We start from the raw sequence: 70815 nt of genomic DNA on the forward strand, positions 1-70815 counted from the left end.
AAAGATGTATCTAGGTCATCCACCTTCCCAACAGTTTTGAAATCGAAAACACCAAATACAAAAGTAAAAAAAGGAAGCAATTTCCGTTCTCTATCTCTCCCTGGCCAAAGCATTTGCTAAATATGTTATTTTATTATTTAGTATTTATTATTATGGCTATTTTTATTTTTATTTGGTTTTATGTATTTCACTATTATTTTATTTAAAAGTACAAATTTACCTTTATTAATAACAGAAAATTGGATGAAATTTCAAAAAACTTAACGGCAATGATTCAATTGGCTGTTTTAATTGCATCACAAAATCTTACCAAAGCCTCCAACGTAGTGGACTTCCCCATCCAGGCAATCTCATCCACCTGATCAGCAAATGCTCCATACATCAACATTCGTATAACAATTGTAAGCTTTTACTCCGGAAGAAGCCCCAAAACCCCAGCAGCATCATAGTTTTGAACAAAGTATGTATCATAATTGCAAATATCATGCATGACTTTATTGAACAAATGGAGTTGCATTCTAAATAGCCTTCGAAAATCAACATCAGAGTACAAAGAAGTTGGGATAAAATAATCTTCCAAAAGATTTTTACCCCAAGAATGCCTATGTCTGTCTATATTCCGGCAGCGGCCGACTTGTGAACCACGACGGTGACCTTGGTTCTCTTCATCTTGCAAAGCCACTGCTATGACAACTTGTTCATCGACTTGTCTTTGCAACGCATTGATTTCATCTGCTCTACGGTTTCTCTCATTTGTTTTTCGCTTTTGCCTCTCCAAGCATCTCCTAAAATCTTCCATTAAGAATTAATGGAGTATGAATTATAAACTCTGAGAAATGAAAATATAGAAAGATGTGGTGTGAGAGGCATGAGCTGAGCCTCTGGTTTTATAAAAAATTTTGGCAAGATAGATCTATCACGTGGATTGATTTGATTGGATGAAAATCTTATATGAAATTTGAAATTCATCCGAAATTTGAACCCAAAAATTTATATGAAATATGAATTTGAAATTCATAAATTTGAACCCAAAAATCTTATCTGGAAATTTTATCCAATTATGAATAGTCTTGACAGGTAGGAACCCGGAAATATTATTCGAAAATATTATCCAAATTAATTATTGAGATAAAAAAATTTGTGAAAAAAACAAAAAAATGAATAGTAATTGCCATTTGTCATGGCAACGGGTGGAAACACAAAAAACTATTTGCAAAGGCAACTACTATTCACATAAATAGTGGCTACCCTAGCTCCCCCCTTGCCATGGCTAAGGCCACTTCCAGCAGTGGGAATCTTGCCATGGCAAGGAGGGACTAAGGTGACACTATTCACGAAATAGTGTCGCCTTTGCAAAAAGTAAGTTGCACTTCCAGCAATTGCCATGGTAAAAGGGGTACTATTCAATTTTTTGTTTTTTTCACAAATTTGTTTACCTAAACAATTAATTTGGACAATATTTTCGGATGAGATTTTCTGATAAAATATTTGATTTTCAGATAAGATTTTCGGTTTCAAATTTCATATAAATTTCATATAAATTTCATCCGAATTTCAAAAAGGAATTTTATTTAATAGTTTCTTTGATAGAGAAATTTTTATGCTTTGGTTATGATTTGTTTGTTTTTATATTTTTAATGCTTCGGTTGTGGTTAGTTTTTTTATGTATGGAATGTTTGAATAAAAGAATTTTATTTAATAGTTTCTTTGATAGAGAAAAATTAAACTTGAAAGTAAAAAAAATTTAGAGTAGAAAGTGAAAAAATTATTGAGTAGAAAGTGAATTTGTTGTTAAAAGTGAAGAGTAGGGATTGGTATTTATAGAAAAAGATTCAGTATTTTTTGGGGTCTTTTCAAAAATATTTACGATTTTTTTTCATAATTTTTTGCCTTGAAAAATTCCAGGCCGTTGAATTGGATGAAAAATCGGAAATCGGAGGACAGATTGCGCCATATGGCAGAGGCGACGAGAGCAAATTTTTATCGTTGGCACGTGCAATGCACGCGCCAACGATAAAAAATTTTAACTCGCCGCTAACGCCACGGCATCGCGATGACGCCAAGGCCAGCCCAGCTAGTGGACCCCACCCTACTTGGGCCAGCCTCTATTATGGAACTTGACTTTGGGCTTTTGCCCCAACCCGAGTCCTAGGGGGCTACTGGAAGTGGCCTAAGGGCAAATGAATGGAGTTGCTCGAAATGAAGGAGAAGATGAGTTTTCAATTACCAAAAATATGTGGGGAGAAAGGAAGAAAAGTAAAAGTGAGAAAAAATATATTGAAAATAAATATTATTATTTAATGCAAAATTAAAAATTGAAAAAATAACATTGATATTGGTGTCATAATGTTGTCGACCAACACATCACCTCACCTCTCTTTCTTTCACGTGCACGCCTCCTCCTCCCACTTCCCAATTAATTTTTAAGTTTATTTACTTTATCTTTTTATTTTAAAGAATATGTTTTACAATTAGGCTCTTGGCCACTTTCGACTTGAACACAGAGAGAAGTTCAAATTACAGAGATGTAAAGGTGAGAGTAGAGAGATGGGTGGCGGCAGCGATGATAGAGCAGAGATGAGGGAGAAGGAGGAGGCTTCAGTGCCTGTAAGGCCATATAGGGGAGAGAGAGAGAGAGAGAGAGGTCGATGAGAGAGCAGCGAGGAGAACTTAAGTCGAGAGTTCGATGATGAAGTGCAAGTCTGAGAAGGTGGGAAGCAGACGGCTAGTTTCTTCTGCATGTGTATTAAAATTTATATATATATATATCGGTCGGTTGCGGTTGCCGACGGCTTTGGTTTCCTGCAACCGCATCCGCAGCATTTCGGCTCGGTCGTCCAACCGCAACCGGTCATTGACCGGAAAAGTCAACGGTGTGCCGACCGGAAATATCGGTTTGCTGTCCAACCGCACAGCCCTGTGTCAGACAATGCAATGAATAAATTGAGGACAAAACTATTATGCATTTACAGTTGATTAAGAATGATTAATTATCTCAGCCACTCAGGAACTTTCCACCAATCGGCTGATGTTTCATATAGTTGGAGTTTATTGATCTATAATTGTCATATTTAGCTACGTAGTAATCAAGTAGACGCTTTAGGTTTTTGGTAGGTGGGGAAAGTTTGGCCCTTATGGTCACCCCCAATGACCAGTGCCATTCATATCCACCGTACGTTCCACCTTCCCCTTGTGAAAACTGGATTTTAATAACATTGCTTTGTGTTATTATTCATGGAAGTCAAGATCAAGTCACTACGTTTGCATTTAAGATCTTGTTGGCAGATACAACAAAGAAATTCCATGAGAAGGATATAATAAATCATATCATAAAGATCTGCACAAGTTGCTGACGTTTGCTCGGCCAGTTGCCCAAAGTAATAAGCATGTCCTCTTGCGCCAAAGTTCAAATCTTCCTTCCTATAAATAAAATTAATCTAGAGTTGTTTAGATAATAGTTTGTATGAATAAATAAAAAATGTCCTCCACAAGCCTTGCTCACATTATAATGTACAATATTTGAATGAGTATATTAATCAACAATTGTTGTCCTGTGCATACTTGAGCAAGGGTTGTCGACATGATTGAAAAATTTGTTTGCTTGACAAACTTCTTTGGATTTGGACAACCGGCACAAGCTATCTGCAAATCACATGTTAGGTAAATTCAAATATTTTGCATACACGAGAGGTCGAACTTTGTTTTTTGTTTTTTTTTTATATGCGCTTTTAAGATGATGTTAGTATAAAAGAACAAAAAGTTGTGAATAAATTTAGAACCTTCATAATTACTCTTTTTCTCTTGGAAAGGAAACAAGGAAAATATTATGAATTTAAGAAATCTATTTTTAGAAGACTGAAAAAACATTACAAGTTAGATCCCGTTGGGATCTTAATACCATACAAGTCCCCTTGTAGTCTAGACATTACATCCAAAGAAAAATTACTAAACCAAATACATGAATGATGGTAATGATATCCCTTTTTTGGTAAAAGATCCGCCACCACGTTAGATTCTTGACAAATGTGAGTAATCTAGATATGAGAGAATTTGATGCAACGGCACTCAAGCAAGGGTGTTGAAAACACAAACCACAAACCACCAAGTCCCGTTTAGAACACGATACACTCAAACTTGTTGATTATAAGAATATCCAAATTGTGAGCACAAGATAGAGAAAACTCTCTTTAATTTCAATTTCAATTTTCAACAACTACTACTTATTTGAAAGGAACATTACATGCTAGTTCTTGTCATGTAATATTCCCTTTGATTTAATGAAATACAATCTTTTCTCAAAAACAACTGCTCATTTGACAAGTCTATGCATACAAGTATTTAAATTCTTAATCTTTCACCCCATACATTGAACCAACACCCAAATTAACAAACCAACTACTGAGTTAAGTGCTTTCTATCCCCATGATTCATTTTAATGCTTCCTTATCTGCATCAGCATTTTTCCATCCGCTGCCAAATGTCTTCAGCCACAGACTTGAAGCACCATGGTAGATACGGTGGATATGAATGGCCTTGCATCAGAAAGGGATGGCTGAAATGGTCCTTTTCATTTTTTTTCTTTTGAAAGTGAGCTTGCATGTTAGTCGTCAATGACAAGTACCACTAAAAAGCCCTTTTGGTTTGGGGAACGATTTTTAGGCATTCCTAAAAGCTTCGTGGCTAAAACCTGCTTTTGGCAACGATCTACGACCAACAGAGGCTCAGTGAGAATACTGCTTTTAATGACCAAAACTTTGGCATGTCCTCAATTGTGACTAATGCTAGATTTTGTTATAGAGGCATCTTGCAAAATAATGTCAAAACCAAAAATCTAGAAAATCAAAAGGCGTACATAACGTCCTTGGCTAGAACACGAAAGAATGGTTCATTTGTGATGAGTTTAACGAATGGGCTGTGCATGGCACTTTATTGCTGAAAATGCTGCCCAACTAACTTCTTTAATAAAATCTTGAGTGTGATAGTAGCTGTGACTTGTAGAAAGAATTTTGTTTTGATTACAAGTGATAGTCTAAATTAAAGGAAGAGGAGGAGGGGGATTTTTCACACACACACACACAAATAATGTCATGGGGGTTTGAACCTGAAACCTCTGATTTACAAGTCAAATTTTTCACTAAACTAAACCCCGTTAGCAGAACACCAAAGAATTAATGAAATGGTTCATTACTTTAATTTGGGGCCTCCAACTGACCTAACAAAATAACTATTTAATAGGAATGTAATGAAAATGTCACTTCTTGAGGTTTATTGGTTTCTTTCTTGATATATAAGCTGGCAAAGATGCGATAGGGCGTCCAACAAAAAGGATACACAGAATTAAGACGATTGGTCATTAGAGCAATAATTTTGTGTATACCAACTTTGTCTGAAAAGTCATTCTTTTATATTTTGGCTCCGAAGTCTTCATGCCGTGTCATCTCGTGTTTATGTAAAAAGATGGTCAATCAATCCTAACCACATTTATTTACTTAATCATGGCATCAAATCTTATTGATTATTAATCGGCTCATGTTAGAGAGATCACATTTGTAAAACATATTGTGTATTTTCTTTCTGGATGAAGCTCGCCAATACAATAAGTCTCACCTCTATACTCTATTAGAGAGGTGGTACATAAGTTGGTCTATAAATGTAGTCTCCCTATACTACCCAAGGTGAGTCATGTTTCCTTATTTTTGCACCACATTTGAATACCACTTATTTGGTATGTGAGGTATACATGATCAATTAATTAATCAATCTCATTAAATGTTTTTTTTTCCCGATGCAAATTTCATTGGATGTTGGTTGTATACATTACTTGCCACATCATGTGGTATTCAAATGATGGATTTTTCGATTTTGGGTTGTTTTCTAATGGGACTTTTATTTGGGCTGTCATGTTCTCCCAAATGCCCAAGAGACGGCCAAAGGCCCATAGCATAAGCAGCTGTTTGAAGCTTAAAATCGTTTGCGGGCGCGCGCTCTTTCGTTCTCTCTTTCGTCTCCACGCGCGGCAAATGCAAGTAAGAAGAGAGCATGACTCTAAAGCCCGCTTTGAGGACCCTTGCACAGTCATACACAAACCAAACTCTCAAACAATACCAGCTTTCATATCATACCAAGCCTCTCTGCCACCTTCACGCGATTGCCTTCTCTCCAAAAACGGAGAGCTGCGTGTCTGAATCAAGAAATTCTGTAATTGCACACCACCTGCTCGACAAAACTCCCCAGAGAGACCTTTGGAATACAATCACTTGCTTTTCGAGTATTTTCGCAATGACCGCAACAATGAAGCGATTAACCTCTTTATGGGTCTTTGGCGGTCTGGTTTACGAGTTAATGGGTCGATCCTGTCTTCTGTTCTTAAGGTTTGTGGGTGCTTGTCTGATCAAGTTGCGGGTAGACAACTGCATTGTCAATGTGTAAAATCTGGGTGTGCAGAGGATGTTAGTGTTGGGACCTCTCTTCTTGATATGTATATGAAGACTGAAGGTGTTAGAGATGGAAGGAGAGTCTTTGATGAGATGGGGGACAGAACTGTAGTGTCATGGACTTCCCTGATTGCAGGTTATGCAAGAAATGGGTTGAATGACCAGGCATTGGAGTTGTTTTCAGAGATGCGACTAGAAGGAAATAAGCCTAACCCGCATACATTTGTGAATGTTCTTGGAGTTTTGGCAGCTAAAGGTATGGCTGAGAAGGGAAGTCAGGTTCATACCATGGTGATAAAGAATGGCTTTGAGTCAATTACTTTTGTGTGCAATTCTTTGATTAATATGTATCTAAAGTCAGGGATAGTTAAGGATGCTAAAGCTGTTTTTGATTGTATGCCGAATAGGGATGCAGTTACTTGGAATAGTTTGATTGCGGGTTATGTGATAAATGGGCTCGATTTGGAAGCTTTTGAAATGTTTAATCAGATGGGGCTTGCAGGTGTTAAGTTCACACAACCGATATTTGTTACTATCATTAAGTTATGTGCTAATTATAAAGAATTGGTTTTTGCAAGACAACTTCAGTGCTGTGTTCTGAAGAGTGGGTTGGCATTTGATCGCAATATTAAAACAGCACTTATGGTGGCTTATAGTAAATGCAGTGAAATGGATGACGCTTATAAAATGTTTTCTATGATGCAAGGTTTTCAAAGTGTGGTAACTTGGACTGCCATGATCAGTGGGTACTTGCAGAATGGTGGAACAGAACAAGCAGTGAAGTTATTCTGTCAAATGAGTAGAGAAGGTGTTAAACCAAATGATTTCACTTATTCTGCCATCCTTATGGCCCGCCCTTCTTTTTCTATAGGCCAAGTACATGCACAAGTCATCAAAACCAATTACGAGAAGTCACCTTCAGTAGGAACCTCACTCATAGATGCTTATGTTAAGATGCAAAATGTTCATGAAGCTGAAAAAGTTTTTCATATAATTGATGAGAAGGACATTGTGGCATGGTCAGCAATGCTTTCTGGATATGCTCAAATAGGAGATACTGAGGGAGCTGTTAAAATTTACCTCCAGTTGGCAAGGGAGGGGGTCATACCTAATGAGTTTACCTTGTCTAGTATCATTAATGCTTGTGCTGCACCTAGTGCAGCAGTAGAGCAGGGGAAACAGTTTCATGCATGCTCAATTAAACTAAGGTTGAATAATACTTTATGTCTAAGTAGTGCTCTTGTCACCATGTATGCAAAAAGGGGGAATATTGAGAGTGCAAATGAAGTTTTCAAGAGGCAAGGAGAGAGAGACTTAGTTTCATGGAACTCAATGATCTCTGGTTATGCTCAACATGGTAATGGGAAGAAGGTTCTTGAAGTATTTGAAGATATGCGTAGAAAAAATTTGGAAATGGACGGTATAACATTCATTATCATGATCTCTGCCTGTACTCATGCAGGCTTAGTAGATGAAGGTAAAAAATACTTCAATATTATGGTCCAAGATTACCATATCGATCCAACAATGGAGCACTATTCTTGTATGGTTGATCTATACAGCCGAGCAGGAAATCTTGAAAAGGCCATGGATATCATAAATGGAATGCCATTCGAAGCTGGTGCAAATACATGGCGAGCTCTCTTGGGTGCTTGCCGTATTCACCGCAACATAGAGCTGGGAAAACTCGCGGCAGAAAAGCTCATTGCGCTTCAGCCACAAGACTCTGCCGCATATGTTCTCCTGTCCAATATCTATGCCGCAGCTGGAAACTGGCAAGAGAGAGCTAAAGTGAGGAAACTGATGGATGAGAGAAACGTGAAAAAGCAACCCGGGTATAGCTGGATTGAGGTGAAGAACAAGACCTACTCATTTTTGGCTGGTGACCTTTCACATCCCATGTCAGACCTTATATATTCAAAACTTGAAGAGTTAAATAACCGATTGAGTGATATGGGTTACCAGCCGGACACAAATTATGTGCTTCATGATGTTGAAGAGGAACACAAAGCAGCCTTTCTTTCTCAACACAGTGAAAGGCTAGCAATTGCTTTTGGATTGATTGCCAAACCTCCAGGGTCTACTATCCAGATTCTGAAAAATCTTAGAGTATGTGGAGACTGTCACGCAGTTATTAAGTTAATTTCGGTGATTGAAGCAAGAGATATTGTTGTCAGGGATTCAAATCGATTCCACCACTTTAAGGATGGTTTATGCTCTTGTGGAGACTATTGGTGACTCCTCATTTGGGAAATGGGTTTAACATGAAGTTTTGAAAGGTTTCTTAAGTCATCAAAATACCTTTAAGCAAAGCAGCAGCATGGCTTCTTGTGCTACGAAATTTTCATCATGGTGGCAGTGAGAATTGAACTCCTAACTTAAATGGAGAATTTAGCACACCATGCATCTAGCAGGTGTATTTTTTTAATAGATTTTTATGGTGAGTGACCCAATGGTTTTTATCATAAAATAAAGAAGCACCACATACCAAGGTTTACATACCAAGTAACTGTTGATTGCTACATGATCCTACATCAGTGGGATTTCAAGATAAGAAGAAATCTGAATGAAATTGAGATGGAGGAGCCTTTCTGCAATGTTACTGTTATTAGAAAATGTGTGTCTATTTCCAAATGGGGTTGATGCAAGAAAGTGGAGGCTAGAAACTTCAGGGGAGTCCTTATGTAAGTCTTGTGTTTGGCTTTTGTGCCACAGGCAGGATTCCCTATCTTTCCAACCTTTTGGGCAGATCTGGACAGCAAGGGTTCCACCTAAAGTAAAAGTCTTGGCATGGACTAGCTCACAGGAGGTTAATACTTGTTATGTGATCAAAAGAAGGCCTTATATGTGTCTTTCACCTCATTGATGCATTTTGTGCAAAGAAGAGGGTGGAGGGAATGTGGATAATGTGTTTCTAAATATGTGGTAGAGATTGTATAGGGAAGCCAATGTAAGCTGGGTCTTCCTAAGGAGTTGTGTTGCTTTGCTCTCTGAGAAGCATAGGTAGGGGTAAGAAAGCAAAAGCTCTTTAGGGGTATATGCTGTTAGCTGTTTTTCAAAGCTATTCGGATGGAACAAAATAGGAGGATGGCAGTATGAAGGTGTGGAAGTGGAGGAAATTTGGGTGAGAATCAGATTTTGGTCGTCAGTTCGGACTTTGGTTGCTGGATATTTGGATTGGGAAACAGCTCTTTGTCGACAATTACAGTTAGGATAACAGTAGTGTCTGTTGTTGTTAAAGTTCATTTTCTTTCTTTTTTTGGGTTAATTTGGGAACTCATTTGTATTCTTCTTTTATCAACAGAGAAACGGAGATTCAAATTTGGAACCTCTTCACCACTAGCTTATGAGCTAATTGGTCATTGTTGCCTTTTCATAAAAAAAAATAAATAAATAAATAAAAGAAGACCAGATCAACAGTCTCATGAAATTTTCTTTGCCTACCACTCATGTTGTAGAAGGTATGTGACAGCACCAATTAATTTTGTACAATGCTAGATAGCACAACTTTGTTATCTTAACTTTCTTTCTTCAACCTAGGTAGCATTCTCACAATCAATTCAAGTCCACAAAGTCGTTACATGACTTTTGTTTTCTGATGTATTTGGTCATGTGATCCATTTTCCGACTTCTTAGCAAGTTGAAATACTTTGTTGGTTATCCATGGAGTAATATGGTACTACTGCATAATCTCTTCATTAGCAGCTTCATATTCTTTTGTTAAAGTCCTGCGTCAATTCCATTATTAAAGCCTTAGACATATTGAACAGCTTTTGCTCATTGCTTTCTAAGTCACACCTGCATAACGATTTTGACAGAAACTTCATGAGTGTGGATATCTATTATGATAAACTTAGTGGACTTTGTTAGGTCTTGGATCTTGCATTGTTTTTGCCTTGAAAGTTGCCTCTTACAGTTACAGTTCCAAGCTCAGCACAGACTTGCATTCACTGTATTCTTATTGCTGTTAAAAGTTATCAGATAAGGATTTCCTATAATTGATGTTTCGGGGATGAAACCTTAATTTTCAAAAATTACAAGAATTTGAAACATAGTATAAAGATTTAGTCCTTCCCCCACCCTACCTAACCGACGAAAGTACGAGGAAAGAATAACAATTACATGATAACTTTTTCGCATTTATCATGAAGCTAATGAGATGCTTAACTTTCTTGCACTTGCAGTGTTGTATATTTTGGCAATCCACAAATTCAGCATGCCACTTACGAAAAGGGGGGTGGGAACTATGATTTCTCAATGCCTCATACATATCGGATTGTATTTCATCTGAAACCATAGATATACAAGTCCATAGGAAAGAAGTGACTATGAACTTTTGATATACTACACAAGTACATTTCTCCTTGTAGCTTTTGATGGGACAATCGACAAGTTCAAACCATCATCTAGATATAGTATCTTGAAAAAAAAAAGAATCTCTAGAACTCTTGTTCCTATGCTGAAATCACATTGAGACCAATAGGACTCCTAACCTTTTGAATACCATTGCTCCATGTCAAAGCTCCAAACACGAAGCTTCCATTACTGTTTCTTGAAAGCAGCAAAATCTACCCTAAAAGACATCTTTTCCCCGGTTTTTGTAAATTTGAGTTTTGATGGTGCAACTGTAACATTCACACCTGCTGGATAATCTACATTGGCAACATATACTGTTGAGCCTTTACCATAATAAGTAACGGTTCGGTGAACAGATACCCTTCCATTCATTTTTGACACACCAATCGAAGGATAGTTAAAATTGTAGGAAGGGGTAGGAGACTTCTGGCAATAAACTAGACTTCCTGTGAGGTTTTTCAGTTGCAAAGGGCTAGCCCCAGTGCTGCAGAGAAAATTGATAATGTCACGGGAATCAAAATCATATACTAGTCCAGGATCAATTGCTGCAGCTGGGTTAATGTGTCCAGATCCATAGTCAAAAGGTGTGGTAGGGGTTCCATTTGGATCTCTTCCAATGGTGCTTCTGCTGTTATCAAGGACAGTTGCTGTGACAACAAAAGAAAATCGTAACTTCAGTGACCCAATATAAGTTTGTTAAGCTACGTGAAAGTATAATGTAAAACCTTTTAAATGCAGTGACCTGTTGTCATTATTGCAGACATTATGGCTGCAGGACTCCAGGAAGGTTGGTAGGATTTCAAAATTGCTGCAACTGCAGATACATGTGGGCAAGACATTGAGGTGCCAGATATTATGTTATAATTGACAGACCTTTCAGCCGTGGCAGCAGTCGCTACCGGAGACCATGCTGCTAAAACATTCACTCCTGGTCCTGTAACATCTGGCTGCAATAGGTATTTTCATAGTTGATTATTTATTTGGAGTTAATTGTTCATTTAGTATAACCCCAGGATATAGCACTGATGATGCTCATTTACCCACATTCCGGCATTAATATTGATTTGTAAATGTTTTAGATATATCCAAGAAGAAACTAAGAGATTTGATAGAACTTACTTTGATAATGTCTGGGGTTATGATATTTGGCCCCATGGATGAGAACACTGCCATTTCTGGTGCAGGTTTAGTTTTCAGAAATGTAATTGTCGGGGAGATTATAGCAACTGGGTTCCTGTAATAACAAGACTTTTAAATTTCCAATCAATTTAGGACTTCTCAGTAGCTAGTATCACTGACTTGTTGGATATCTGTAGCTTTCAATTTACATTTTTTAAGTAACTTTTAATTTCTTCCATTGATAGAAATTTGAGCAAGCAAAGCTTGAGAAACTCACTTTTCTGTTGTCATGTACTCTTGAAGCTCTTGTGCTTCTTCTTGACCAATTAGAGTGCCTGGGATGACAAACTGGAAGCCAACATCTTTGAGAAATGGATCGACAAGAATCATTCCCACACCACCACCTTGTCTTACAACTATGCTTTTGTCCATTCGGTTGTCAGTGAAGGTCTCAAAGGTGCATACCACGATTTTCCCCTTAATTAAGCTAGCATTTAGAGTATTGTTCTTGCAGAAGCTGATAAAAGAAAAAATCAGAACTTATCTAACGGTGAGCAAATAATGAAGGTTCACAGGTTTTCATGGGCTCAAGTATTAGCTTGGCCAAGGCAAACCAGATTTCGTTTGATCATGATTACAAATTTGGAGGTTAGTACTGGGTGTCACATATCGAAAGAAACCTATGGTTTCATTCATTACCATCGTGGAGATTTTAAAAAGTTTGAATATTGAAAACCATTACCTGATGAGTTTTCTTAGAATGACATGAAGTAGTATTGGCATAATACTGAGCAGGTGTGTTTTCTTTTGGGTGCTAAAAGCATGTACTGAGCATATAGCATGGTAGAAAACTATATCATGCGTCAACTGGTGTAGCAGTAATATTAACATCAAACATTTGAAAAGAAAGATTACCTTGCATTCTTTGCTGTGACTTCTGGGAGAGCTGCAGCGCTTGCAGCTATCAAACCGTAAGACCTTTCCATTTTCAGTGGGTTTAAAGAGGAACCCTGTCATCGCAGAATTTATATCTGAATGTCAACTTTAATTGTTTTTTCAGTGTGTTGTGTGTGCACACATGCACAAACCTTTATGTGGTTAAAAAAAACCTTTAAAGGGTAGAAGCATTTGGATGCCAAGCTCACCTTTAGAATTCTTGAATTTCCGAGATATACGTTTGAATGGAATTCCCTATCCAAAGTGCTGGCAGCAACAGTGAGGATCCAGGGAGCAACATTGCATGCAGTACTTGGGAAACCAGAGTTCCCAGCTGATGCAGAAACAAGTATTCCTCTGTGGAATGCATGGAAAGCCCCAATGGAGATTGCATTTTCAAAATAAGTTGGCTGTGGAGGGTCAGGGCCAAGGGAAAGGGAGAGAATATCGACACCATCATAAATGGCATCATCCATAGCAGAAAGAACGTCTGCATCACTACACAAGTTAAACCAGCATGCCTTGTAGATAGCAAGTCTGGTGCTCGGTGCACCACCTCTTGCAGTGCCTCTGGCCATCCCGAAGAAGCTGGCATTAGGTACCACAGATCCAGCTATTGTTGAGCCAGTGTGACTTCCATGTCCATCACTATCTCGAGCTGATCGGAAAAAAGGAAGAGGCGCAAAGGACTCAAGAGGCCCCTTCTCTACTTCAAATCCTTGAACATAAAAGCGGGAGCCGATGATTTTCCTGCAAATACAAAACCAATTTACAAAGTTGGACTTCTGGATATGGAAACCCTGCATGATTCAGCAATGTGCAGTCATATTAAGGTAGAAGATATCTATTGACCTAAACAGTTTTTTTTTTTTCTTTCTTTTCTTTGTATTTGTTGGATGATAAGAATAAAATTTATAGCAGTCCAAGACATGAAGGGTACCTGTTGCAGTTGGCCAATGTAAAATTCTCGCCAGTAACACACTCTCCTTTGAATTTCTCTGGCACAGGCCCTAATCCTTTATCATTGAAGCTCTCTGACTCTGGCCAAACTCCTGCAAAACAAAACTAACGAAACAATCATAAAGGAGTATAAGGAGAAGAACCAGATAAGAAAAAAGATTGAAGCCATACCAGTGTCAATCACTCCAACAATGACATTGGATTTTGAATCCATTGGCATTTGATTGTATTGGGGAATAGAGTCTAGGCCTAGAAAATCCCAGGAATGTGTTGTGCTCAAACGATTTGTTTTGCTCTCGAACACAGAAACAACTGAATCACTTTCTGTAGTACATGAACGGAAATCAATGTAATGAAGTTCTTCTCACATATAGTCGAGATTTTTACTTTTATTTTGTAAAAAACTATTCTTTCTTCTATTCTTATTCTATTGGGTTTCTAGAAGACAATACCATAGTAATCTAATCACAGTACCTGCAAGTTGTTGAGCTTGCTCTGGTGTAAGCCTGGCTGAGAAGCCTTGAAAAGTTTTACTGTAATGATGAAGTGCTGCATCTTGTGCTCCAACAATACTGAGAATTATTCCAAAACATGAATAAATAAAACATATAGCAGTCTGCATTGGCATTTATGAAAGTAAGAAAATGGAAGCAGAAATTGTTTCTATATAGCTGCATAAATCCAATTAGTATCCTGCCTTCCAGTGACTGAAGCAAGAATCTCATGGTTTGCTCTGATGACAGATTCAGAGTTGGGGTGAGAGTGGTGCCCCATGTAGACTATATAATGCTGCAACATGAAAAAGAAAAAGAAATACAAATTCAGGTCACACATATATATAGATGCAACTATATTCATTTTCGGGTTTGGGGTTTCGAATTATGCTCATCATATTTCAAGATTATCCTTGGAAAAGAACTTATAATTTTTGCATGCCAATTCAAAACCATTTCATACCAAGTGCCTTCCTTCGTTTTTAATGAAATTTTTTCAGTTATCTCATTTCTAGTAGTGTGAAAACTAAATGATGGCCTCGTGGAATCGTGTCTCAGTACCTTTTTGTTAGCAGTGGCTCCATGGGCCAAAGAAAATGCAATGAAGAAGAGAAGAGTAAGAACTGTAGTGAGCTTCAAGATATAAGCAGAAACCATAACGATAAAAATAGAGAAACCAAGAAATTGCAGTGATTTTGTGAAGGTTACAAGCTCATTTTATACCCCAAACTGTATAAGGCTTGTTGGGCAATGCCGGCATTTTTCATTAAAGTTGGCTCATAAACATCTTCGAGCCGGCTTTTGTTGGCTTACTGGAGAAATTTTCAAACATGCCCAGAAGTACCATGGTCTGTTTTTGGACAATAGTGGTGATTTTTTTTTTTCGGACAATAGTGGTGATAGGCAATTGAATTTTGTGGACGTAAGCTGTTGTTTCATGTAGAACGTACAAGGATATATGCTTTTAATGAAACATTTCCAAATGTGGTTTCCACACAATACACACATTAGACTGACAATTCCAACCAAACATAATACACAAGAGTATAGTATATCACTAATTTCTTTACACATTGAAACATGAAATAATGACAGAGTAAACATGGGACTGACGTGTTCAGCACAACTAAGATCATGTGAGTTATGTGACCACAGCAGGTGAAAAATTTAATGCCAAGTCCAGCCTGGGAAAAGGAGGAAAAAGGAGAAGTGAAAAAAGGGAGGGTGGCATGCATCCCAGGTCACAGAACTCTGCCGGATTAAAGATCCAAGTCCTCCGAAAGGCGCATCCACTCCTGAAAGCATATCCATGAAAGGTACACAAGATTAACTGAGAAACAGGTTTGCTAGGGGACCAGAAGAATGCCAGTTACGCAACTAACTGGAATTCGGACACAAACCGGTACCCAAGTTCTCAACTTCCCAAATCACAATACTAAAGAAACAATGTGTAAACATACAAAAGATGATACTAAAAGCAAAGAAATGAATTTTACTACAAATAGACAACGGTCACTTCAAAAGTAAACCCCTCCAACCATCCAATCCTATCTAGATGATTTTTGACAGTAATCACAAGTAATAATAAGGATATCTGAAAGTCAAAACACTTAGAAGCCAACCGCACAATTAGTTTCACGAAAATAAGTAGAAATTACCAACGGGAACGACAAACATTATTGATGTATCAACATTCTGAAGCAATATTTTTTCAACTGTCCTTTACACAATTTGAAAACAAGCCATTCAAGATGTTCAAACACCAGTATTTTCATCTGAATACAGAAAAGGGAGGTCATGTCACCTTCCTCATTGAAGAAACTAATTTAGAGTATGTAATTCATTAGATCCATCCAGCACTAGTAAATAAAATACAATTCATGGCCACAGCACTGATGATAAGTGTGGATCAATGAGATATATAAATACAGAAAATTCATCACCCTTCCTCTCCAAACTCTTTTGTGAATCTCTCATGGACATCAAGGTCACTTTTGCTCACTGTTGGCCTCTGTCTAGCAAGCACCTTATCAAAATCTGTTTTTGTAATTGGAGGTGGAAGGATCTGCAAGGCATTAATGAGCACATACTATTACTTTGGAGATGTTTAAACTTGAACATCATTTTATAAATAAAAAATAAAAAATAAATAAATATTGAAACTTGTTCCTCTGACAATTTAACAGAATTCACTTTCTCATTTACATAGATCATACATAGAATAACAGAATTTTAAAATTAAATTAAATTTTGGATTTTCATCGCAAGTGAAATGTGCCTCTCCAAATGATAATGAAAAAACTTCCCATCACTTCACAATCTGGTGTGTACAAATGATCCATCGAACTGTGTGCCCAGAAGTCACCAGAAACCAAAATATTGAACCAAAATAGGCATGAGAGTATCAAATCCAGCATTCAAAAACATGTACACATACCTGTGAAGCAAGTCCTTTTGCTGCCAGCTCCTGCATGGTGATTTGGATAGCACCGGGTTGCTTCGGTCCACATGGTATCCACATATTATCAGCACTCTTGAAAAAGAACATGGCATCTTGGGTTTTGCGAACAGGTTCAAAGAGAACATCTTTAACCTGCCAGTTTTAAAACAGAACAAACCAAACAAAACAGAGTGTGCTATGAGTTATTCTTAATTAACTTGTAATGCAAGGAACACTAAAGACAGGTAGTAGAAACGCAGAGATACATGCAAAACATAAATGCATTGTGCTTACACAAACAGCAACATCTGAACCCGAAAAACCCTCAGTTTTGCGAGCTAAGCTTTCAAAATCACTTTCTGATAAGTTGTTAGGAGTATCTCCTAGATGCACCTGTTCAGAATATCGCCCAAAAAAAAAATGTATAACACAAAAGGTTAGTAAAAATATTTTGTTTTTACTACTCTGTTAAATGAAAAGAAAATGGTAAAAGGATAAAGGAAAATGTCACAGTACTTTGAACATATGCTGTCGAGCCTTTAAATCTGGAAGTGGAATGTATATACGCTTGTCGAAACGTCGCCGAATGGCCTGTAATTAATACCAGTTAACCACAGCCATATGATGTGTCCTTGGATTAAAGATGAAGCCAAGCATACAAACTTCATATGTTTCTCCTTACCTGGTCAAGTGCATAGGGAGTATTTGTTGCTGCGAGAACAAGAACTTTCTGGTCATTCGTTCCCACACCCTAAAATACACGACAGATAAGATCCAGTGAAAAATGAATGGCTTCTCATCCCAAAAAAAAAAAAAGATCTTGAAAAAAGGAATGACCTAAATTATATTTCATCACATTATTGGAATAATTTTTTATGAAAAAATGCCTTTCTATATTCCAGAGTATCAATAGATAGCAAGATGTAATGCAACTCTAAAACAAGGGAAGTTTATGAAACAGGTAGAATCAAATAAAAGTGGTATAAGGAGATCAACTTGAAAATGATACTCACTCAGTCTTCCTTACATATGTGATCATTTATACATTAGCAACAACTAACAATATAAATAGAGTAATAGAGATCAATCTACATGTCTCTGCTTGTACTCTATTCAAGGAAAACATGGTAAGAACAAATGGAAGAGTTGAAAACGAAAAAAATAAGGAAAAGCAAGTCATTCATTTTAATAATGTGTCATTCTTTGGGGATATTAAATTAAGAGTGTATCTTTTATTACTTTACCCCTCTCTCTCTCTCTCAAACAAAAGGGGAGAGTTATATATGCATTATTAGGTAATCATTCTCTAATCCGGTACTTCAATAAGCACCTTAATGGACTTGTTTTTCAACCATTACATTATATATAAATGAAAGATTAAGATGCATCACACCTTCTACATATCTCAGTCATCCATATAAGATCTAACGGCTGAGATTCGCATTAGAAAATGATTGTAATTTCTATATAATATATACATACACAGATAAGTACATAAATAGAAAAGTGCCAAGGCAATTTCAGTACCTCTAATCCAACAAAATCTAGTTTTATGACTAAAATTGGCTGATGATGAACAGAAAATAGTTGACATGACAAATATTATTTCAGCGAACCAGCTAAACAAAACCTTATCTAGCCTCAGCTAGTCTACAAGTTTCCTTCAGTTACTTACAAACTATATACCTTCAACGTTCACTTTGAAGTGATAATTAAAAAAGCAAACACTAGTAGGAAGAATTGTATAGTATTAGAAATTCGAAGGCCTCATAAGAATAGCCAAGGCACCTTAAGAATTTACTCCACTACTTCCCACAAAACAAAAATATACCTGCATCTGCACAAGAAGTTCTGTCTTAATTCGTCTAGAAGCTTCACTCTCATTGCCTTCTCCACGTGTCCCACATAATGAATCTATCTCATCGATGAAGATGATGGATGGGGCACTATCACGAGCCATTTGGAAAAGGTTTGAAACTAGCTTTTCACTCTCACCCATCCACTTTGAAACCAGGTCTGAAGAAGAAATACTACCAGAAGAAAATTACAGATTAAAAACCAGAAAGGACATCAATATGGAAATAAAATGGGAACACAAATAAGAAAGCATAAGCATAATATTCCCAATTCAAGGATACTTGGTGGATTTGTTACACAAAATGATGAAGCACAGGTCTCAGAATAAGGCACTCAGAGAACACCTCAAAGAAAGGGGGCTCATGCAGACAATACAAGCACTTGGTGGCTTGGCAGTCATATATTATAATGTTATCATTTCAATCAAAATACAATCTCTTTTTTCTATGAGTTCGGCTTAAAGTTCTCACTGAAAGACAGAGAGGTACACGACCAAAAAAAGAAGATAGAGAGAAGATATCTAGGGTCCTCAATAAGGAACGGATTACTTCGATACCATCTAAACACCCCTTGGGTCAACTTGACTTTATACGATCCTCTGCTTTCAATTAGAGAGAATCAATCCATACAGTGCAATATAGCAGACATTCACATATGAACAGTATCACGTTCTTCAAACTATGACACACACAAGAGCTCAAACATGATATTTGTAATAGCACCAGCAATGATACTATATTACCTGAAAAATGTAGAGTCTGCTTCAGTTGCAACAGCCTTGGCCAAGTATGACTTCCCAGTTCCAGGAGGCCCATACAATAGAAAAGCCCTCCATGGCCGTCTCTTGCCTAAAAGAATGTAAGTGGATACATATTAGCTTTTATAGGATGAATCAAAATGAAAACTCAACTTAGTAACTGTTAACACGATTTTCCAATGGCAGTAGAAACTGATTAATATATATATATAACTGTAAACACACACGATTTTCCAATGGCAAAAGAAACTGATTAATATATATAACAGTAAACACAACTTTCATATTAGCTTCTTGGTGTCTACCGCAACACATATAAAATGATGGATAAGCAGTTAAGATAGTAATAAGAAAGCAACAAACACGGTGCTTCAAGCAACCATGAAAATTATATTAGAAAAAAATATACGAATAATTAGGTAGGGCAAGGAACATATATAATGTAAGATACTGAAAACAAATGAACTCTTGCTTCCAAAGGGAACAATATTTCCAAGTAGGATAATAACTACTACAAACCCATCTTAAGTCTATTAACAACTTAAACCTTTCTATTGGTGGCCCTCTGCTTTTCCCTAGAAGAATGCAAACCATATGCCTGTGTGCAACCTTATGATTCCAAAAGGCGAATTTAGTTTCACAGACATGGAATTAGAAAATAGAGATAATATATGATATCAACAAGCATGAACGTGAGAAGGCCCTCCCCATCTATGTGACTTTCTTATAGTAAACCTATGAAAACTTTCCCCGTTTAGAAAATATAATGCGCTCAACATTACTCAATGCAACAATGCAGCATCAGAAACACTAGAAGGGAAAACCAATTGCAACCATAATAGCTGTTAATCAACAACAGTATAATTCACACTGCTTTGAAATCCTAAACATTCAATATTTACCCAACTTTGACAAATACCCATTACAACTAAATCAAAAAGCTGAATTTCCCAGCTAGCATCAACATTACCAAAGAGTTAAGGCATAGCAAAAGCACAAAAATGGAAAAAGGAAGACAAAATGCCAAACCCAACTACTATTACAAACAAACGAACCAAACTAACCAGTAAAGAACTGCGGGAATTTGACGGGTAATATAACTGCCTCTTGCAAGGCCTGCTTGGCACTCTCCAAACCAGCCACATCGTTCCATTTCACATTGGGCTTTTCCCGTATAATCGCCGAATTGAGCCCGGCCCGTAGCTTAGCCTGCTCCGGATCCTCACCGTCGCCGCCCTCCCCGTCTTTGGGTTTGGTCTTGGGCCTAGTGGCCACAGCCGCATCCCCGTTGGATGCAGGCCCTGGACCGCCGTCATCCAACACAGCACGAATCTCCTCGGCGCGGCGCAAGTACTCGGTAAACTTCTGGGTTATGGCTTCCTTGATCTTAGGGTTCTTCTCGTACTTCAAGTGGGTCTTGAAGTATTCCAAGGCGTTCATGTACAAAGGGAACGCCTTGGCGTAATTTCCCGCATTATCTTCCTGTACGGCTTGCTTCACGTACTCTATCGCTTGCTCCTTGAAATTGCTATACATTTCTGTGGCTCTTCCCTTACCGATCACACATATAGAATTCGAAATTCCGGAATCGAAATCGAAATTGAAAAGGAGTAGGAAAGGAAAAAAACCCTAGGGTTTGAATAATTTCATCCGATGGGTGATATTAAGAGAAAATCGGGGATCGGAGGCTGGTTTCCAGGTGCAGATGCCCTAGATTTTTACTTCTTCGTTGTTAAGACTTGTTTGTTTATCGGGAAAAAGAGTTAGAAGAACGGAGGGGAGAGGAGGGGATTGTGCTTGTAATTTTACTTTTGTCAAGAGGACGCGTTTGGAAAATGGAATACTATTTAGTCCATCTGTTTTGCAAGAGGGAAGGTTCGTTCTTTCTTGATGGAATTTTCATCTCCAAAAAAAAAAAAATAAACTTCGAAAAATGAATGGTGGTAAGGGAAATCTTCTTCAAATTAAAGTTTGATTATCAAAAAATGAGTATTTAAGTAGCCGTCTGGCCGACAGAGTCTAGCTCAATGAAAATGTTTTTGTATATTATGTCATGCTAAAATAAGTTTTTAAGTGAAATCCTCTTGTTTGTAACCCTTTCTTATGAATGAAAGTTCAGTTTGACAACAAAAAATAAGTAAGTAAAATGCCTTTATTATTTTTGTTTCATGAGAGGCAAGAATTCATCTTGAATTAAAATAGTAGTAATATAAACCCCCCCTTTGAGTAGTTAAAATTCTTAAACTTTAAATAATGGTCAAAACCTCCTTTAAGTAAGTGGTTAAAATTCTAAAAATTACAAGATATTGTGACTTAATTTATATTTCTAACCTATCATAATTGGTTTATATTAATACCATAATTTTAATTTGTGATATTGCACCTTTGATATGCATAGAACAAAATAATGACCCAATAATTTGATAGTTTTTTTTTTTTTTTTTTTTTTTTTTGGGAATGTGATCAAATTAGTTAGCGTAGTTTAGGCCTTCTTCAATTGAATCCTTTGTAGTTTTAGTTATTTTTTCCAATTAGATCCTTGTAATTATCTCTTGTCAACAATTAATAACAAATTTTATAAGAACGAAATGGTGACACTCAAAACCCACATTGAGTTTATTTATTTATTTATTTATAGCTTGATACCCTAATTAAGTTCAGGTTTCACTAAGGATAAGTTAGGTTATAACTTCACGGAGAAACAATAATAATTGTCATAATATTACATATAAATGATATCGTACTTAAGGTTCTCTTCATAATAGATGCGTTTTTGAGCGCCGGTGGTAGAAAAGTGAAAGAGATGGGAAAGCGAGACAAGAAACAGAGACACCAGCCAAGAAGAGCTGCCTTTCACTACACTGAAGAAGACGAAGAAGGTGTTGGTGATGGTCATTACGAAGGTCACTCCGCTTCGAAGCACACACTTTCTGGAGAAGAAGAAGAAGAAGAAGAAGAAGAAGAAGAAGAAGAGGTGGTTGATGGAAAAGAGGAAGCTGATGAGTACCCATCAAATGATTTGCCTTCAAAATTTCTTCTTTATCAACAATCTGTACAGGTTTGACCAGCGTACTACATTTTAATTGATGACATTTTTGATTGCTGATATGGGAACAGTATAAAGAATGCCAAACAGTTGGACAGGAAACTAGGAGAAAAAAAAAAAAATTAAACCCGAGTCACCTGAACTTAGTGCAGTTATTTGTTTTTGGTGAAAAGTTGTCAAAATTAAAATAATTTATTGGAATTGTTGATTATCTTTTTGTTTCTTCCCCTCCCTTAACACCCAAATGAATGATTTTATGTGGTTCTTCTGGAGGAGATTTCAGGTGTGATTAATTTGTAATTTATTTCATATGCAGTCACCAAAGGGAGACATAAGCTATCTGCAGAAGTTCTTTTTGATGTATGTGGGTGGGAGGTTACCTCTCCATCTCCAAGAAGATTTCTGTGGCACAGCCCTTCTTAGGTACATCACTATCCTTTTAATTGACATATCTGAACGGAGGTGAAGAACTATTTGCAGGGAAGATTTGTGCCTAACTAGAAGCTTTATTGTTGCCATTTTGGTGCCATTTGTTGAGGAATAAAGTAGGTTTTCATAAAGATTGTTTCTTTATTTAAACATCACGGCCAGTAATATTATAAGCGGTTAGTTGCCATGTCAGAAGAAGATGAAGTAGGTTTGGCTGTGGCCCCCAAATCCCAGAAACTCCTTTGAAGTTTTATATAAAACCTGAAATCTGTGTATAAGTTCATAAACTTTTCAGATAATCAACCTCCCAATATATAGAGTCTAGCTCTGTCTAAGCCTATGTTTCTGGAAATTGTCTTGTGGGTTATGGAGATTTAGTGCTAATGAGGTAATGCAGATTAGTTATGAGAAGATATGGTGGTTGCACAAACTGGTTGGCATTCTTTACATTGTCAGGGTCATGTACATATACCTGTTCTAATTTCTTTCAACTATGATAAATAACTAGTGTGGTGGTTTGTTGCTAGACTTCTTTTTGAGTTATAGAGGTATCCATTGCCGCTATGTGGAGCTGCAAATTGCCCATTTCATAAGCTAAAAATCATTAAGTTCTCAGTCATAGTCCAAACACAGTCTAAAGACCTAACACTAACTCTATGTTTGACAGTGCAGAATGGCTTCGGACTGATACAAGAAGGACTGCTGTAGGGTTGGATTTGGATGTTGAAGCACTAAATTGGTGCATGGAGAACAACATAAATAAAGTTGGGGCTGATGGATATTCCAGAATGTCCCTCTTTCATGGGAATGTCTTGCAACCTCTTGAGGCCAAACTAGTTAAATTCGAGCCCCAGGAACTGATAAGAAAGGTGTCACTCACTGAGAACAAAGATAATTTGGAGAGTGATGAAGTGGAATCTACTCTTGCTGAGGGCTCTTCTTCCTCAAATGATGAGAAATACTTGAGGAACCATCTGTTGCCTGCTAGAGATATTGTGTGTGCTTTCAACTACAGCTGTTGTTGTCTCCATCAACGTTCCGAACTGGTTCTGTATTTCAAGCATGCTCTTGATGCCTTGTCGAAGAAAGGTGGAATATTTGTAATGGATTTATATGGTGGTACATCCTCAGAGTGCAAGCTAAGGCTTCAGAGGAGATTTTCCAATTTTACGGTACAAAAGTTATTTTCAATATTCCTTACTTTTGTAGCATCGTTTGTACTCCATTAAAAACTTAGTGTGGGTGTGGAAGAGGAAAGAAAAGGAAAGCAATATGAAACATATGGAAAATAAGCTATATATACATGCATACATATATAGATATTGGGATCCTCTGTTCCAGATGCCTGAACTTTTTTAAGTTCTGGATGCATCACAAATTGATCGACCAATAGATATCAATGGATAGGCAAAGTAAAATGTTGTGAAGTTTTGTCAACCAGATGGATTGGTGGGGTTTTTGTGCTTTTGTGTGTTTTTTTTTTTGGGTATTTCTCATTCTCGAGAATGTTGATTACTTTAGGGTCCCAAAACCAGAGAGGTAAACCATAAGAGATGAATGGGTACCAATCAATTGATAAGGAAAAAGAAAACTGACAAAAATTTACACAGGGAAGCTTACATATATATACATATATGTATATAATACGAGTGTTCAGAAAATTTTAAACTGTTTAGGTTTCCACTTGAGTATCTAGATAAATGCATATTATTATTAAAAATAGGCATGATGTTATTATATTCAATAGGAGTTACACAGTTACACTACTAGTCCTCCAATACCCTACCCCTGGGATCGTTTCTGTCACTTCTCTTCCTGCCAATTTCCTTTTCGCTTCACAAGCAACCCTGCAGTGGAGCCCCAAGTTTTTTTAAAAAAAAAATTTATTTATTTATTTTAAATCTTCCTCCCCTTCATGGCTGGTGAATTATCTGTTACTTGAAGAAGCAATAAGCTACAATATTTCATAAGAAGCGGAAGTCTATGTTTTCCTTTTAGCAGATTACTATTTTTGGGGTAAAATTTTTAGCATATTACCATTAAGTTTGCTAAAGAACATTTAGGGACTATCTAATAGTTTATGTGGTCTCACCTCTATGATGGAGAGCAGATCAAGTCCTGTGACTAAATATTCTTTACTTGCAAAGATGTCTATCATAATTATGTAAATTGCTATTGGCTTGTGCAGTATGTTTGGGAGCAAGCTGAGTTTGATATCATTGAGCGCAAGACAAGGATTAGCCTTCATTTCCATCTCCAAAAGCAGCAGAAGAAAATTCGACATGCATTTTCATACAGTTGGAGGCTGTAAGTTGTTTTGCTTTTCTAGTTACTGGTCTTCTATATCGATATCGTAAAGGAATATCAAGTGTAGGCTTCATGATGAATATTTATTAGATCTTGTATTCCTGGTGAATTCTGAATCGTTTTGAGGCAATTGTTTCATATGCCCAGGTGGTCACTGCCTGAGATTAAAGACTGCTTAGAAGAGGCAGGATTTCAGTCTGTTCATTTTTGGCTGCGGAAGATGCAAGACAGCAGAGATATCAGAAAAACAGAGGGTTTTGGTGTCGGGCGTGACATAAAGTATGAAGAGATTAAACATTTTCAGCAACAAGACTCTTGGAATGCATACATCGTAGGTGTTGCATAGCTCCATGCATCAAGTAATCTCTGAGTTGTGGTTGCATTCAATTGCTCTGACCAAAAGTACCTTAGTTTTCCAATAAGTAGGTGCTGAAGAGCTGCTTTCGAAAGCTAGGAACATTTATGTACTTCAAAAGTTAGCTTGCAGTCTTCACTGTGAATTTTGGTACTTGTTACTGTTTCACTTAATCTCACAGTTAATGTTCTGAAATTTTCCATTTGGGCCAACTTGTTCTGAAATTTCCTGTTAGAGAGATGTCATTTTATCTTATTTGGAGGAAATGTTTTTGAACAAATGAGGAGGAAGACTATTCACAACCTTGGTTTTCAAATGCTAACTGATGCAGCTATAATTGAGTTCTGATTGCTTTGCGTAAAAATTGTTTTTGGAGTTTGGTAAAGTGAGTTCTCTGTGCCATGAAAAACAATTTGGGATCTTTCTCGACGGTAGGTCATGGTTCTAGAGTAATGCTATAACTTGTGTGCTGGATGCATTAATGGTACGTTTATTAATCCGTAATTACATTAGGAGGAATTGAATTGAGGATGAATTGAATTGATGATGAATTAAATTGAGGAGGAGTTAGATTGAGTAGAATTAGATTCCTATTGAAATTGTTTACTAAATCATATGGATTGAGGGGAGTTAGATTTTAGATTTCGGATTCCTATTGAAATTGTTTACTAAATCATATGGATTGAGGGAGAGTCAGATTTCAGATTCCTATTGAAGTTGTTTACTAAACCATAAGGAATTATCGTCCAAAAAAAAAAAACCCATAAGGAATTGGGGTACTAAAATGTCCTTATTGTTGGGTTAAAATAGATGGCAAATTTGGAATTGTTAAAATTGTGTGAAGATATAAATGGTATAAAAGATGAATTCCTAATAGGTTAATTCTCTAGGAATTAGGGCCAATTTGGGATTGCTGTTACTTTTTTAAAAAGTTGATTATGTTGTGCTTTGAAAATAATTAGCTGTAAAGTAAATTAGCTTCATGTTTGGTAAACAATATTTTTAAAGTGTTGTTAGTACAAAAAATAGTGTCAAAATCATTTGGTAAATTTTAATATGACACTGTTGTAACTGTGAATAATGACTAAAATATATATGATAATGCACTAGTCATGTGGTAGTAGCGGTGGTGGTAGAGGTGGTGGTGAAAGAGATGGAGGTGAAGGTGGAGGTGGTGTTATTTTTAAAAATTAATGAGGTGGGAATTAAAAAAATTCATTAAAGGCTCATATATGCTTCTTTTAAAAGCTTTGAAATGCAACCTGAGCCGCTTCTAAAAGCTGCTATCAAAAGGTCACTGCTTTTAAAATAATCGGGATATTTTATTTTTATCAAACACATTAAACTGCTTAACTTTAAAGATAAGCAAGTTTTTGGAGAAAAAATATTCCCAAACAGGGCCTTAGAATACCACCTCTCATCCAAAACTTCAATTCCTCCAAAATCATAAATTCAATTTCTAATTTTGTATGAGTTCCACTTACTTTTTAGTCCTTGATATGAAATAAACGCAGAAATCCTCTATAAGTGAAATTCAATTTCTGATAAAAATTTCAATTCATAATTAATAAACACTCCATAAAATCGACCTGGTCCGTTTGACATCTTTTACTCGTGACATTTTAACAATAACCAATTATAGCCTTAGATGGTCAAAACCAACCCGACACCAGTACCAGACCCCACAAGAAAACGATATAAGCGGCCCATATTGGCCCTTTGGACCGAGGCTGGTCCAAAATGGCGATTAAAAATAAAATTAAAAACCCCCTGGCGTGGCTTCCACGACTTCCAGAAAGATAATCGAGATATTTAATTACTTATTTGAAATTTTTTGAATGGCCTTTAGTAAAACCACTTTTTTTTTTCTATTTTACGCGCATTAATAAGAAACCGCCAGGCAGATTTCAATAGATAAACCAGCGTTTGGTAGGAAAGAAAATTAGAAAGAAAAAGAAAAAAAAAAAAAGGAAGGAGAGAGAAGAGAGGAAGAAGCTCTCTGGAATTTTCTTTCCTTTGAGGACCAGGAATCCCAATCCCAAGGGACCGCCTGATTTCCATTTCCTCTTCTTTCCTGGTTCGTTTGGTTTGGGTTTCCTCTCTCCCCCTCAATATATTTATTCACCCTTCCAGATTCTCTAGTTCTCCCCCAAGAATCGTCAACGAACATTCGGATTTTGAATTTGCCTTCTTAATTCTCTTTCGCAGAGCATTAACGAAATCAAATCCTCCATACAGGCAAGGATCTGTTTGGTTCACCGGAAAAGTTGAATTTGCCTTCTTAATATTGTTTGATTGATTTGTTTCTCTTCTGTTTGAATAGGCAAGGCAAGGATCTGTTTGGTTCACCGGAAAAGTTGACCGGGATCGGATATTTTCCCTAGAAAATTAAATAGTTTTTCTTTTTCCTGTGGTTGCAGAAATCGAAATCGAAATCGAGATGGCTGAAGAACATCGGTGCCAGGCTCCACAACTATGCGTCAACAACTGCGGCTTCTTTGGAAGCCCAACGACGCAGAACTTGTGTTCCAAATGCTACCGTGACTTGCAGCTCAAGGAACAACAGACGCTCACTCTCAACCAAACCTTAATCTCATCCGCCTCTGCCTCCTCTTCCTCCCACTCGTTCTTGTCTCCGCTGATCTCCGCCTCGCCGTCGCACGACGCGCGGGTGGAGCGCGTGGTGGAAACGAAGGAGGAAGAGGAGAAGGTCGTGGGGGAGGCGCCGGCAGCGAGGCAGGCGAACAAGTGCATGACGTGCAGGCGACGCGTGGGGTTGACGGGGTTCAAGTGCAGGTGTGGGATGACGTTCTGTGGGACCCACCGGTACCCGGAGCAGCACGCGTGCGGGTTCGACTTCAGATCGATGGGGAAGAAGCAGATCGCCAAGGCCAACCCGGTCGTCAAGGGCGAGAAGCTGCAGAGGATCTGAGAATTGTCAAAAATTGTCAGGGTTATAATGGTCTTTTTACTTTCCGCTGTTTGGGAAATTTCTCTGTCGGGGTCTATGTTTATTGCGTGGTCGGTCCTTGTAAAAATTTAATTTAATGATAATTTAATGGTTTCACTCTCGTTTTTACTTATTTAGAGATATTTAGTTATATACCTATTTTTAGTATTAATAATATAAATAAATCTTATACCATTTAATTTCTATAAACAAATCCAAAAAAAAATTCAAAAAATGACAGCTAGTCTTATTGAATTTAATTTTTATTATTAAATTACTTTGATGTTGTATTTAGTGTTTTGAGTACTTTTATGAGGTTTTGGGATTGAGTTTATTTTAAGAAATTGATGGTAGTTTTGTAATTTATGAAAAGTTAAAAGTCTCTTTGTTATATTATAAATGAGTTTTGGATTTGTATTTTTAAAATTCATTTTATATATGGTTTTTTTTTATAATTTGAATTCCTATATTAGATATAATAGTGAATCTCCCTTCTTTTAAAATAAAAATATTTTAGCCCATGATTCAATCAGAAATATTAAATAAATAAAAACGAATTGAATGCAAATTAAAGATGTGCAGCAGAGAAAATGGCATTAGATGGTAAATTGATTGGTTTTAATGTTGAATTTCAATTATTTTGAGGAAAATTGAAGGTAGACTTTGTAATAGGACTGAAGAACCAGAAAATTTTGTTGCAAGATATAAATTTGTAGAAACTTTTGTGTGCTTCTTTTTGCGCTTGGGATGTTCTTTTCAGATTTTTGATGTGGGAGAAAGGAATCAAATACCAATTGGGATATTCTTAGGCCTGCTTGAGCCTGAGCAAGGGAATTGGGCTCCTGCTTTCAGCTATAATCGAGCCTTTGACAAGGGCCTTACACAAGCTTGAAAATTCAATTTGAATTTCAAGAAAATTCATTGGAATGTTTGAGGATAGAGAGGGAAACAACCTTTGTAAATACTTCATGAGTGATCTCTTTGCACCCAATTGTGGTTTTTAGACCTCCAATTATTTTAAAGAATTGTTATTACAATACCTCCATGAGGTTGATGAAACTATCAAGTTGCGTCTTTTTTTTTTTTTTAAACGTTATTTATGGTCTTCAATGTTAATATGGGTGCTCATAAGTAGTTCATGTCATCAATTTTTGTCCAAAAGTTTATTAAATTGCTGACGTGACACATTTGTGGGACTCACATATTCAATAATATCACACCATGTGGATTAAATTAAAAAATATATTTTAAAATTGTAAACCATAAAAATTAAAATCCTTTAAACAAAATTAAAGACAAATTCACTTGTTACCGAGGTAAATACCCTAGGTCAGAGTTAGGCCCAAGTTGAAGGTTCCTTTGTTTTAATAAATGTTTTAAACCCATGAAGGCGACACATTTGGTGGTTTGGATTGCACCACACTATTTTAATTAAATTGAATAAGTGTCATGATAGCTATTCAGTGAACTTATTAATGTTAGCATTAGACTTATTAAATTGGACAATAGTCCAACATATTGTGCCTTACTCTCATATATGAAGGATATATGGTGTTTTTCTAAAAAAACAAAGTTCATTTAGACATCTAGATTATCAAAAATTCATTTGAACGAAAGACTTTAAACAAAATCCTAGGGCCTAAAAGCAAAACCTTTCAAAGGATCTTAAGGTTCGAAGACTTGATGTGCATTGCAAACTACCATACTTGAAATTAAAAGAGATGAAGGTAGATAGAAACTCACCCTTGGAGTGAAACTTGAGTCCAACCCAAGTATTCCACCAAGTGATGGTGGTAGGATCCACTTTCTACTTCTCCTCCAAGCCACAAAATAGTGACCTCCAAAGTCTCCACACCAAGCTTTCTCTTTGGAATGAAGATAATACACAAGAGAAGTATGTGGTGCTAGAAACACTTCTAAGTATGTATTCTAAGTATGTATTCTATATATTCATTATGTTGTCTTACTACTCTTTTTTCTTTTCAACTTAGTAGTTATATAATTGGTTTTTTCTTCCCTAATGGGGCGGGCCATGGAAATGGCATACCCACCCCCGATTCAACTCATTGTCATCCTTAAACGAATGAGATAAAGCCAACTCTCCATTACTTGATTACTATGTGACATAAATACCTGGATTATCAACAAATCCACCTCTGTTGTTTCTATTCCATGCCTTTTAGGCCTTATAAAATAACACAAAGAAATATGTGATCAGAAAATAATATAAACAAACTTCATAAAAGCACAACAATTTATGTACATAAAAGTACGCTTAAAAAACCCAAAACAGTTTCCCCATTTGTTTATAGTTGTCTTCACATCTTACAGTTGGATACATTACCTAAGGAGTATGAACACTTCAAACCATAGTTTTTACACCTTCAGGAGCCCACACAAAATGCCAAAAAACGTACTCAAAATGAACCACACATTTGTTCAGAACAAAATACTGAAAACCACCTGTTTGGGCCTAAAAATTGACACACCCAGTAAAAGCCCAAAAAACCGGAAGAGCCCACCCAAAACTTATCAAACAAGCGAGGCTAAACTGGGCCTCACAGGCCCGATATGATAAGGGGAATAGCCCAGAAACAAGAACAATCTCACGTGATATCTCTGGGATAAAGAAAAGTCAACAATAGCAACTGCCATAGAAGAAGCGATTGAAAAGATTATGACATCAAGTACATTACAAAAGCACGAAAACCTGAAAATCAAATCCCTCTCACATGTATATATTCAGAGATTTTTTCTTCTATGTTTACAGAGAAGGTAATTCTCCCAAGAAGATAAGCAAGTTACAATCTCAGAGAAGGATAAGCAGGAAAGCGGTGGCTGTCCAGAAAAGAAGTCAAAATAACCATCACGAGTGAAATCCCACAAGGGGCAGTTGAAATTGGGAAAGAGATTAAGTTCTTTTTCAAGAAAGACAGGGAAGTGATTGCCTATTTGAGAGCCTATCTGCCAAAACTGATGAAATCTTATTTTCTTTCTTTCCATTAAAAAAGGAAAATGGGGAACATCCTTTTGCCGCCTAAATATTGAACAAAAATCACTCTACTCCAGAAAAACATTTTTACTATAAATAAACAAGAATGAGTGAACAAGAGGGACACAACAAAAATTCATCATCCAATCAAACAAAATCCTACACAAGGAAACCATCAGCCAAATAGACAACTCAAAATCAACCAACAAGCCCACTTGAATTTCAAGTAAAACTAGCTTCAAATCAGAATTCCCAAGGCTCAGACTTAAGAAATAAGTCATTCAGAACGAGATTTTTCTCGTTATAAATTTGGTTCAGCAGAAACCAAGATAGGTAGAGCTTGAGTTCTCTCCAAAAATGGAAAACCTCAACAAATTTCACAGTGCAGTCTCTAGCTCACCGACGTCCTCAAGAACACCATACGCCCTTTCGGTCAAGAAGCGCGATTCGCCCACTCGAAGCTTCACAAAAGCTTAAGGTACATTAAAGCTCGCCAGAATCAACCTTTGGTATCGATTTGTAGTTGAAAACCGGGCAATCAGAGTTGTCAACGGTCCCAGCGTAAACCAAAGCGGGTGAACACCACCAAAATGAACTTCCTACATGACGGTTTACTCCATGGCGAACTGTCCTAGTTGTAGCTTGGGACAACACATCATGCAAACTCACGAAACAGCTCAAACCCTTTGCGTGCTTCGCTTCCCTCATCTGCACAGACTCATTTGAAGTACTGAACCTTCGAACACCTTTTCCTTTCACAAGCCTAACCCTCACTTTCATTATTTGGACTGGTTGAAAGTGGAATTTCGCTTTCTTTTTCTCCTTCCCCAATGTTTCTTGATACCATCTTATACGTATCTTCAGGCGTTTGATTTCCATGATCAACGCATCATATTGCATCTTGCCGATCCGAGCTACATCATCGTGGTCCTCAGATGAAAAGTTTATGGATTTCGCAGCTCCATCAGCAACATCTTCACTTTATTATTCCTCTGTAACAAAGGTTCTGCATTTTTTGCTGGAGTTGTTATAAGTATAGGGGGGATTTTTGTAGGGGAACCCATTCTGAGTTTAGGCTTGTTTGGAACAAGTGGAGGTGCAATGGGAGGTAAAATACTCTTACATTGATATTTATAGAGCAGTCACCACCTTCATTTTACCTGCCAAAATGTCAATGTTGACTTGAGTGGGAGCTGCAACTTTAGTTACCTTGAGAACTATGGGTCACCCTAGAGCGTTTACTCGAATACTCGAATGGTTAACAAGTTGACGGATCGTAAGCGGAGTCCGGATACTCGAATGGTCAGCCCTAGAGCGGTTTACTATAAGCAGTTCGATTCTGGTCGGAGCAGAGGAAAGAACTACGTGTGGCTTAATCCCTCGGTAAAGTGCGTGGCGACCTACAATTATCAGTGCAGCCACAAGTTAGGGCTCGGGGTTTATGTTCTGTTTTGGCATTTTAGTCGATTCGACCCATAGTTACAGTGTCGGTTTTAAGCGAGTTCGACCGGATCTCAAAATGGAATTTGGGTCGGGTCGTTTCAGTGAAGAAGAATGTTACCCTAGCCAATACCTCCTTGTAGTGAAACTCACCGTTTCACTAATTGGTGGTAGGTCTTTTCTAGGCCATATAATAATGCATAATAAGTCTAACCCAAATTGTAAAGCATAAGTTTGGCCCAAATTATAACTAGTAGAACCCTTTTGACCTTTTAGTCTATAACCATATTTAACTACGATAATTAATAAGTTCATTCAATAATAATTCATAAAAATTAATAAATATATTACTTTAATCGCCATATTGTTTAAACTCTAAAGGTAAAAATTAATGAATCCTTTATTGGGTAAGGAAAAAGGTTGATCACTAGAATACTAAAGGTTATTAAACACAATTGTATATGTTATCAAACGCCTTGCATATAAACCAAGTTTAATAGGCAAACTGTCGATTGTCTCGTCCTCAGATTTGTGGCATGACAACAACACAATAATTTATGTTCTAACCATCTCATATGCATGACCTAGGCTTCAAGTAGGGGGTGGGCATGGTCTGATTCGGGCAGGTTTTCGCCTCAAATTGGAACCAAAACTAGTACTATTTACCTGATTTGGTTCGGTTCGATTTTAACAAATTTTTTTTATAAAATTGTCCGATTTTGGTTGAACTAGTTCTAGTCTAGTTCGGTTTTGAACCGGATTATTATTATTATTATTATTTTAAAAAAAATTATTTATACAAGTTTCAACAAAAAATTTATTTTTTGGCTTGAGAATTAACAAATTATCCAATTTCATACAAAAAGAAATATTGGGGCTAGAAAAAGAGATGTTTTGAAATTGAGCTTGGGTAAATATAGTCAAACAAATTATGGCAAATATTCAGTTATGCTCAAATATGTTCATATTATTATTTTTCTCCAATATGAAGGTATTTATACAAGTATAAAGATATGTTAATCCTAAATAAAATAGGAAATATATCTAAATTACTATAGAACCGCAACGGAAACCGGTTAGAACTAGTTCAGTTTGGTTTTTTGAATTGAATTTGACTTTTTGGTCAATACGGGTTTTTTTTTATTTTTTCCGGCCCGATTTAGTTTAATTGATCGGTTCTTCGGTTCCGATGCCCACCCCTACTACCAAGTCCACTTGCTGTGTGGATAGATAGGACTTAAACCTCTTTGATATTGAAGGAGATTCAAAGGTTATAAGAGCATCTCCACCCACAAGAGCAAAGTTTAGGGCAAGGGCTGTTACTATTCACATGAATAGTGTCAGCCTTTGCATTTGTGGTTCCACCCACAAGGGCAAAGTCTAGGGCAAGTCTAAGGCAATTACTATTCATTGTACTTTATTTTCTATTTTTTTATAGTTTAAACCATTAATTTTGATAATCTTTTGTAATTAAATTTTCGGATAAGATTTTCACCCTCTAAAATTGTGCCACGTCTGATGTAGAACAAATGTCAGATTTTATCGCTTGAGCTAGAAAAAGGCGTAGTAGGAATTTGCGATTTGTCGTCCGAACTCCGATTAGGGACGCAAAATACCATTTCGGAAAGGGAACGACGCCACGAGTCAAACTCATAGCTTTTCTGTGATGTATGATGGATTTTGGCATTTTGAGGTCGTTTGGCCTTCCAAAACGGCATTTAAAGTTTCGTAGTTAATTTTCAGTATTTTAGATTTTAATAAAAATTATTCAAAGAAAATTTCTTTTAAAATTGTGCCACGTGTCAAATGTTAGATAACATTTTCAGATATTTTTAAAAAATTTAATCTCAGATTTTAGATAAGATTTTTACCCTCTACAATTGTGCCACGTGTCAAATGTCAGATAACATTTTCAGATATTTTTAAAAAATTTAATCTCAGATTTTTGATAAGATTTTCATCCTCTCAAATTGTGCCACGTGTCATCTCTATCTTCTAAATCCGTCTATAAACTAGACCTGATTTTCAAACCTCTCACACCATCTCTTATCTATTCCTTCATTTCTCAGATTGTAGAAAACACATTCTACTCTCAATGTCAAACTTGTTGAGGGTGTTGGAGAGGCAACATGAAACAAAGGGAAGAAACAAGGCGTAGACGTGCTCAAGAAGATCGGGAAGCCGATGAAGAAGAGGAACTACTGCTTGCAGCAGCGGTGTGTATGATGGATCAATCAAGGCAAAACCGTCGTCCTCGTGCCCCGAATGTGGACAGACGTAGGGAGTCTCGGGGTAAGAATCTCATGGAGGATTATTTTATCCCAAATCCGTTATATCCTGCTTCTAAGTTTCGAGAAAGATATAGAATGCAACCACAATTGTTCCAAAAAATCATGCATGATATTTGTAATTACGACACATACTTCATTCAAAAGCATGATGCTGTTGGAGCTTTAGGTCTTATCCGGAGCAAAACCTGCTGCGGATGCTTGCTTATGGGGCATCTGCAGAGAGGTGGATGAGATTGCAAGGATGGGAAAATCTACTGTCCTAGAGTGCTTGGTGAGATTTTGTGATGCAGTGGAAAATTTGTACACGAGGAGTACCTTCGCAAACCAACGCCAAGAGACCTGCAACGGCTTCTACAAAAAGCGAGGCCCGAGGTTTCCAGAATGATTGGAAGCATCGATTGTATGCTGGCGATGGAAGAACTGTCCTCTGCTTGGCAAGGGGAGTACGGGAATCGGAAGGGCCAAAAAGTATAATTTTGGAGGCCGTAGCTTCATTCGATTGTTGGGTTTGGCATGCCTTCTTCGGGGTTGCCGGTTCTCAGAATGACCTCAATGTCCTTGGTCAATCCCCAGTGTTCGATGAGGTATTGCGAGGTCATTCCCCTAGGTCACGTACCAAATCAACAATACCGTTTACTCTGGTGCGTACTACCTTTCCGACGGAATTTATCCTAGGTGGACGACATTCGTGAAAACAATTCGAATCCCCAATCCGAGAAGGAAAGAAACTTTGCTTCCTTTCAAGAAGGTTACAGGAAAGACGTGGAGAGGTGTTTCGGTATCTTGCAAGCTCGTTGGGCAATTATTAGAGGTGCTGCTCGGATGCTAGATGAGGAGGTGATGCGGAGTATTATGATGACTTGCATCATCCTTCACAACATGATTGTGGAGGATGAGTATGACTATGATGCTCAAGAGGTGTTTGAACCCGATCCAATGAACACATCGTTGACAAGAATATATGAAAGGCCGATTGGACCAAATGGACTACCACTGGAGCCCGAACCCATACTTCGGGATGGTCAATTCAACAACCCCATGATTGATCGGTATTAAGAAATGCAATCTTCATATGTTCACGAGATACGTCAACGTGACTTGATCGAGCACTTGTGGGAGATGAAAGGCAATCACAATGGATGAAGTCAAGATTAGTGCTTTGTTTGGAATTATGCTTTGTTTTTAATTATGCTTTATTTTGTGTGTGGTTTTTTTTTGGAATTAGGCTTTTTATTATTATGCTTTTATGTATGGTTTGTTTTGTGTGTTGTTTGCAATCAATGAAGGTTTTTTTGAATTAATATTTGTTTTGATGCTAAAATGTTTTTAATAAATAGTCATTTAATTTAATGCTTTTTTGATTGAATAAAAAGGGAACAATACAACAAATTAAAGGATAAGGGAATAATACAACAAATTAAAGGATAATACAACAATACAACAACTTAAAGGATAATACAACAATACAACAATACAACATATGGCAAAGGTGTTTCAATTGCTTCCTAATGGTTTTCATCATTTAACCAATCCGTATTGCTAGGTCCGTCGTCATTGAAAAGTTTTTTCCTCATCACATCTCTTCGTCGTAGCTTCCAATAAGCCTTTGTTTCGGGAGACATATGGCTCGTATCCATAGCCATGATTTTAATCTCTCTATCCTCTATGTCTTTTTCTTGTGCCATTTGTTGTTGGAGAACAAATGCTTCCTCTCGTGCCTTGTCCATTTCATCTCTTTTCAAGTCTCTCTCCATTCTTAGTGAGGCGCTCTTAGCTATTTGCTCCAATAATTGTACACAATCATTGGTCGAAGTGGCCCCTCTCTTGGCCTTTGCCGCCTTTCTCCCAATAGGTCTTGGCGGACGTGGCACAAATGGTGACTCCGTTTCCATTGGGGAGTCCAATGGAGAATCGGTTGATGTTGAATCGTGGAGTGGCGTCTCATTCATCACAACCGGCGGACCGGTGGGAATAATTTTGAATCTCGAACAATCCTTCACAATTTCCCAACATTGGAAATGCACGAAACTTTTTTTGCCTTGCCCCATGGCACCGAACCACATTTGTGCTTGTACCATCTATTAAAAATAAATAATTGGAAGTGCAAGAAACAAAAATTATTATGCAAGAAAATATAAACTATTTTGAAATGCAAAAATAAAATTGATTATGCAAGAAAATATAGACAAATTAAAGGTGCACCAAGAAAAAAAAATTATGCAAGAAAAACAAATAGAATATGCAATAAAAAAAAGTGACATTGAATTGATTAAAATGGCAATTATAAATATTTTACCTCATCGGTCAAATTTTGACCGCTTTGAATGTTCGCCTTTGCTTTTGTCAAGGCATTTCTCCATTTCCCTAACTCTTTATTAAGAAGTTTCCATCTACTAGACAACGCCATTTCGGTCCGAATAGAACCCGATCTTTGACAAAATTCTCCATGAATTTTGCTCCACATGTGATGAAACTTCATCTCATTACCCGTGATAGGGTCATGACTAATGTTCACCCAAGATTGACACAACGCAATATCTTCATTCGTTGACCACGAGCCTCCGACTTCAATAGAAGATGCCATTTGTTTTTTTATACAAATGGAAAGTAGTAGAAAGAGAGTAAAAAATATTGGAAGGAGAAGAGTTTGTATGGAGAATTGGTGTGGAAGTGAAAAATGTGAGTGGAGATGAACAAAAAAATTGGAAGGAGAAAAGTTTGTATGAAGAATTGGTGTGGAAAGTGAATAATGTGAGTAAAGAGTAAAAAATATGGGATGGAGAAGAAATTGTATGAAGATTTTAGTGTGGAAAGTAAATAAAATGGTTAGGTATTTATAGAGAAAAAATACAGAATTTTTGGATATTTTTTAAAAAAAATTTCAGATTTTTTTCGATTTTTTTTGCAATTTTTAGCCAAAAGCGAGGACCGTCGGTTCTGGAAAAATCCATCGGAGAGTCCCGTCGCGCCACATGGCACCCGCCGTTGAAGTGTCGATGGTCGCGTCGGCGCCGACGGAACTCAAATTTTTACCGTTAGCGCGTGTAATTCACGCGCCAATGAAAAATTTGAATTATCTTGTTGGCGTCGTTAACGCCGATCTTGGCGTCACCAACTCGGGCTTCACCGCAAGACTTGCCCTTGGGCTTCTCGGGCTCGTGGGACCCGCCACCAAAGGCACGGGCCTGCTGAGCAAACTCTGCGTCGGCACCTTTTCCCGGGCAAGTCCTGCGCTGGACTTGCTCTAAGAGATAATGTGTGGTAGGGATTGTATAGTCAAAGTTTAGATACATGGCAAAATGAGACATAATCCAATTTTCTTTATAAATTTTTTTTCATACTTAATGGTTGTCTTTATTTTCAGTAATACAGTCACACAACTAATTAGTGTTACTAATCCATATGGACGTATGACAAAAATGATATATCATGGACTTATGATATGATATTAATAAATAAATACACGTATTATAATATAAGTATTGATTAGTAATATCACATGACAATATCTAATACTAGGAATTCTTCCTTAATGAGTTTTGCTTAAAAAGAAAACGGAAAGAAGAAAGTATCTGGCTGTATGTTGTTCCTTTTCTTGGCTATAAATTAATTAATATATCTACATATCTCTTAATTTTCTTACTATCCATATAGATACACGATGGAAGGCACATTGAGCAAATCTACACCTTTGCCGTTCAATGGCTGCAACTTAAAATAAAGAGTTGATTCAAGCTCTACCGACCTATCAAAATTCGTTGGGCAATTAAGATATTGTGGATTAAAGTTCACAAGTCATTTTTCTATAGGAATAGTGGATACCCTATAAAACTAGAATTAAAGCTAATGTCTTTCTCAACCTTGAAAAATTCCCTTGAGTTAACCCACTCCATACGACAGGCTTTATTTATATTCCAAGTAATCATTTCTTCTCAAAATGCTAACCAACAATGGGGAAAGTTTGGTTGAAAGATTCCTTAGTTGACTCAAGACAAGCGGTTGATTCTTTGGTGTTGTCTTTTGGGCCCCACCACTCATTTTTTATGATTTAACTTGTTTGGGAAAATATTATGATCATTAACATATCGTTTGGTGGTTCGGTTCAGATTAGATTGAAGTTGAGTTCAAGTCATTCATTATCAATTCCACTTATAAAACACAATATGTTGGATTGTTGTCTAATTTAACAAGTTCAGTCCTAACATACCAAACAACGAACAAAACTCTTATCCATTTTAATGAAATAGTCTAGTTTAATCTTACCCACTAAACGTGGATGTATTTTATAATAATGGCCTAAAGCTATAGCAAAACATGCTTCCAGTCACCATCAAGTTAAGTGCCATCCCCTCCCCAATTGATGCGTGAAAAAGATTCAACTTTTGTTGCAAATGACACACATCTCTTTGACAAAGGAGGCTGGACCCGCGGTCACCTTCGGTGGCTGTCCCTTTCCCTCCTCCACGCCACCAAATATATATATATATATATATATATAAAATATGTTCATGTTCACAACTATGGACGAAAGTGGGGTCGATTTTGTTAATTTATTGTCAATTCTAGTCTTTAAATAAGGACCTTGGGTAGTTCTAATCTTCGAAGTCATCTTTCCCATTATACTTTCTGTCATGTAGATGTAGTCTTTATTCTGTTGGAGGAGGTCGTGAGTTCAATCATAAAAGTTAAAAGAATAGGCAAAAACTTAACTTTCACATGGATGCATAACTACTCTATAAATGTATAGTGACAACGGTGACAATTATGTGCTAGTAAATTGTTGTTCGAATGATATAATGCTGCTCTTCAAATGGTCTCATTGTGTTGTTCGAAAATAGTATATTTAAGAATGGTCAAAGTTTTATCTCTAAAATTCCCATATAAGTATCATATTTTATTCATTATTAATGTTCAATTCTCGAACGGGTTGTTGAATTATTTTTTCAAATACTCCATCTGGGAGAGATGAGAATGAGACTGAAAGAGAGGATGAGAGGGGAGGATGGGAGAGATGAGTAACAAAAGTGAAAATAATTTCAAATGGATTTCAGTTTTTAATTTTTGTTTTCACTTTTGTTACTCTTCCCTCCCATCATTCCCTCTCATCTTCCCTCTCAATCTTATCTTCACTCTCATTCTCACTTCCATTCTTTCTATTTTTCCTCTATAATCTAGCACAAAAAACAAAAAACAAAAAATAAAAATAAAATGATTATCAAATGGACCCTTAATAAATCACAACTTGCTTGAAAAATAAAGTTAGGATTTCATATGAAATATATAGTGTTTCCCCCATTTATATTCTACTTCTACATTAGTTTATGATTATTATGTCCTCAAACTTATCATTTCATCATGGTTTCGCATCATAAAGAGCACTTATTTTCACATCTACCACAAACATTAAACTCTCGTCTTCTCTCTTTTTTGAATCAAAAGAAAAATATCATTTCATACTTAAGGAAAGTATATAAATAAATAAAAATTCATTGTTGCCAAAAGAAAATCAAGGAGTAGGAAAAAAAAAAAAAAAAACAAAGAGAATCATGGAGTCCAAACCATGATTATGGATGACCATTGAGTAGAATTAACTGTAGGATTCATTAATTTTGACTTTGGTGTCCACAAATGATGGATAAAACAAGTGAACTATTATTGATACTTCAAAAAAAAAAAAAAAAAGGGTTTAGCCAAGTTGGCTAGAGTCTACATCTGAATTTGAATCCTCCTTCCCATTGTTTGTTTAGATTAGATTAAAATAAAATATTGTATATATATATATATATATATAATAGATCTCTAAAACAATTAATATTTATATAATTATTTGCGTTATCAAATACCTCTAAAAGGTTATTGTATTAATTTGGAAAATTCAATCAACGAGTCTAACTCAATGAAAAAGAGCTTAAGTTACATACCATAGGTTTCAGGTTTGAATCCCAACGACATTATAGTTGTGTGTGTGTGAGAAATCCACCATCTCTTTAATTTAGATTATCGCTTGTACTAAAATAATAAAAATAAAAATAATTTAAAAAATTCGACCTTCAAATTAGCAAACAATTAAATACTAGCCTATGAACTTTTTGAGTGTCATCTGATATGTGTCATGTTCATGCCCATCGAACTCCCCACAAAATCCTTCCCCGGTGAACCAGACATGTACGTCAACGACAAAACCTACATCTCAATATTAAACCTTAGATCTACCTGAAAATACAGCTAACATCCCATGTGTCTTCTCTTTTCGGAAGAATATAAAAATATTATGCATTGAAGATCTTCACTCCCAAAACCCACAAATTTAATTGTTAATCCACAATACCCAAGAAGTGTATTTTTCCATCTTTTTTTTTTTTTTTTTTTTTTTTTGTTTGATTGACACAAATAGTCAATTTCTTGGTTTTACCATTATTAAATAAAAAAAATACGACTACAATGTCTATAGGCCAAGAATTATTTTAAAAAATATTAGATTAACAAGTTGCCGATTTTTTTTTTTTGGGTAAAAGAATATTTCTTTTTCTGTTGTACTGGTTAACAAGTTCTTAAGTTCTTTTTTCAGTTGCATTTGGCAACATTGAAACGAATTGACAGATCAATAATAATATTTTTTTTCCCTTATGTGTCAAATACAATTCATCAAACATTAGGTGGCATCCTACAAACATAGGTTTAGTTAAGCTTAATTTTAGCGACTTGGTTATCTCATAAAATTTACCTTGATAGGTTTTGTTTGTTAAGATTCTTGAGGTCGCCCTCTTATGGTAGGATAGGAGTTAAAGAATCTGAAAATAACGGCCTTGGCCTTGCAAATACTTTTCAATTAGAGTTTTGACAACGTTCAAGTTGGAGGTGATTGTAACGACATAATTATTAAGTTGCAAGTTTCAGTTTTTAGTTGTTGACATTATTTCTTTTATGAGTTATTTCTCTTCTCAGATTTGAGATCGCTCAGTTGCTTCATCTATGGCGGATCGGCATCAACGCAATGCTAGAAAAATTGGTTGTTGTCACACCTTCAAATCCAAACAAAGGTTTATTACAGTTATTTTTATGGTTGTGGTGGTCAGTATTTTCTTCTTTTCCCAAACTAATTTTGTAATATAAGACCTTTTCTTTACATTTTTCTCACCCTTTTTTGCTTTTGAGCAGCAGATTGATTGATGTGGGTTCTTAGCTAAAGCAAAATCTTCTTAAGCTCATAGGGACCCACCCCAAATCCCACCCATCCCATTACAAAAGACCATGCTTCTACTATTCCACAATATCCCTAGAGTCTACAGCCTTCAAAATCAAAACAAATCCATCAAACCTTTCAAGTGGGCAACAATAAAGTTCATGTCAACAACACACTATTAAAGTGGTCAATTTTTTACTGTTTTTCACTGCATTTTGCATCCCCCCACTTCCCCAGAAAACCCAAGCCAACCTTTCAAAGATACCCACCAAGCTCTCAAGTTCCAAGCTTTCACCTTTAGAATAGAACTTGGGGTTTGTCACCTGGTTTCTCCATTTCAGCTCCTCAATGGCAGCTCTCAATCTCTCCCAGGTCCAAACCCCGCACACCCATTAGCAGTTTCTGAGCGCGCTCTCTCTCTCTCTCTCTCTCCAGTCGTCCAGAATATCATGAAATTTCCATTTCTCAACCAAATCCCACATCAAGATTCCACTCCCATTGCCATTTCATAGCTTCCTGATCTGTTTCTGATATGCAGAACCCACTTTGCTAACCAAATCCCACATACCCAATTTCACTCTCACTCTCACTGAGCCAGTCCTCAACAAAATCCCAGATACAAATCTTATAACCCATTTTCCCAAATCCAGCATAAACCTCACTTCTGTATCTTGGAATGCCAAAATCTGTAGAAAACCAAGATGAACCCAATACACAGAGCTTCAAGATCTGTACAAGGCTCTATCTCTGGCCACATTTAGCAACACCGATAAACCCTTTTAGAGATTTTGTTATTGTGCCAATGAAGCGCTCGGTTCGTCCATTGTTTAGCCTTCTTCTACTCATTGTGTTCGCTGCTACGCTGAGCTGTCGAACCGTGGTTCGCCATAGCTTGAGTTCGATTGAGCTTGAAAAGAAGGTACTAATCCAACCACCAAAGCCAGTGTTCAATGCCACTCTGCTCAAATACGCTGCCGTTGATGCAAGCGAAGCTAAAGCCAAGCAGGAAATAGAGCAACTGTTGGAGGGTAACTTTGCTAGTCTTGGTAGATACAGGACTTTTGCTTCTTGGAGACGATTTAATCACCATGATATCAGAGCAAGGACCTCCGTTGGCTTACCGGTAATGCTTCGCTCTCCTCAATTCTATCGTTATTGGTTGGATTTTAGGAGAGTTTTGAGTGACTGGTCAAGAATCAAACGGTTTCAGCCTGATGTTATGTTGGATTTAGTTAGGCTTGTTAGATATCCCATTGATAAGCACAGTGGTTTGGTGGATTCAGAACAACGACGCTATTCCTCGTGTGCAGTTGTTGGGAATAGTGGGATCTTGTTGAAGAGTAATCATGGTGCTTTAATTGATAGTCATGAGGTAGTAATTCGATTGAACAATGCGAGGATTCAGGGTTTTGAGGGGAAAGTTGGGTCGAAAACAAATATTTCGTTTGTAAATAGTAACATTTTGCATCTTTGTGCTAGGAGAGATGGTTGTTTTTGCCACCCTTACGGACTTAATGTGCCTATGATTATGTACATTTGTCAACCGCTGCATTTCTTCGATTACACGGTATGTAATATATCACACAAAGCGCCTTTGCTTGTGACTGATCCTCGGTTTGATGTGTTGTGTGCAAGGATTGTGAAGTACTATTCATTGAAACGGTTTGTGGAGGAGACAGGGAAGTCGTTTGATCAGTGGGGGGCTGTTCATGATGGTGCTATGTTTCATTACTCTTCTGGTATGCAAGCTATTATGCTTGCTTTGGGAATTTGTGACAAAGTTAGTGTATTTGGATTTGGGAAGTCGGATTCAGCTAAGCATCATTATCATACAAATCAAAAGGCTGAGCTTCGGCTGCACGATTATCAGGCAGAGTATGATTTCTATCGCGATCTAGTTGAGAGACCACAGGTAATACCGTTCATTTCAGACAAGTTCAAGATTCCTCCTGTGGTTCTATATCAATGACATCTTGCCATTGCCAGTTGAATCATATGTTTTTGTGGAATTAGTTGATGTGTTTCTCTGGTTGCAATTGTTGTATTCTTGTTGTAATAGTAGTCTCCCCAAAAGATACAGTCAAAGAAAAGCACAATTGTTGAAGATGTATGTTTCATACTTTGACCCTGTACTATCAAAGATAGTTTTGGGAAATATAGTTTTGTAAAATTGGAATCCAGATCAGGTACTCATTTGCTCTTTTTGAACTTTCTCGACTTGAATTCTAGGGACTTATATGCATAATTAGGATATCTTTGGATTGTCAAACGTAAAACAACTTTAAGCCATTGTTATAGAGGTTTCAACAGACATTTGGCCTAGATTGGAACTTATGTTCTGTTCTGTTGAATTAGATCACTGGTTTGACAAGTTCTTCCTTTACCATGTTGTCTTCGTAGCATCAGTTTTGAACTTGGATTTGCTTTTATTGAAGGCCTTTGAATAGTTATTGAGAAGATATCCATTGATTGACTGGGGAAACCACTGATTGTACTGTAATGCATTGGTCTCCATATTTGCACATACGCCAAAACAAGGCATATAGGTTTTGTTGTGTTACTCTATATTTGCTTTTTTGCAACTTATCATACAGATATTGAAAGAGATAACATCCAAATTACATAACTACAAAATAGCTAGTCTGCCCCCCTTTGAGGCTTCAGATTTTCAGATGCGTTAAAAACTCCAAGATGCTATGCACCATACAGATCGACTAAAAAGGAAGTGATGATATTATATACAACAAAAGCTCATCAACATTTCCTTCCCTCTCCCATCCCCATACAAAGACAGCAAAACAGCCAGAAAGATCTATACTAACTTCTTCACTCTGGTTCCATCACCGCATTCTCCTCTTCATACTTCACACCCACCAAGAACCTGATGCTTACCTGCAAGAAAAGGACATGACAAACGATTCAACATGATTCAACAACTGAAGAAACTGACCGCAACATCCTTCTAATTATACCTGCTTCGGATTATACACAGCGTACTCATTGTATTCGAGAATGCTGTCTTTATTATCTGAAGGCACTAAGCGACCACAAGGAACTTTGATGTCATCTTGCCAGACGAAGTGCTCTGATTCATCTGTCTTCTTCCTACCCAAGCCCTTCACTCCGACTTTCTTCTCCTCTAACGACTTGGTGTCCTGTCCCATTGAATTCCAGAAGATTTGTAAGGATACACCTCATTCTTAGGAACTTCGTAATAAAAACCATATTTTCATACCTCAGGTGGGCTCTTGATTTCAGTAATCTCATCTCCCAGAGAAGCCACAGCCAAGACCAAGAATCCTTCTGGCCTATCCACAGCTGTAAAACCATACCTAGTAGCTTCTGCAGCAGCGTCAGAGCACAAAATAGCCTTGCCAAACTGTAAGCCAAAACCCATAGCATCGATTTACAATTAGAAGAAGTTTAATCACATTAAGCCTGCACTGAAATATCAATAGGAAACCATCATACCATATAGCCTGGGACAGGGAGAGAGCATATTGCAGGCAAGAAACCTCTATGCAAGTGCCTCAACAGATTGGAGCTCTGTGTTCCTGCAGCCATCCATAAATGAAAGAAGAGTAAAACACTCATTCGGGTTGTAAAGCAGTGATGGGGGTTTATTTATAAAAGTGGGAGTTTGTTTTATTTACCAAGGCTTACTGCAGCTCTTACGTAAATCTTTCCTTTTAAGTAGAAACTTTGTTGAGTTTTAACTTCTATGTTTTCTTAGTTTGAAAGTAACCTCTTAATCACCTCAAGGGATTCTCTTTCAGGAAAGAAAGAAGACTAATCATCTTACCACACCATAAGAGGACTTTGTTTGGTAGCTTCTTTATTTCGTCTACTGATGGACGGGCACTTGATTCGACAACGAATATGTTGTCAACAGAGACCTTATATTCCTGAAAAGAATTGACAGATCAGTACATATCCTTGTGTACAGACCAGTGAATATACATAACACAGCGACTAGAAACTTTTATAAACTTGAATGCTTACAACATCCCCAACTTTGACAGGTTCATAGGTTGTCTCAAGGTACTTGAGAATCATCTTGTAATCATCAGATTCCTTATCCAGTGGAGAAATGGAGCAGCCCATTTTGTTATACCGTTCAGACAAGGGGTCATCAAGAGTAGATCCACCCATGTCTCCTATAAGATGTGAAGCCACGGTTATGTCCCGAATAGTCTCAAGTGCAGCTGCAGCCTGCAACATTTGGAAACATATGATTTCCTAGTAAGATGGACCTTCCAAATATCAAGCAGGTGACACATGATTTGGCTCTGCTTACATTATCTGCAAGTTCCTGAAAGTCCTTGAAGATAAAAGGCCGGGTAGAATGCATGAGGGTGAACCATCTTTGGCTAAAATCTGACCAGACAGCCTTGGCCTTTGGCCCTGTATCCTTCATTGATTTCGACGTCTCTACGAACTTTTGAAGAACCTCCTCACCTGAATACATACCTTTGTCAGTTTGTGAGAGATGGGAGAAGGGAGGCACAAAATAGAAGTTCCTTACATCTTTTTAAGTGGGCATCAGAAAGCATCCCCATTGGTAATTCGGGGGGGTCGTATCCCATCTCCATCAAAGCATATCTACATTCAAAATAGAGGTTTCAGTATTTGTTGTGCAAAGATAATTGTAGTCAGAGACCTGGAACAGAATCATACTTGTAAATCTCCTGACTGCATAAGACCTTCATGAAATTTGCAACCAAAGGCTCAAGTTTGCAATGTGTGGCGGCAACACCCAATTGGTGAAGACCAAGTCCTCCATGTCTCACATCAACTCCATCATCCTATTCAGAGTAAAGAAGGTTTCACGTGGCAGAATAATATTACAAAGGAAGGAAAACGGGATACGGTACCATGTCTATTGGGTAAAACTTCAATGGCTTCTTTTGGATTTTCTTTTCTCTTTCCCATGGTTCAAACTCATTTCCAGTTACTTCCTCAAAGAGCCTCACAAACTCCTTCACAGCAGCTTCCACGTTCTCCCATTCTTCAAGCCTCTCCTCTGCATTGGGATCATCACCAACTTTCCCTTTCTTATAGTACAAATTCAGGTTGCTCTCTGGTACTGAAATCAGTTGCATGACAGAATAACTGCACAACCAAACTTCTCCATAAGATCAACTGAGATAACATCTGAGCTTAAATAGCTTAAGAAGAATAGGTCTAAATTACTCGTTCAGTTTTTTCCCCAGATCACAACGAGAGAAGGCACAGTTGTACAGTATGCCATCTTTCTCAAAGATTTTCCCGCCTCGCTCCTGCAATTTCGTATCTTTGTGGACACCTCTCTTCCCATAAAGCTTCAGCTGCACTCAGATGATATTGTAGTGAATACAAAATACTCCGAATATGAAATTTTCTAGTGGGGTACTATCTTTAGAAATTTTTGAGGGGGAATTATATACTTCTGCTGAAAGGGATTCAAGTGCCTCTTCACTTGGATCCATTTTGTCCCATGGAATTCCTTTGCCATCAGGAGCAATATCAGTGACAATATCATACGCTTCGAGAGGCTGGGGTTCTTGTTTTTCAATGCTGTCTTTCAACCATGCTTCACTTACCACAGGTATCCCTCTTTCCCTGCAAAAGGATTAGAACCTGTAAGGTATCCCTCTTTCATGGGTGCATAGTCACAGGCATTGCAATTTCTACACGAAATATGTTAAGAAGAACAATTCCCTCTCTATGGGCAAAAGACTATCAATAGACTTGTCGAGGAAACCTAGTATATAGCTTGTAAGATATATTCAATGCTTAGGGCCAAAGGAAGAATTCTATACGCACATTGCTTCTGCAAGTTTAGAAGAGCCACCTCGTTCTCGCTCCGCAGGAGATGCAATGAGGCAAGTTGCACCTGCAAAGGTTGTAATAAAAATGGCAGTACAGACAATAGACAAAGTACGCTTTATCTGCTGCAATCCAAATATCAACAAGATGTATAAGAGAATTACCAATCACATGGTTGGCAACCTTTCCTCCATGTTTTTCTATTTCTTTTCTCCAGTATTGCTGCGTATTTAAAACAAATCAGTAAGTAGCGCAAATTGACAAAGACGACTTGTCTTGCTTTCTCAAGTGTGCTACATACATGAGATGCAGAAAGACGGCCCATAAGTGACATCAACATCCCAGTAAAAGGCCTGTCCGGGATGCTTAGAACCTTCCTAGGCCGGCGACTTGGGTCCTCATATTTCTTTATCAACTACACCACAGAGAGATCTCACAAGTTAACATGTATAGTGGGGGAATAGCATATCAAATGCGAAGAGAAGAGGGTGTGGATGAAAATTCGAATTACATCGGAGGCAGGAGAGTTCAGGATACTATCTGGTAACTTATTGGTTCTTGTTTCCTTGGTGGATCCTTTGTGCTATATGTACAAGACGCCCATTCACTATAAGATCCAGTGCAAGAATAGCGTATACCAGTGAACTCCAAATTTCCATTGCAAGCTGGGCATTTATCTAATGGCCCATAAAACAGCAAGTCTTGGCTGTCAAAACAATGAGTTCGAAAAACAATTATAAACATCACGCAAAAGAGCTGCCCACACTGAAATTTGTACATCATTATGTCTATGCATTTGTTTATGCGCCAATACGTGTGCAGGTTCCTGTGATCAACAAAAATGGACTAACCATTTTCGAAGGACATTAGCATCGGAGCCAGAGGAGTCTTGGCCATTAGCTTCCAAGATTTCGCGCATTTGTTCAGTTGACAGGTTATCTTTGACTGCTGTGCAGACCTTCTCAAACTCAGCAACTATGTCCTCTGAAGATTTACCATTTGCATGGCCATTGTCACCTTCAGACTTGGGCTTCTTCGGAGACTGCTCTGCTTCATGTGCCTTGTTCTCTGCTTTTTGCTTCCTTGTCATCACTTTGTCCTCCTCAGCATTTGGATGGGAATGAGACCTTGTTTCATGAACCTTGATGACATTCAGTAAGCTGATAAGACCTTTACTCTCGGACAAAGGAATGTGAGAGAGATTTGAAGTATATAGTGAGACTCTCTTTCCTTTATTACTAACCCCAAGTGTCTTTTTTGTTCTATTTTCGAAGAGAAATACAAACACCACCAGCCAACTTAGACGTCTAAATTGCAAATTTAACACTGGAAAGCATGTTTAAACTCCACTAAGATGAGAAACATACATCAATTTTAAGCACAATTGGATGAAAAGAAAAGGAATAGAAAATTAAAAATTTTATTGTATTTTTCAAGTGCTCTTCTATCCTTCTAATCCCTAAATAATTTATTTTATAAATGCAATTTAAATAATATGTTTCTCCATCTGTGTAAGAGATGTTTTATTTTTCTCCTCTTTGGCTGTAGAGTTGGTTTCAAAATTTATTAACTCAAGATTACTCGGTTTTTGGAGCCTCTAAGCCAAATCCTCCCAACTTAAAGCATACCCTTGAAATATATAGAAAACCCAAATGAAGAAATTAATGGAAATTAATGTCTCAAAAGAATCTAAAAACACTCAGGTTCAAAAAACATAAACAAATAAATCATAGTAGTGTAGAAATAACAGCAACACAAGCTAACACCACTCTACTTAAAGCTTCATGCATGAAACCTGGAACTACAAAACCAGAAGAGATTAAAAAAAAACATACCCTCATGTTCAAGCTGCAGCAACAAAATCTTCTTCAACTTCACAGCTACAGAACACAACCACACAAACGAAATGAAAATCTTTTTGTCTTCTTTTTTCAAGAGCTAAACAACAGGTCGAACAGTTGAGTAGGGTTGGGAGATATAAGCACAGAAGGAAGGTCCTTTTACATCATCAAATTGCGGCACACCCCAAAGGGCCACGTACATTCCCTTTCTGCAAGGCCTTGGTTTTTCTGTCATTGCCATTACACGACAGGTGTTTTGGGTATGAAACGTGTCAATTTTGGTACTTTTTAGGCTGCTTAGGCCGTTGACAGGTGGAAATCTAGCAGTTGAATGTGAGAGACTTTGGCCTATTCGTGCATGCAAAATCCATATATTTTGATATTTTTCTGTCTCTCTGTGTAATTATCTTTAGGGTGTTTTGGCCTCAGAAGGGAGAGATCGGTTTTCGTTCGTTTTTTGAAACTTACACTTGGTTTTTGGAACTTGTGAGGAGAGGCCAAATATGGCACACGCAAGACCCCAATATTATCTAGGGTTATCTTATGTAACTGTTGAACCAAAAAAATTCACAAAAAAAAAAATTTGCCAAGTTGTATTGGTCAAATCCCTCCGAGCCCCTCCAACAAATCCTTACTATTTGCTTGACTAAAAAGATTTGGTCGCGCAAAGTACATTTGAGTCGCACAAATTTTAGTGCAATAGAAACTTCGTCGCGCAAAGATTGTGAAGAAAGATTTTGCGTGACTAAGTATTTTAATGGTCACGCAAACATGAGCGACGGTTATCCTTCGTCGCACAAAACTTTAGGGATGAGACAAATGTTCGTCTCTCAAAACTTTGAGCGACAACAACATGTTCGTCGTGAGTACACCGCGCGATGGTTCACATTTGTCGAGTAGAAATGTAGGGACGAGAGTACTATTTGTGTCGCAAACATGTGCTCGACGACGCTGGTGGTGCTGAAATTGACTTAAGTCGCTTTTTCTTATTCGTGAGACGAAGACTTTGGTCGCGCAAAAATAAAATATACTTTATTTAATTTTAATTTTGTAAAAAAAATAAATTTGGTTTTTTTTTCTCGTAATAAAATGAAATTGCAATAAAAAAAATGTAATGAAGAGAAATTTAAAAAATAATAATAATATAAATGTATATAGTACAAGAGAAATGTTTAAAATGTAATTAAGAAAGTAAAAAACTAATAAAAAAATGTTCCAAAATCTACGTGGTCGTCTTGCAAATGCGGCTCGGAGGTTTAGACATTGTCAACAAGGGGTAGAGGTGTGGTGGCCATGCTCAGGTTGGAGGGGCTCGGAGGTCGACGAGGGACCAAAATGCGAGATTGGAAGGCGGATCGAGCGAGGCACTCTAGAAGCTGTGACATCTGGGTACTATACGAAGCAAGTTGGGTCTTAAGCTCGGCCACCTTTGTTGTCAAAGCAATCACCTGACTGTTTGACTGCGACGATGAAAGGGCTTTAGGTTCCTCACCGCTGAGCATTCCCCATCACTCGACAATATGTCCATGGCCTCCTCCTGAAAGTCTGATCCAAGGTCTCCATCAGGATCTGAAACCCCGCATCTTGTGGAGGATCTATAGACTCGAGCGGAGTATCAGGAGGAAGTTGGGAGGCGAACTCATGAAAAACCAATTGGCTCTTCTCCATCATCGTCTCTTGTTTAACATAACATAAAATATTAATTAAAACATTCATATAATAACCATGAAACTTGAATACGTAAGATAATAATTAAAATTAAAGAATACTTACATGAAGGGACTCGACCAACTTATTCCCAGGTCGAACATAAACATCGCCAAAGACATCGATCTCCGAGAATTTGGACCCCTCCTGAATTGAATAAGAGAAGAAAAATGTTAGTACGGAAAAAACAAATTAATACCCGCTGCCGTGCCTCCATCCTATATGAGAAAGGCCTGGAACCTGAATGGTGGAGAAGAGTCTTCTTATCCCTATTACCCTTATTTGCTTTCGCATTCTTCTGTTATACAAAAAATAAACGTATTAATTGAGATTGAAATGAAATATAAAAAATTAAATAAACATTAGTAAGAAACGTGTAATAATTTTCAACTTAATATTAAAAAAAATACCACATAATTAGGCTCTTGAAAATAAACGCAGAGCCATGCCCAACTATCCTCCTGCCCCTCAAGCTCATTCAGACAACCCTCCTGAAGAGCAACTTGTGGATCATCCAATGCTTGAAAATGGTAGTGCAAGTTGCTCTTCCACTACTTGTACCTCTCGGCAAAAGTCTGTTGACGTACGCCAACGACTCGTCGTCGAGTTCCTCTAAATTGTAGTTTGTCTGCAATAAATTAATTACATACATTAAGTAATAGAAATATATAACGTTTGAAGGAAAAACAATTAAAAGGTAGGATACATATCGACAACTGTCTGCGCACCTCCGTCCTCCTCTCCTCAGGCATGACCTTCCAAGACTTCCATTTCATCGAGCAATGGGTCCGAACGACGTGACTAATGTTGTGGGCCAATGAGCTATGTTGGTCCGTCGTTGGTGCAGCCTGATGCCGCTCATCGTATCCGATGTTGATACAACTGTTGGTCACCCGGGTGACCTTCGCTGTCTTCAACTGGCGACAAGGTCCCCCAGTGTTCTTCTTGGCTACAAAGAAATATAAAATTAACGTTAAATATAAAAAATTGCCGGGTGTTCTTCTGAAGCCAAGAAAAGGAGGAAATAACAGGACGAGCCCACCTTATTTTATTCTCTCTCTCGGCTTGCGTAGTCTTTCAAAGCTGTTGTTTAGTTCTATTTAAAGGGGGCAAACTAATATCAGTTTGGCTTCAATTGGCAGCTGGGTCTCAAAGTCTCTCTAATGTGACTCCTTGCTCATGATATAACTGATGAAAAATGTCAAGGCCCAGAAACAGATTATTGGGTTATCAAAAAATTGCCCATTAATTCCCAAAAGCCCAAAGTATTTAATGAGTGATCAAATAAATACTCATTAAATTTACGGAGGCCCAAATTGCCTATTATATGGTTAATGCAAATGTCAATTGTAGAAAATTAGTGGGTTCATCAAAATTGCTCATTATTTTTCTTGGACATTGACAATAAGAAAAATGGTACAAAACCATCCAATTTTTCCTATGGGCCATCTACCCATGCAAATTTCAATGAGATTAAATTCAAATCTCTCAAACACAAATTCTCAATTCGTGAGCCATACTTGCCCATTAATTTCCAATTTTTCCCATAAGTCATCTACTTATGAAAATCTCCAATTGTCCCAAAGACACAAATTTTCAATTAGTGGGCCACACTTACCCATTAACTTCCATATTAATTCTGGAACTAAGTCGGTTTGATCCCGTTGAGGGTACGTAGGTAGTCTAGCATCCCAATAGACACAACCGCAACCAAATTTGAATCCCTGGTTATTCTGACCAAGTTCGCCCAAACACTTTACCAAATGTTAATTGTAGAAAATTTGTGGGTTCATCAAAAGTTGCTCATTATTTTTCTTGGACATTGAAAATAAGAAAAATAGTACAAAACCATCCAACTTTTCCCATGGGTCATCTACCCATGCAAATTTCAATGAGATTAAATTCAAATCTCTCAAATACAAATTCTCAATTAGTGGGCCACACTTACCCATTAATTTCCAATTTTTCCCATGGGTCATCTACCCATATAAATTTCTATGATATTCAATTCAAATCTCTTAAACACAAATTCTAAATTAGTGGACCACACTTATCCATTAATTTCCATATTAATTTTGGAACTACGTCGGTTTGATCCTATTAAGGGTACGTAGGCAGTCTAGCATCTCAATAGACGCAACCGCAACCAAAACCAAATTTGAATCACTGGTTACATCAACCAAATTCCCACAAATCAAATATCCACATTCACACAAATCAAATATGAACTACATTAGTTTGATCCCATCAAGGGTATGTAGGCAGTCTAGCATCCTAATAGACGCAATAGCAACCAAATTTGGATCCCTAGTTTATTCTTAACCAAATTCACCCCAAACACACATCAAAATCGAATCCGTGGTTTATTCAACTAAATTCACTCAAACAGTTTTTCAATCAAATTCATTCAAATTCCCCATTTTGCAATGAGTCATTTATTTATTGCAATTCTTTGAACTACGAGTGGCTTGATTTCTGCAAGGGATACGTAAGCACCATGAGGTTGGACTTGGGAGCAACTACAAAACCAAACACACATTCTGTTTCTTTATAATGGAATCAAAGGGACCCTTGAAGCAAGGGATTGTAATTAAGAGACTTGCATGTTGAATGGGTCGAACCTAAAATAATAAAACCCCATCATTTAATTATTGGTGGTGAAATTATGTTGGGAGGATCACATTTTCCTTCAACAGTAACGTTGCCATCTCTTTATACAAAAGACAATTACAGAGTTTTTCCTTTTTCAGAAAATTACAAATAAAGATACATTTAAAAAAGAAAAAGATATTAATGGCATTGTCAACTCACTTGTTGGGTGCTCAACATCTCACAAATGAATGAAAAAGAGCTCTCCAACCGTTTTAAACTTTATATATTTTGCAAAGTTGTAGGAATCAAATATCACCAATTGATTCCAACAACAACAAAAAAAAAAAAAAAAAGTAATGGATGAAGTTCCATCCACTCAAAATTCCTTACCAATTTCCATTTTACATAAAACTTTATTTGTAATGTTATATTATTTTCAAAACAAAAAACAAAACAAAAGCTACAAGTTTCTTTGACTAATCTTCTGCATAGATAATCCTTCAAATTAGGGGTGGCATTTTAAACCGAAAAACCGAAAAACCGCAAAAATCAACCGACAATTTACAATGAAACCGCAATCGCGTAAACCGAACCGCATTTGCGGTATTAAGAACCGAACCGCATTTGCGGTTGCGGTTGCGGTATTTAATTTTCAAAACTTGCGGTTACCGCAAACCGCAAAGTATAGCCGCACGGATGATAAAGTTGAATTATACAAGGAAATAGAACATATGACAACTTGTAAGTAATTAGTTTATTTATGCTAATGTTATTTATGCTTCTTCTTATTATAAAATGTACTAAACTATGTTGTTTTATTTGTAGATAACATTGGTGCTCAAACAAGACAACGAGGTTCTTCAAATCCACTCACCACCAACACTTGAGTTTGTAACTTTAGTTTGTAACATTGGTGCATTGCATTTTCCTTTTAGTTTGTAACTTTAATTAACTTTGAATTAGATTTTCTTTTTGGTTGTAACTTTAATTCATTTTGCTTTGCGTTTTCCTTTTGGTTTGTAACTTTAAAAGATTTGGAATTTGGAATGCTTGAGAAGTTTAACTTTAATTGGAATGCTTGGAATTGTAACTTTAATTTTCTTAAGTTGTGAATGCTTGAGAAGTTGAGGAGATTGTGAATTTATATATGCTGAAGAAATTGAGGTTGTGTATTTATTTATTTAGGTTGTGAATTTATATTTTTGTGAATGCTTGAGAACTTGCGGTTTTAAACCGCAAAACGCGGTCGGTTTGCGGTTTTAAAAATCACCAAACCTACAAATAGTCGGTCGGTTTGAGGTTTGAGTAAAAATTCGCGGTTACCGAACCGCAACCACCCCTACTTCAAATAAACCTAAAAAATAAATAGTTTGGGTCATTAAACTATAATGTAGTGCGAGTCTCAATAATGTGGTTTTCTAGTTAAGTTCTCAACTTAGTCCTCGTTTCCTCTCCGATGTATAATATTATGGTGTTCTAATAAAGCATCTATTCCTAACAAAAAAAGAAAAGAAAAAGATCCTCATTGTTGGAAGCCAATCATGAGACGAATTTTTTTAGGGATATTTAAGTTAACTAACTATCTAAGTTAAAACATAAGAGAAATAAAAGTTACATTAATAGTTAAGTTATCAAAACGACAAGTCCATGGACTATAAGAGGAGGAAAGTGATGTAAAGAAGTTAGATCCATGAGACCCTTCTTCTCAAGCTCATACCCTAAAGTGTTCCTAGTCATAGGATAGTGCAACTAGACATTGATGATCATCAAAGACCGGCATACACTATATCTGTTTAATTGGGAGGATGATTGGTTTCAAGTCATTTTTTAAAAGATACTAATATAAATCCATAAATTAACACATTTATATACTCTTTATACTTAGTTTTTGTAGGATAATTGGATTTAAAAATGACTTATTATTTTATTTTTTCAATTTTCAGCTTTTTAGAGCAATTAATTGGTTTTCAATGGAAATATGACTTTTTGGTGAAGTTTTTGTACAAGACCAGTTATAGATGAAAGTTAAGATCTTGAAGATGATTGTGGAATGTTTCTAGAATTTTTTGAGCAACCTATGAGAGTAGTCTTTGAAGTTAAGTCAGCATAATGTGCAATCCTGTCAAAACTGTGTTGCTGTGGAAGAATGATTATTTGAAGACTTTCCAGATTTTTCCTTAAGGCGTGTGATATATGGCCGGAAAAATAAGACAAACAATATGTACTTTACATATCGTTCCCCAATTATCTTGAAGGAGGAACAACCTCAAACTTGCATACAAAGAAACTGATATGCTTTCCCAGTCAAAGAAGGAGTCTGAGTCAAGACTTTCCTAGTTTTATGTCTTTACCTATTTTTTAGGGATTTGGACGTTCTAGGTTATTTTTCTTAGTTTTTTTTTTAAAGAGAACTTTTAGGACACTAGGATGTGATATAAAGAGGTGGCAAATTTCATAGAAAGGGTTACGCTTTGAGGAATAGAAAATCAACCCTAAAGTGCAATATCTTTAGTTTTTATGGGTTCTATTATTTTTCCATGTCTTTTCTTTGATGTTACTCATAACTGTGTGTAACTAAACACTTTCTTGCTAGGGCGTGATGATACCCTAATATGATTATCTAGTTTTGTTATTCTAATTTATCTTTCGTGGTTCTATTGAATTGGAATTTTAATCATTGTTTATCCGTGCTTGATTACTTGGATGGTTAGCTACTTGTAAACACGAAAATCCTACGACAAATGAGACAAGAACACGTGTACAAAATATATTTGTATTAATGAAATTCAGGGTTACAATCTCTGTATTGAATCCTCTGATTCGATCTCCAAAGTGTATAAAGAAAATTTGTGTTTGATATAAGGGTCATAGAGACTTGATCTTGATCAAACGGGTAGCACAAAGCTTGTTTGGTGTTTGGATTTTTCTAGGGTGGAGGAACCGGCACGTATTTGTTGTGCTTGGTGGTTCTTCCAAAGTGAGGTGAAGAATGCAAAGAGTTTTTCTGTTTCTTCTGAATGCTAGGTTTTTTCTGAACCCCCTTCTCTTGTCATGAGGCCTCCTATTTATAGGCTCTTATAGGATACTTCACCTAAATAACTTTCCATATTTAAAACCTTGTTTTATGGGATTTTGATTTGATTTAAATCAATTCCCATAATCTGGCAATTTAACCAGAGTATCTTCAATTGATTGACCTGATTAATATTTGATTTAAATCAAAGTCAATCACAGAAGATTCTTTCCCTTAATTTTGTCTTTATCTTGAACCGTTTGATGCACTCCGTCAAATGTTGCCACGTGTCACTTTTTGACAACTAATCCAATTTTGATGAGTCACACGCCACATGGGCGAATTATGGGGCCCACAATTTAATCCACCAAACTCTAATTATTTTCTTGTCCAATGAAATTTATTGCACCAAAATTTCTTTGTCTACAAATTGCCCCCACTTCATGATGCATGGTAGACATGTGCTTTGTCACATGTAGGAGATGCAACTTGAAGTGTTACTTCTTCATGTCTTTCCAATAATTTGGATTGCTTCCAACGTGGAGCTTTGAAAGTTACCCTTTTTTTTTCTTTTTTTTTTTTGAAGAGATATTATTAACTTAATAATATCCAATTTTGTTAAGATCTTTTGAAACAAGAAACAAAATCCAATATTTTCCTAAACTAGGAATGAGAAACCCTACCAGGAGCTTTGATGGTCTTTGACTTCTTTAAATTGCACTACGTTCATGAATATTGAGATCAACCAAATAGAACAACAGAAAAACTCCTCTTGTTGGCAAGAAGGTCTACAACTTTGAAGTTTGCATAATCCGAATTCTCAGCAACCAAAGTGGGGAGAGTTGCTTCTTTTCCTTTGTTGTCTGATTTTCTCATATATATATATATATATATATATATATATGCCTGCTTGCAGCCAATGGAACAAAACTGACATTGAAATTTTAATTTTATTTTTATAACCACCAAAACCCACCGTTTTGGGCATATGAAGAGACTTGATGGATGAATAGCGATTCCCTTGGCATAAGAATTTACTATGCTTGCGTCAGGTTTTTTTTTTTTTTTTTTTGTAGGGAAAGGAAGGTGGCGGGTTCAAGCCTATGTGCATTCTTTGGAGTCAGGGAGGCTAGCGAGTTCGAGTCCACTGCTGGGCTCAAGGAGAAAGCAAGAAGACATCAGGCCTTGTGTGTGCGAAGTGGGCTTGACTGGGCAAGAAGGCCGGGCTAGTCTTTGGAGGTGGAGCATGGGGCAGCGACATGGGCTCTGACGATGGGCCATCTTTGGCGCGACATGGGCTGCCTGGAGGATGGGCTACGCAAGAGAAGGAGGGCTAGGTCTTGGTGCGGCGTGGGCCAAGATGGATGCACTGCTTGGGCTGCGACAATTCTTTGGCCTCCGTGGTGGTGGGTTGGAAAAGTGGGCATCTTTGGGCTTCCCCATTCAGCTTTCTCCTCCTTTTTTTTTTTTGCTACACATCTATTACTTTTTCAATTATTTTTTTTTTTTAATTTTAATTTAATTTTATATGATATATATATATTTACAATAGGTACTTTGAAAGAAAGTGAAGAACGTGGACGTCCTATACCGCTTGGGTTTGATCCATCTCTCCGACTTGGTGATAATCCGCTCAAGCGCTTAGGCTTTACGTAAGTGGAGGACGAGTGAAGAACGTAGACATTCTCTCGGAATTGGTGATAACCCACTCAAGCGCTTAGGCTTTATGTAAGTGGAGAATGAGTGAAGAACGTAGACGTCCTATACCGCTTGGGTTTGATCCATCTATCGACTTGGTGATAACCTGCTCACGCTTAGGCTTTACGTAAGTGGGGACGAGTGAAGAACGTAGCGTCCTATAACGCTTGGGTTTGATCCATCTCTCGACTTGGTGATAACCCGCTCAAGCGCTTAGGCTTTACGTAAGTGGAGGATGAGTGAAGAACGTAGACGTCCTATACCGCTTAGGTTTGATCCATCTCTTCGACTTGGTGATAACCTGCTCAAGCGCTTAGGCTTACGTAAGTGGAGGACGAGTGAAGAACATAGACGTCCTATACCGCTTGGGTTTGATCTATCTCTCCGACTTGGTGATAACCCGTTCAAGCGGTTAGGCTTTACATAGGGGAAGACGAGTGAAGATTGTTTCTCGAGCCATTCCACCTTTACTCGGCTCTTCAAACTTGTACAAGTAAGCTCTTTCTTTTTCTTTTTTTTTTTTAATTATTATTATTTTTTAATAAGTATGAAGTCACCAGCCTGATACTGAATATTGTTTCACGTCGCTCATTTTATACAGATAGCCTTCTTCAAGTGTTTCAAGAACAGCACCGTTACTATTCTTGAGGATGAAAGTGATAGTCGGGACGAAGGTACCACATTGCTTGTAGGTGCGCCTCTCCTAGCTTCGGAAGTATCTTAGGTGGAAAATTCTCTTCGTATTCCGTCTTGGTCTCAAGAAGTGTATTGTCAACTCAGCAACTTCAAAAAATCCAAATCTACAGATAGGGACCTTCACTCCATTTCTGATTAATGTCCTCGCATCATCTGACCGATTCATTAGGGCGTTCGAACTTCTTAGCAATCGAATCCATAATGGGGCGGAATTGAATTGGGTTCTGTTCTTGACGGCTGGTGAATCTACATTTACCGAGTATTCTGAGAATGGCTTGAAGATGTGCTAAGTAGAAATACCCAGGTTCTTAAGAGCGTCAGTCTATATAATGCAGTGTTTGCCACATTATTTAGCTATGATCGACACGCTCCAGTCATTCGAGCCTTTTGCGAGTACGATGTCCTGCAACAAATACTCTTCATACATCGCAAGGAGAAATGTCTATTTCCCTTTGGGATCTTCATGAAATCGGCGATCTCCCTATTACATGTTGATTTTATGATGAGGTTATTCCAACCACTTAGAGTCTCAATAGGAAGGACCATAAAGGCGTGTCTTATATCCCACATATTTGTCGCTACTTGTTTTTAGCGTACCACAAAATTTTACGGGATTCCAAAGGAAAATCTGGAGTGAGAATGACTGCTTGGATAAAGTACTGGTATCGAGGGCCATTCACGTATAAAAAATCTTCAAGGAAAATTGTACGGAACAAGTCACAAAAGCCAAAGGAAGACTCTGATCCGTCTAGTATCATTGCGGGGGCATCTTTGAAACGCACCGAGGAAGAGGAAGGGGTTTTTGAAGATTTGGGTATAGCTGATGAAGATATGGAGAAATCATACTTGACTGCTTTCCTTGCTTACTGGTTGTGCAAATTTGTGTTTCCCAAAGACGACGTCGCTTGATTAGATCAGGGGTTTTCAAAGTTGAGTCGAATGGTGCACGGTGTATCATTTGGCCCAGCAGTTCCAGTATTGGCTAGCATTTACAAGGGGCTGAACGATGTTTCTAGTGTAGATGAGCCAGGAAATTGCACAACTGTTCTACCTTTCCATTATGTGTATGGATGGTTGGGCGAATACTTCGACACACATTTTACATCATCTTTCGAGAAGTCCATTCTTATCATGGCAAGGTTCTCAGGAATACTTTCGGAGAAATTTTTTGAAGATTCGACAGCTCGAGCTTTGTTCCGGACTTGTGGTAAAGTGAAAATGAGTCGTCTGGCAAGAGTATTTTTAGAATGCAAACAGCTGACTGATGAAGATCATATTTCTAAAGAAGACTTTGAGTATTTGATATGCCTTCATTCGGGATTTGTTTCTCTACGACAGGAAAACTACCGAGTCATCCAACCTTATAACCCGCACCGGTTTAGTAGACAATTTTATTATGTACAACATGTGCCAGGAGAACTTAAAGATGACGTCTGGAATGGGACTGTGCTATCAGTATACTCACATTGGAAATCATGCTTGAAGATTGGCAGTGCATCTACAATAACCCTACGTACTAAGGACAATATCCGAGAGTTTGAGGTCACATTCGATTATGTTATTTGGTGGTCGAAGGTGCATCGCTTTGAATCGACGAAATCAAAGACAATCTCAAATATAGGCAAGTTGTCATCGCTTTCTTAGCCAAAATCTTTTAAATCTCAAGGCAACGAAACTTTAGTTCATGATAAACTCACCCGTGGTAGAACGCTCGAGTTCATCCATAAGTTGAAGGTAGTTCTACTACTCTTGTGCCTCGAGTTCAACACCTACCTCCGGTTGATGTTCCTTCAACTCAAGTCCCTAATGATTAAGGAGAAACAGAAAGTGTAGCAGATTCCCAGGAAGATTTCATTCCCATTGGTCGACGAATTCACCGTTTGAAGCGAGGGCATATAAGCAGCAATGAACACAGTGAAGTCAACTTTAGCCATAAGAAAACAAGCGTTGAACCTCTTTATTGTGATCTGGACACAGCATACCCACTTGATGACACATTCTTTTGTGATGTACCCGTTATTTCACAACCAGTGCTAATGAATGAGGTATGTACTTTACTTCTCTTTGAGCTCTTTTTTTTTTTTTTAAAAAAATTTATTTAAACAACCAATTCTGATATATTATATACATTTTAGGGAGAAGTAGTATATCATGTTCCTATTGTGTGTGAGCTCGTGCCATTCAATCATTTGCCTATCAAAGGAGAAATTGATACTTTGCACCCAATAAGTGGTTCAGGTGCTAGTCTAAGAGGTATGCTTCCAATCTTTATCACACTTAGTGTTTAGAAATCTTTGAGTCTACTTGCTTAACCATTACTCGTCGGCCAATGTAGGTTCGTTTGTACAACCACATTTATTAAAGCCGGCTAATCCTGCATCAACTTCTGAAATGTCATGTGGGGAACCCAAATTAGGTGTTGCAGACAAAACCCTTCGCAAGGTAATCTCCGTTTTAGGAAACCAAATAAAAAGTATAATCTTGAAGGCTTCATTAGAAATGCTTCCTTCATTTAAAGATGAGCTTGGCAAATTATTGACTACCCTTGACAATGTGGGGGCGGACGTCTCATCTTTACGAGCTATGATCGATGCACTTATGGTAACTGCAGTTGAATACCATTCTACGCACTCTACTTACTCCCAAAAGCTATCTCCGAGGCTCAGAACGATCGTTTAGCTGCAGTTGACTCTTCACTTTCTATTGCCTTGGCTTTGTAACAAGCTGAAGACACTCATTAGTTTTCCGTACTTGAGTCTGTTCAATCTGCCAACATGCGTATTAAGGAGTTAAAGAGAGAACAAGAACAATTGGAGTTGAGACTGCATCAATTAAACGAATCACTTTCAGAGAGTGATGTACAGCTCTCTTATCATCGTCGTGAGGTTACCCGCTTGAGAGATGATAAGATTGCAGTTGAAGGAGCTCCTGTACTATCTGCTATAGATGCCGAGACTTTAGATACATTACGAGTTTCTTTTGAGAGACTGCGTAACGGCTTCAAGGACTTGTCTTAGGAATAGCAAATTCTGTTGTTGTAAACTTTCTTTGCTTTTTATATTTCTCTTTGAACTTGTCAAAGTGTTGACGTTTGTTAGTTAACTTTCATAATGAAATAAAAGCATTTTCTTATTTCATTATTTCTTTCGAATAGCTCGAATTGATGGGGGAAACCCTTTGTTTTTATTTTGATGTGACTGAACTTGGAATTTTGTCCAAGCTGCCTACGTACCCTTAGTGAAAAAGGATCAAGTCATCACGTAGTTTAAGGGATTTTTTTATTGTCCTAACTTTTGCTTGAAACGCCCTTTCGGGCTTTTAGTTCAACCGACTTTCTTGTGCTCTAACTTTTGCTTGGACTGCTTTTTCAGGTTCTCAATCCAACGAGCCTCTTTTTTTTTTTTTTGATGTTGTACGCAGTTTTGGCTCATGCGGGCCAGGAGCTTGGTGTCATTTCATGCGTAGTATTATTTCAAGAACTTTCGTTGATAGGGCCGACTCTTAAACCGTCCTCGGCTACGATCTTGTAAGCGCCACTTGTGTACTCTTCTTATACTACGTAGGGCCCATCCCATTTCAAAGTAAACTTGTTTCCAGTTTTGTGTGTTGTGATGATAGGTCTACGTAATGCGAGGACAAGATCTTCTACTTGAAAAGACCTGGGGCGAACCTTCTTGTTAAAAGCATTCGAAAGCCGAGCTTGATAACACTCTAAGCGTTGTTGCGTTTCGAGTCTCTTCTCGTCTAGAGCTTCTAACTCTTGGAGGCGTAGCTTTGCATTCTCTTCATTAGTCAATCCCTCTTATACGGCCATCCTCAATGATGGAATTTGACTTTCTAGAGGCAAGATTGCTTCAACGCTATACACAAGTGAGTATGGTGTAGCCTGAGTAGGCATCTGGTATGTCGTCCGATAAGCCCACAATGCTTCATTTATCTTTTCATGCCAATCTTTCTTAGTTCTTCCAACAACTTTCTTCAACAGGTTGCAAAGAGTTTTGTTGAATGCTTCCGCAAGACCGTTGGCTGGGGCATTGAACATTAAAGAGTTGCATTGTTTGAAACCAAAGTCTTCATACAATTTATCCATTAACCGGTTCGAAAATGGCTTTCCGTTGTCTGTGATGATGTAACGCGGCACACCATACCGATGAATAATGTTTACTTTGATAAAGCTCACTGCATTTTCTTTCTTTACTTCTTTTAGGGGTACAGCCTCTGCCCATTTTGAAAATTAGTCGGTGGCTGCTAGGATGTAAGAATGACCATCAAAAGATTTGGGTGCTATTGGTCCCCCCACATCAAGACCCCACGCATCAAAAGGCCATGAAGTAATTGTAGGATGTAGCGGCTCCGGCGGCTGATGTATAAAGTTGGCATGGAATTGACATGCTTGGCATTTCTTCACATAATCCATGCAATTCTTGACCATATTCGGCCAATAGTAGCTTATCCTCTTTATTTGAAAATGTAGCTTTGGCCCTGATTGATGAGCTCCTCAAATACCTGAGTGAGCCTCCTCCATTGCTTTGGATGCATCTTCTTCGCCCAAGCATCTTAGAAACAGGCCTTCAAATGAACGACGGTATAGAATCTCTTTATAATAAATGAATCGAGGTGCCCGATGCCGTGCCTCTAATCGATGTCTCGAATCATCTGGCAGTTTCCCATGCTTAAAATAATCAATTAAAAGTTTCCTCCAGTCGTCAATGTCAATGGACAACACCGAGATAACTTTGACTCCTTCTTGCGATGCCCCCAGTGTTAATGGAACGACCCAACATTGGCAAACTGGAAGATTCACCGCTTTATCTTTTGTCAACGCCAACGTAACGGCAAGGTTGGCTAAGACATCTGCCATTCAGTTGTCTTTTCTTGGCACATGCTCCAGCGTCACGAAGTCAAACCTTTCTAGTAATTGAGTGGTCATTTGGTGGTATGGAATTAGATCATCCTTCCTAACTTCGTAGTAGGTCAACAATTGGTTGATCACTAACATGGAGTCACCATATACTTCTAAGCTCGATATCTTCATCTCACAGCCATTTGTAAGCCCATGATCAAAGCCTGGTATTCTGCAACGTTGTTCGAGCAAAGTTCACTTAAAGAGAATAAATAGGGCAATACGTGTCTCTTGGGTGATACGAAGACTACGCCAGCCCCGCCCCATCTTTACGAGCCGATCCGTCAAAGAACATCATCCAAGCAGGAGAAATGTCAGTGAAGAAGACTTGTTCATCGGGTAAGTCATTTGAAATTTCCGTTCTTTGGAATTGGATGATCGGCTAGGAAATCTGCAACAACTTTCCCCTTAACTGCCTTTGCTGGAGCGTAGATGATTTCATATTGATTGAGAAGTAACGCCCACTTGGCCAAACGCCCCGTCAAGACTGGTTTTGACATAACGAACCTTATCAGGTCAGCTCGTGCAATTAGATAAATTGTGAATGCTTGCATGTAGTGCCTTAACTTTTGAATAGCAAAAACAAGTGCAAGACATGTCTTTTCTATAGGTGTGTAGTTTAGTTCGGGACCAGTAAGAGTTTGGCTTAGATAGTAGAGTGCTTGCTCTTTATGTGATTCGTTCTCTTGCATCAATAAGGCTCCAATTGACCTCTCTTGAGCCTTAATGTACAATATGAGTGGTTTGCCTGGAATAGGAACTCCTAACAGTGGTGAACTCGATAGGTACTTCTTTATGCTTTCAAAGGCATTGTGACAAGCTTCATCCCAAACAAATGGAACATCCTTTTTCATAAGGTGACTGAATGGTTGACACCTCTCTGCTAAGTTTGAGATGAATTGCCGAATAAACGCGAGGCGTCCTTGTAACACTTTTCAACTCACGTAAATTTTTTGGCTCGGGCATATCTCGGATGGCTTTAATCTTTGTCTGATCTACTTCGATACCTCGATGTTTAATGATGAAACCAAGAAATTTACCTGACGTGACGCTGAAAGCACACTTCAAAGGGTTCATCTTGAGTTGCTACTTCCGCAATCTGTTAAACACCATTCTCAAGTCTTTCAAGCGATCTTATCTTATTTGTGACTTGATCACCAGGTCATCAACGTAGCACTCGATATTTTTGTGAAGCATGTCAGCAAAGATCTTTTGCATTGCACATTGATAGGTCGCACCTGCATTCTTGAGGCCAAATGGCATCACCTTGTAACAGTAAATTCTTTTTGGAGTGCGGAAGGCTGTGAGTTCTTTGTTCTCTGGCGACATTTTTATTTGATTGTATCCAGATGAACTGTCCATGAAAGATAAGGCTTCATGACCTGTGGTTGCATCGACCATGAGCTCAATTATGGGCAATGGAAAGTCATTCTTCAGGCAAGCCTCATTTAAGTCTCGGAAGTCAACACAAATATGAATTTGTCGAGTGATTTTCTTCTTCACCGGAATAATGTTTGATATCCACGTCGGGTATTTCACCTCCCTAATAAATCCAGCGGCGATCAACTTATCGACTTCGGCTTTGATTTGACTTAGGAGCTCCGGACGAAAGCGACGTTAAGTTTGTTTGATTGGACGAGTTCCAGATTTGACTGCGAGGTGATGGACCGCAACTTTTGGATCGAGGCCTGGCATCTCCTTATATGTCCAAGCAAAGACATATTTATACTCAAGTAACAACTAATAGTATGATTCTTCTTTGCTAGGATTCAAAAGTGCACTAACGAATATAGGTCTTGGGTCTTCATTTGTGCCCAAGTTGAGCTCTTTTAATTCATCAACAGTCGCTTGGCCCCCATCTTCTAATGCAGCAGGAGCATCATGAACCTCATCATCAAAAGGTTTCTTTTCATCGAGCTCTTTAATCGTAACGTGATGAACATCTAAAATCTATGCTTCTTCATTGTCATTTTCATTTTGTTGACTCAAAGTTTTCTAAGTTTGTATGATTGTTCGTGGTTTCTCTTTGAGTTGGTCACCTGAAGTTATGTCTAATGTTGAGTGATGTTTCATATGTGATGGGATTAGGCTCAGGATTTCATTATCTTCTGTCGAATCAATACGAACTCCACTTTCTAACTCTCGCTGGCTTTTCTCTTCAGACGGCTTGCTTAGGGCTCTGATTCTTTCTAGCGCCGATCTGTGTGAAGCTGGTTGGATTCTCCTTTGAGTCTTATGTCCAGATATCCTTTTGAACACAGAAGGTCGTGATGTTGATTCTTTGATGAGGCTAAAAACTGAGATCCGCTGGGTAGGCTTGGCTAAACGATCGAACACTGAGGCTCTATTAATAGCCTTTGGTTCTTCTTCCTCCTCAACTGCTTCTACACTAATGTGTTGAGCTTCTACTTTCTTTACTTTTCTTCTAGCAGAGATCTTGACAGTGCAACAGAGTAAAACCAGGCCTGCTCTAGCTGAGTCAATTGTGTAACCTTGCTCCTTTAACTTCTTTTGGGTTTAGCTAAGGCCATGTGTCCTTTCTCCTATGACATCTGGACTAAGCTCTCCCAGCGAAGAAGATAAGCCGAAGTCAGAACCTACCTTTGACATGAGCTTATAAGCATTAGGGTCAAAACCTTCTTTCGTTCTTCAGACCGGAAGAGATTCGTGTCTTGTTGCCTTCTGTGATGGTCTAACGAACCTTGGTACCGAAGATTTCGAAACGTTTGAATTACTCAACTTGGGTAAAGGTATGATTGTCGACTCCGTCAAGAACTTCATGTCGCTTTCTCCCCATTTCCTTGGCTTTACTTCTTCTTTAAATGGGGATTGTCCTTCCTTTCGTCGGGATGATGAGACATAGCGAAGGACGGGAGTAGACACCTTCCGTGAATCTGTCGATAATGATCCCATTTGTCCGGACGAAGTGCTTTTTGACTTCTTCTCTTCAGCGGGATGACACTTTGAATGCTCTTCTCTTCTTGGCATGGCTTTTCCTGTTGGGTGAACCTCAACGGAAATAAATTCATATACCATGTCTTCATCCATGTAAAATTTGGTGTCAGCGAAATAAGACTCGGCTTCAGTAAATGGTTTGACGTCACCCAAGATTTTCTTTACTCCTCCTCTGTAAAATTTGAAACATTGATGTAAGGTTGAAGGCACTATCCCATTTTCATGCACTCATGGCCTTCCTAAGAGGAGATTGTAGGAGGTTTTAGCATCAATCACGTGAAATAAGGTGTTTTACTTTAAATCACCTATCACGAGCTCAATTCTGATCATGCCCATGACTCTTTGTCCTCCTTGATTGAAGCCTTGAATCATGAGACTACTGCGAGACAATTCGTCTATGGTGATGCCTGACTTCATCATCGTGGATTTAGGCATGATGTTTACTGCTGAACCTCCGTCCACAAGCATGCGACGAAGTTTTTGTTCTCGCACATAACTAACACGAAAAGCGGACGATTATGTGGTTTAGACCCTAACAAGAGGTCTTCATCGGTGAATGTGATGGAAGCACACGTCGCGCAACAAATAGCATGGTCTTGAGATTCAGGCTCAAATTCTTCGGTCTTCCTTATCTTATTTGGTTGAATATCGAGATCCATTAACACCTTTACCAATGCTACAGTATGGCTTCAGGCAGTTCCATCGCTTCTTCAATATTTGAATGCGATGGTGGATTTTCTGCCTGTGCTGAGACCTTTTGCTCTTCATGAGTTTCAGATCTTCCTTTAGAGGCATCTTCGTCATCTACTTGATAGCAAGTTGTCATATGGACTATCTCAGTTGGCCTTCTTACGAAGAACACTTTGGGAAAGTATTCTCCTAGTATAATTGGAGTTCATGGCCCCTGGATTAGTGGTGCACCTTCTTGGTCGGAGTCTCTCCTCACCATCCTTCTGATTTTGTTCTTAGAATGTTGGTGCGAGCCTCTCTTTCGCTGCTCCTTCTTTGATTGAGCATTTTGTCATTGAGGAATGCGCTTCGTACGAGACTTCAACCGAGTAACGAGTGTCCATCCTTCACTGTCATCGAAAGGCGAGTCACCAACAAAGCCATCACCACATCGATTGTTTGGTTCTCCCCCCCACTTCTTTTGTACATAGATCAGTCATCTAGTGTATGCCCCTTGTAGATTGAAACTCCGATCTTTTTGACAATGCGGGCAACAACACCGAATCAAACGATCCGAACACAATTGTGGCAACGTTTGCATCTGCAATTTCGTCAACATCTAACTCAATCCTTCCTTGCCTAGCTAAGTTCATAAACACGAAGCACTTTTCTACTGGATGGCTGAAAATTCTGTGGTATTTGCAAAACTTAGGGTCATTGACCCGGTTCATCTCCTCAGGCCGCTTACATTCTGACAATTTGATCACCTTCTTTTCAAGCAAGTCCTCAAGCATACCTGCGACATCGGAGTCAAGAAAAGGGTACGTTTTCTCCTCCAATTCCTTCAAGGTGCGCCGACGTCTATCTACCTCTCGGGATGACTCCATCCTTTTGACTTCCCTCTTCTTATCTCCGGTGGAGATTTTTCCCGGGATAGTGTTGATTGTCATCACTTCCTTGGTAGGCTTCTTGACCGGCTTATCTGTCTTTTGTCCAAAGACTTTCTCCTTTTTATGTTCCATGACGGGCTCATGCGTTCCTCTGTGGCTAGCGATGCTTAACTCCATATCATGGGCACGAGTGGCTAGCTCCTCAAACGTGCGGGGTTTAATCTCTTGTAGAATGTAAAGTAACCCCCAATGCATCCCTTGAATGCACATCTCTACTGCCGATATCTCCAAAAGCCTATCTTTGCAATCCAAGCTTAATGAGCGCTATCGAATAATGTATTCAACGACATGTTCATCTTTCCATTGCTTGGTATTCGTGAGTTCCATCATACTCACGGTGCGAAGAGTGCTAAGAATTCTCGCTCTATTTGGTCCCACTGTCGAGGGACTCGGACTCCAGGTCTACATACCAATCAAATGCATTTCCCTTCAGAGACCGAACGAATTGTTTCACCAGGTGGTCGCCCTCCGTTCCAGCATTGTTGCATGTTTCGACGAAGTGTGCAATGTGTAGTTTTGGATTGCCCTTTCCATCGAATTGTTGGAACTTGGGAGGTTGATATCCCGTTGGCATCCGCAAGTTGTCTATCCTCCTGATGTATGGCTTGGAATATATTAGCGTGTCTCTGGAAGGTGCTCCGTATTGAACCCTGATGATGTTCGCGATCATGTCCTGAAGTTGTTGGACCGACAAGGAACCCACTGAGGCGGCTTCAATTTTCCGTGCGACTTCTCACCCAACTTTGTTTCATGACTCAATCCTTTCTCACTGGATTCAGCCTCATGATGTGGTCCTTTCTTGTGTGCGTCTTGGCCAAGCTCCTTATCCTGATGCGCTTCCTACTTGTTGATGAGAGAAGCGGTCTGCACATCCTTCTCTTCGACCATCTTCGTCAATGTTGTGACAGCTTCACTCATATGGGCAAGCCGTTCTTCAATAGACATTGCTCCAGTCACCATGACCTACATGGCCATAGAATAAGACTCACCTATGGACGCCGAGGCAATCTTCTTCTGTTTGTCGTTAGGCGAGGATCCACGGTATGAGCCTTTGCTCGAGTCGGCGTCTAAAACAGGCGAGAGGGAACGTTCTCTTGAATTCTTCGAGCCTGAAAAACTCATTTCTTCGTTCTGAGAGTTTCTCTCATCCGCCCGGGAGATATTCTTCTTTGGTCCCAATGAGGCTAGATTGATAACCGGTTCACAACTTCGGTTCATGTCTCTCACCTTGGCTTGAGTCGGTATGGAAGTGACCTGTGGAGTTGCGGATATCGCCTTGGCCTTGCTCCGGGTAACGACCCCAGCAGAATCTCCGCTTGAGAAAGAGCGCTCTTGCTTTTCCCTTTTGCCTCAGGAACGGTTTGAATCTTCTTAGATGCCATCATTTTTGGCGTGTTGGTTGATTTTGGAACTGGAAAAAGAGATGAGAGGTAGAGATTGTCCCACTAGGCGTGCCAAATTTATAAACACGAAAATCCTACGACAAATGAAACAAGAATTCGTGTACAAAATAATATTTGTATTAATGAAATTTAGGGTTACAATCTCTGTATTGAATCCTCTGATTCGATCTCCAAAGTGTATAAGAAAATTTGTGTTTGATATAAGGGTCGTAGAGACTTGATCTTGATCAAACG

The 70815-nt window shown here is 37.9% G+C and overlaps 7 protein-coding genes and 3 pseudogenes across 9 annotated transcripts; 4 read left to right on the forward strand and 6 right to left on the reverse strand.

Annotated features, from left to right (window-relative positions):
• The first annotated feature begins 5917 nt into the window (after window positions 1-5917).
• LOC103328794 (Tetratricopeptide repeat (TPR)-like superfamily protein) lies at window positions 5918-9755 on the forward strand. Its single transcript, XM_008231210.2, is given in 2 exon segments — window positions 5918-6241; window positions 6244-9755. Coding segments are annotated over 2 exon segments (2631 nt in total). The 5' UTR covers window positions 5918-6039; the 3' UTR covers window positions 8673-9755.
• A 902-nt stretch (window positions 9756-10657) lies between these two features.
• LOC103328805 (subtilisin-like serine-protease S) lies at window positions 10658-15796 on the reverse strand. Its single transcript, XM_008231221.3, is given in 12 exon segments — window positions 10658-10984; window positions 10986-11437; window positions 11533-11737; window positions 11910-12024; window positions 12187-12426; window positions 12825-12919; window positions 13055-13595; window positions 13786-13897; window positions 13977-14129; window positions 14280-14377; window positions 14503-14594; window positions 14861-15796. Coding segments are annotated over 12 exon segments (2295 nt in total). The 5' UTR covers window positions 14957-15796; the 3' UTR covers window positions 10658-10888.
• Window positions 15797-15932: 136 nt separating this feature from the next.
• On the reverse strand, window positions 15933-21316 carry LOC103328316 (protein SUPPRESSOR OF K(+) TRANSPORT GROWTH DEFECT 1). The gene is made up of 8 exons (XM_008230709.3): window positions 20418-21316; window positions 19339-19444; window positions 18571-18769; window positions 17422-17490; window positions 17256-17330; window positions 17034-17132; window positions 16737-16892; window positions 15933-16364 (listed from the first exon to the last, which is right to left on the reverse strand). Exons 1-8 carry the CDS (start codon window positions 20887-20889, stop codon window positions 16239-16241), a joined length of 1302 nt encoding a protein of 433 aa, XP_008228931.1. The 5' UTR covers window positions 20890-21316; the 3' UTR covers window positions 15933-16238.
• Window positions 21317-22088: 772 nt separating this feature from the next.
• Window positions 22089-25702, forward strand: LOC103328326 (S-adenosyl-L-methionine-dependent methyltransferases superfamily protein). Its single transcript, XM_008230721.3, has 5 exons — window positions 22089-22411; window positions 22716-22822; window positions 23496-24000; window positions 25017-25135; window positions 25283-25702. Exons 1-5 carry the CDS (start codon window positions 22157-22159, stop codon window positions 25479-25481), a joined length of 1185 nt encoding a protein of 394 aa, XP_008228943.2. The 5' UTR covers window positions 22089-22156; the 3' UTR covers window positions 25482-25702.
• A 1695-nt stretch (window positions 25703-27397) lies between these two features.
• LOC103328336 (A20/AN1-like zinc finger family protein) lies at window positions 27398-28557 on the forward strand. Of its 2 annotated transcripts, none has more exons than XM_089044044.1 (2): window positions 27398-27728; window positions 27814-28557. In XM_089044044.1, the coding sequence occupies exon 2, from the start codon at window positions 27931-27933 to the stop codon at window positions 28420-28422; it is 492 nt and encodes a 163-aa protein (XP_088900170.1). In that variant the 5' UTR covers window positions 27398-27728; window positions 27814-27930; the 3' UTR covers window positions 28423-28557. The 2 variants fall into 2 exon arrangements, with proteins under 2 accessions (XP_088900170.1, XP_008228954.2); XM_008230732.3 differs by having other exon boundaries at window positions 27401-27728; window positions 27911-28557.
• A 13878-nt stretch (window positions 28558-42435) lies between these two features.
• Window positions 42436-44554, forward strand: LOC103328352 (Glycosyltransferase family 29 (sialyltransferase) family protein). The gene has a single exon (XM_008230748.2). It carries the CDS (start codon window positions 43023-43025, stop codon window positions 44313-44315), a length of 1293 nt encoding a protein of 430 aa, XP_008228970.2. The 5' UTR covers window positions 42436-43022; the 3' UTR covers window positions 44316-44554.
• A 308-nt stretch (window positions 44555-44862) lies between these two features.
• LOC103328815 (protein ADP-ribosyltransferase PARP3) lies at window positions 44863-47188 on the reverse strand. Its single transcript, XM_089044195.1, has 9 exons — window positions 47024-47188; window positions 46872-46948; window positions 46644-46804; window positions 46349-46558; window positions 46149-46251; window positions 45818-45900; window positions 45582-45725; window positions 45319-45501; window positions 44863-45238 (listed from the first exon to the last, which is right to left on the reverse strand). The coding sequence occupies exons 1-9, from the start codon at window positions 47053-47055 to the stop codon at window positions 45173-45175; spliced, it is 1059 nt and encodes a 352-aa protein (XP_088900321.1). The 5' UTR covers window positions 47056-47188; the 3' UTR covers window positions 44863-45172.
• Window positions 47189-47769: 581 nt separating this feature from the next.
• LOC148921579 (protein ADP-ribosyltransferase PARP3-like) lies at window positions 47770-49069 on the reverse strand (annotated as a pseudogene). The gene is made up of 4 exons (XR_016123323.1): window positions 48666-49069; window positions 48456-48569; window positions 48319-48376; window positions 47770-48221 (listed from the first exon to the last, which is right to left on the reverse strand). The product of XR_016123323.1 is annotated as a protein ADP-ribosyltransferase PARP3-like (transcript).
• Window positions 49070-51251: 2182 nt separating this feature from the next.
• Window positions 51252-53324, reverse strand: LOC148921580 (uncharacterized; annotated as a pseudogene).
• A 12102-nt stretch (window positions 53325-65426) lies between these two features.
• LOC103328826 (uncharacterized) lies at window positions 65427-70138 on the reverse strand (annotated as a pseudogene).
• Window positions 70139-70815: the final 677 nt, after the last annotated feature.

The sequence above is a fragment of the Prunus mume genome, linkage group LG1 (assembly GCF_029339155.1).
Source record: "Prunus mume cultivar Tortuosa linkage group LG1, ASM2933915v1, whole genome shotgun sequence".
NCBI classification, from domain to species: domain Eukaryota; kingdom Viridiplantae; phylum Streptophyta; class Magnoliopsida; order Rosales; family Rosaceae; genus Prunus; species Prunus mume.

Excerpts from the sequence above, each read along its gene's own strand:
- LOC103328326 (XM_008230721.3), top strand. The coding sequence starts at position 22,157 with ATGGGAAAGCGAGACAAGAAACAGAGACACCAGCCAAGAAGAGCTGCC. Across the intron at positions 22,823-23,495 it reads TGTGGCACAGCCCTTCTTAG|TGCAGAATGGCTTCGGACTG; the intron begins GTACATCACTAT and ends TATGTTTGACAG. Across the intron at positions 25,136-25,282 it reads TTTTCATACAGTTGGAGGCT|GTGGTCACTGCCTGAGATTA; the intron begins GTAAGTTGTTTT and ends TCATATGCCCAG.
- LOC103328352 (XM_008230748.2), top strand. The coding sequence starts at position 43,023 with ATGCCAAAATCTGTAGAAAACCAAGATGAACCCAATACACAGAGCTTC.
- LOC103328336 (XM_089044044.1), top strand. The coding sequence starts at position 27,931 with ATGGCTGAAGAACATCGGTGCCAGGCTCCACAACTATGCGTCAACAAC.
- LOC103328815 (XM_089044195.1), bottom strand. The coding sequence starts at position 47,055 with ATGAAGGTCTTATGCAGTCAGGAGATTTACAA. Across the intron at positions 45,901-46,148 it reads CAAAGTCCTCTTATGGTGTG|GAACACAGAGCTCCAATCTG; the intron begins GTAAGATGATTA and ends GGATGGCTGCAG. Across the intron at positions 45,239-45,318 it reads CTGTGTATAATCCGAAGCAG|GTAAGCATCAGGTTCTTGGT; the intron begins GTATAATTAGAA and ends CTTTTCTTGCAG.
- LOC103328316 (XM_008230709.3), bottom strand. The coding sequence starts at position 20,889 with ATGTATAGCAATTTCAAGGAGCAAGCGATAGAGTACGTGAAGCAAGCC. Across the intron at positions 18,770-19,338 it reads GCAGACTCTACATTTTTCAG|TATTTCTTCTTCAGACCTGG; the intron begins GTAATATAGTAT and ends TTCTTCTGGTAG. Across the intron at positions 17,331-17,421 it reads CTCCCTATGCACTTGACCAG|GCCATTCGGCGACGTTTCGA; the intron begins GTAAGGAGAAAC and ends TATTAATTACAG.